Here is a 55,191-nt window from a genome sequence, read left to right as displayed (position 1 = left end):
ATGAAGAAAATACAACAGAGATGGAGCTTAAGGACCAATCTCCTAAATGAAAAAGAGTTCACACTCAAATTGAATGAAGAAATCAAACGCTTCTTCTTAGAAAATGGAAATCGAGGGACAGCCAAAGAAATTGTGTGGGACACTATGAAGGCCTATGTCAGAGGAGTAGCCATCTCATATACTGCCTTTAAAAATAAGGAAAAAAGAAAGAGTAGAGAAGAACTTACTCAAAAATTATTACAAACTGAGGCTGAATTACAGCAACGACCAGGAGATGAGGTGACGAAACAACAGTGGTTGATGATGAGGCATAGACTGAATCTATTGGACCAGGAGGAGATAGCTCAAAAAATAAGAAGATCTAAGCACTATTGTTTCGAGAACGCTAACAAGTCGGGGAGATGGCTGGCATATAAATTAAAAAAAGAGAAGGAAAAAAACCAAATACTAGCTTTAGAAGATCCTCAGGGCATCCTGTTGACGAAAGAAGAAGACAAATTAGAAAGCATAAGAAAATTTTATGAATGTCTGTACAAAAATGAAGGAATTGAGATAAACAAGGTAGAACAGTATTTGTTGGAAGCCAACCTTCCTCAAATTCCGGAAGAAGAAAAGGAAATGTTAAATGAAAAGATCACCATAGGGGAGTTAAGAACCGCCTTATCCAAAATAAAGAAGAATAAAACCCCAGGCCCGGATGGTCTCCCCGGAGAATTATATCAAAAATTTGATGATGCTCTGAAACTGGAATTGCTAGAAATTCTAAATGATGCTATTGCTGGCATAACAATCCCAGACTCCTGGAGGGAAGCGTACCTGACGATCATTCTGAAAGAAGGTGCCGACCCGAAACAGATCTCCAACTATAGACCTATCTCACTGCTTAACGCAGACTACAAAATATTTATGACTATAATAGCGGAGAGATTCAAGAAAATTTTAAACCGATGGATACATAAGGATCAAAATGGTTTTCTCCCAGGGAGACAGATTAGAGACAATTTGAGAACAGTCTTAAATACCATTGAATATTATGAACAACACCCTGGAAAACAGATGGCTTTAATGTTTGTCGATGCCCAAAAGGCATTCGACAATCTGAATTGGACCTTCATGATAAACCAAATAGATCTAATGGGATTCGGGACTAACTTTAGGAGGATGATAGAGAATATTTACCAAAATCAGAGGGCAAATATATTAGTTAACGGAGGCAGAACCCAGACATCTCAGATCCAAAGAGGAGTCAGGCAGGGATGTCCCCTATCCCCCTTACTTTACATCCTAGCATTAGAGGTCTTACTCAGAAGGATTAGAACTAATGAAAGTATCAAAGGCTTGAAGATTAGGAAGGAAATATTTAAAACGCAGGCTTTCGCGGACGACGTTGCCTTCATATTAGAAGACCCATTAGATACCGGCTCAAAATTAATGCAGGAAGTTCAGAATTATGGAGAAGTCGCGGGCCTTAAACTTAATAAGAACAAAACCAAAATAATTGTGAAAAATATGACAAACCTACAAACGAAAGAATTAGAAGATATATTAGGCCTCCAGGTAGTTAAGAAGATAAAATATCTGGGAATATGGATTACGGCGAGACTCTCTTCATTAAAAGATGATAACTATATCCCTTTATTGCAGAAAACTAATCAAGACCTTGATAGGTGGAGGAGGCTTAAATTGTCCCTGACCGGTAAAATTGCGGCGATCAAAATGAATATTTTACCGAAATTTTTATTTCTATTTCAAAATATACCGATATCACTAGATAAAAAAATTTTTTCGGATCTGAATAAACATATCAGGAATTTTTTGTGGGAGGGTAAGAAATCGAGGATTTCTCTCAAGACACTTCAAGGGAAAAGAAATTTGGGAGGGTTCGGGCTCCCTGACTGGGAATTATATCAAAAGGCGGCAAAAATAATCTGGATAAAGGAGTGGATCAAATTACAAGAAGGTAGACTTTTGACACTAGAAGGACACGATCTCCTTGAAGGATGGCACGCCTACCTCTGGGACATAAAGGATAGGAAGAAAACTCATTTCCATAAACATAAAATTAGAGAGACATTGATTCGTACGTGGCTGGAAATTAGACAGAAGATATATACCAAGGTTCCTAGCTGGTTGTCGATTATGGATGCTCTAGTGGCCCCAAATAGAAGAGGGAATTATAAAATGGGCACATATAAGGATATCTTGGATGAAGAAGGGAAGCTCAAACCCTTGGAAGTACTGAGGGACCAGGGGTATATTCTGGATTGGTGGAAATATCTTCAGATTAAGTCTAGATTTCAAGAAGATAGAGATAAATGTGGTATTGAAATGAAATATGGATATTTTGACAAAATTATTTGGGGACCAGATAAGAAAATGCTATCGAAAATCTATAACTTTATATTAGATGAGGATAGAGCCGAGAAGATAGCTAAAAATCAGCTAAGCATTTGGGAGAAAAATTTAGGATATGGCCTTAATTTCAATGATTGGGAGATAGCTTGGAACAGAAATCTCAAAATAACGAAATCCGTAACATTCAGGGAAAATCACTACAAAATGTTGCATAGGTGGTACTTAGCCCCGGACAGGCTGGCCAAAATATTTCCAAATTCCTCTGCTTTATGTTGGAAATGTGGAAAGACGGTCGGCACCTTTTATCATCTGTGGTGGACTTGCCCTGAGACCAAAAAGTTTTGGTTAAAGATCCGACTCTGGCTCTCGGAAATAATGGGACAAGAGATAGCCCTGGCCCCGGAATACTTCCTCTTAGGTATGATTGAAGATGGTCTCGACAACAATAAAACCCAACTGGCAATTCAAATTATTACTGCGGCTAGATTAGCCTTTGCGAAACTCTGGAAATCCAACTCTACCCCCTCTGAAGAAACATTAATAAATAAAATTCTAGAGTGCGCAGAGATGGCCAAATTGACGAGCGAGCTAAAAAACGAAGAGAACTTTAAGTACTACGAAGTATGGGGAATTTGGTATAACTGGTTAAAGAATAGAATAAAAATATGATAATAGGCTACGATCTGTTAGACACCCGAAATGGACTTAATTGTATAGAAATGTAGAGAACTGTATAGAACTGTATATTGTATAGCTATGGATGGATTTCATTTAATGTTTGATCTAATGAAATGTGTAACATTGCACCTCGGATCAAGATTGTGATTGTATATTGTCTTTTTAAAAATTGGAAAATTCAATAAAGTATTTAAAAAAAAAAATAAAATAAAAATAAAAAGCTAATATGCGCCTGAATTTTCATTTAGTGCCATACAAGCAGAATCACTCACTGTTTTTCTCTCTGTTTTTCAGTCACATTTCTCTACAATGTGTCATCTAACTCACAGGAATTTAAAGTTCTTTGTGTTATTTTAAATCAAATTATGGTTTGTGCTGGTGAATAGCTTGTCCATTTAGTTCAAAACTCAGTGGCTGCTTCATTCCACATGCTAAGCCATGGGATCTTAATCATGATTTATTGATCAACATGTATATGGTTGGTTGGTTCCACATGAAAGTTATCCCATAATTTACACAGTACGATAACTCACAAGCTAACAATACCCAGTTAGCAACTAGAAAAAATGGTCCACTGAGATGATATGAAGGTGAACATTTCAGCCATTATTTTCCTACTTCAGGAAACAAATTGCTACATTGGCTTGAAATGCCATGCTAGCATTAGCAAGGCAGCAATATTGCTTGTATTTAAGAATATTGAGATAGCTTGCTAGGAAAGCTATGCCAGCAGAACTCGGAAAACTGATTTGAACAAACCAAAAACCACACTTTTATTAGGATCCATTTCTCTATTTACATTTGTTACATACTACACAATTTTTTTTCCCTAGGGTCGGTACATACACTTGAATTTCAACCAGAGAATAATAGTGACCGAGACTTTGCTTTCAAATTACAGCACTGTAAATTGGCCTTGGCAATACACTGACAGGTGCTTTTATCTCATAAAACGGTCACTTGACTCCCCATCGATATTTGGGTGGTCGCATTTAGGCCCGGCTCAATTTTGTGACTAGTTTCTTTCAAAGGCAGGTAGCCCCATCTAGTTGCCAGAAACAGGGAAGGGACAGAAGAAAAGATGCTCATCGTAAGGACCGTTTTGCATGTCTAGCCGCCACAACTGGCACTTCAGGATACTATACAACACAATGGAATCGGAGAACCCCGTAATATTTGGTCGGGAGTAAGCGAAGAAGCGCTTTTCGGAATAAGGGGACCCGTTTCCCTCCCAGGATCCGCGCCCATTCATTCGCTAGCAGCGAACTCGGCTGGCACGCGCGCGAACTCGCGCCGAAGGCAAAAGGCAGCCTGCTCACCTAGCAACGACAGAACCTTGAGCTCCCGCAGTGACGCTCAATCCGATCCAAGGCAACGTTGAGGGAGCCGCCCAATAGGAAGGACGACTTAAAGCGCGTGCGAGACAGCTGAGCCAAAAAAAAAAAAAACGGGGCGGAGAGGCTAAACGGGGAGGCAGGACGCCGTTGAAGGCGTCGCCAATCTTCAATCAGGTAAGGGAGGAGATTGAAGGACTGCCGTATCAGCGAATGGGAGCCCAGGGATGGCAAGGGAGGCGGGGTTTTCCGGACGCTCCTCCCTCCTCCCCTCTTCCAAGCTTGCCCGGTCAATCAGGTGGCTTAAGGGATGTGCGGTCGGCGGCGCCGGCGGAGCGCGATGTGGCTGTGGAGGGGCTGCTGGGCGGCGTCTCTTCTCGGCGGAGGGCTGTGGCGCGGCTCGGGCCTCGGCGTCCCCTCCAGCGTTGATCGGGAGCCGGCAGCCGCATGAGCTATAGGCAGCTTTCCCCGCGGGCAGCCCTGCCCCCTAATGGAGGAGCCCTTCCGTCCTCCTCCTCCTCCCCCTCTCCTCCTCCCGCGCAGCCCCCTTCAGCCGCCGCTGCCGGGGGCGGCTGAGGGGGAAGGAGCGGCGGCGGCGGCGGCGAGTCCCGCTTGGGGGAAGGCGGAAGCCGCGGCCTCGGGCGACAGCGCCGACGGGGCAGGCCTCTGGACGGCTGTCTTCGAGTACGAGGCGTGCGGCGAGGACGAGCTGAGCCTGCGTCCCGGCGACGTGGTGCAGGTGCTCTCCAGGGACGCGCTGGTATCCGGCGACGAAGGCTGGTGGACGGGCCAGATCGACCAGCGCGTCGGCATCTTCCCCAGCAACTACGTGACCAGCAGCGGGGGCAGCAGCAGCGGACGCCGCCTCCGCCTCCAGGAAGGGAGGAGATCGGATCTCCAGGCTGCTAGTCCGGCCATCCAGTGTAAGAAAGGGGGGCTCGGTGTGTGCGTGCAGGTTGATTCAAGAAAATGCCCGCACTGTTAAACACCGGGCAGTGGATGTTGGGGGGGGGGGTTCTGGGGAAGAGGCCGAATTACTCCCCCCTCCACCCACACACATTTTCAGTGCATAAACCCATTCAGACGACCACTGGGAATATCTCCCACCCCCCACCCTTGCCGGTCAGAGCTACGACCCAGGGGAGGCTGGGTTTGCCTTGTGCTGAAGAAGTTTGCGGGGTGCTGGTCGTGCGTGTAGGCTTGCATGCTTGTCACTTCGGTAGGGACGGGACACGCTTGACCCGTGTCTTTGAAACTTCGTCCAGGGGATGGCACTTCTCCCATCTTAATGAGACTGCAATAGACGCGATCTTGCTTACGTTTTGCAGAAGACAATCAAGATACTTCCGGAGGGATCTAAGGAAGGGGTGTGGCTATGTTGTATCCCATCGATGTTTATCGTCTCCCTTCCCCCCCCACCCCCATCTCTTACGCTCTTTCTTGATCCCAGCGCCAGTAAACTCGGAGAATTGTATATTCTTCCCCAGCCTCTTGTTCTATAGTTTAGATCAGTGGTCACCAACTGGTGGTCCGTGGACCACTGTGGTCCATGAGAAAATTTTGGTGGTCCCCAGAAAAATTATCTGCATTTTTTATATTGCACTAAATACTATTTATCTTTTTAAAAATTCATATTAGTGGTCTGCGGGATTTACAATTATGAATTTAATGGTCCCTGAGGTCCGAAAGGTTGGTGACCCCTGGTTTAGATGAAATAATCCAATGCCCCACTGCTTCAAACTAGGTCATATAAATTCAGCCTAATTATGTTTTCCTGTGTAACTTGCATCTCTGAAAACTGTGCACATAAGAATAACAGCCAGTGTTGCTGAGTGTCAAGGGATATATTAGTTTAATAAAGAATGATAACAGTGTAGGAGTGTATGTCAGGAGAGAAACATTTTTCAGCAGTGTACTTTTAATTGTTAAATGGGTTGTTTTTTTTAAAGGAACCTTGGTACTCTTTTAAACTTGGTTGTTTTCTTGCATATGTTTCATTACCCAAACCTAGGTAACATCATCAGTGCTCTTATAGGTCATTGTTTTCCTTCTTTGTAACTTCCATGCTCTTTATGCCCAATGTGTTTTTCTTAAATCTCAGTAATAACCTAGTTCAGTTCCATGTGCTTTTTGTGGCTGTTTAATAAAGGTAATTTGTTTTAAAGTCATTATGAAAGGTGTAATCTCAATTTTAATACAAACTAGCAAGATGATTTTCCTGTGTTCGTTAATTTGATTCATTGAGGACATTTCAGCAGTTCAAACTACAAAGATATAAAGCTTCCTGTGTTTGAGTGGCTTGTCCCAACTGTCAAAGCTTCTGTGATTTCCCTTTCTTTTTCCTGTGATCTTACTGCCTCAACACATGAACAGTTCAGTTTTTTGCTGGCTCTGCTTAGAAACTTCAGAAGAAGACATGTTTTTCATGAAGATTTTTGTTCTAAGATGTTTTCTGTCAGGTTACTTTTGTAGCATTTCCTTGTAAACAAGTGGCCACAACTGAAATGTGTTAACACTGCAAAATTCAGTACAAAGAGTTAGCTTGTCTTGCATGGAATAGTCAATATTTTTGGATTACTGTTATACTTTATTGCCAAAATCAAGATATTTGAAAGAGAATGCTAGACCTGGTATTTTTCTTTCCTTTTCAAATTCTAATTTTGCAAATCATTTCATTCTTACAGCTTAAACATTTGCAAGAGAAAATAGAAATTAAAAATACAATATATGGAAAATTTATATCCACCTTAAAAGGAAATAGTAAATAATCTGAAACAGGAAACTATAGTAATTTTGATACTGTTGCCTCATTTTGGTTTTGAGATGAATCTTGTCCTAAAGAAAATAGCAATAAACAAATAAAAGTCTTCTTCCCTGTCCCTTTGCCTTTCTGTAGGAAAAAGTGTGCATAGTGTTGCTTTGAGACCATTTAATAGTAGCATTTTAATTGGCAATGTGTTAGGGAAAAAGTAGAATCTCATATGCAGCATTTTCAATGATACAAAGCTATCTGTTTTCGGTTGTAGCTATTCAGTTCTTACACATGTAAAATTGACCTGGCTGCAACTGACAAAAGTTAAGTTACAGGATTTTTATTTACAAAGCATCCACCTCACATAGATGACTTTGGATGGCTTACAATAAAATAGATAAAAACAATAAAATGCATAATATAAAAAAATAGAAGCTAAGTTTCATAAATAATGTCCCATATGTCCCTTTTTAGGTTATATTTAAACAATATTTCTACACTGTCTGATGCAGTATAATCTTGTTGTTCTTTTCATACACAAATACAGTCAAAAGTCTACTCAGAAATAGATATTTGGTGGCCAACTCTTTGTTATTATGCAAGGAAGTTATTGAAGTTCAAATCTCTAACCTAGTAATATAATCAACAGAAAACACAGTCAAATAATCAAAGCTGGAGAATTTAGTTTAGCCATACAGAGATGATTTAGTATAAGGCCAGTTTTAGATTAAATGTTTATGTAATTGCACTGAGAAGCCTTTGTTATTCATTCTTTTGCAAAGGTGCATTCTTTATATTGCCTTTTTTAAAACCAATATTGTATAGCTGAGACCACTATGGTACTGAAAGTAAAATCTGTATGTTCTCAAATGTACATCTCTCTCTCTCTGTGTGTGTGTCTCTGTCTCTGTCTCTCTCTCTCTCTCTCTTTCTCTCTCTCTCTGTATATAAGTATATACATGCCCACACACATACTTGGTCTAAACAGAATTAAATTTGATAAATGATAAAACATCTTCATGACTTATATCGAATAAAATTTAAAGACTAAACTTTGAATTTACCTGCTTTTTGTTACATGAAACTATTTGTAAGGGAAATAGCTCTTCTCTTAACCTTTTTTTTTAAAAAATCCTGTATAATTTATAAATTATGGTAATCATTAAAAGTGTTTTAGTCTACAAAAAGCATATGCTTCAGACTGCAGTTGAGAATTCTAGCTAACGTTTTGTTATCACCAAAGGAGCTGTCCATTCAGCACCATTAATTCAGAATCTCAATTTTCTGTTCATAAAATTTAAGTATCCTTATGTCCTATGATACAGTACTAAAAACAACAGTAAATGAAATGAAAAAATTAAATGAAATGAAAAAATTCACTCCTTTTAATCACTTAATCAAGAATATGCAGGAAATTTGACCATGCTTAAGCTCTTTAAATAGGGAATTCAGAACTATGACTTCTGCTGTTTCTTTTTTCGACTTTAAGTTAACCTTAAAGATCGTAACTTACTATTTCAGTTGCTAAAGATGTTTCTTAGTTCAATGTTTTTAACATTAAATTCTCATATGACTAATTAGACTTCTAATGTTTTTCAGAATCCTATTTTTTGCTTTCATTCATTGATATTTCAATAGTGATAGGTCTTCATTAGATAGACTGCATGTATTATAGTAATTAATATGCTGCCCTTCTTCTTTAAGAGCTATTTTAATTCTGGGGGTTAATATTAATACAACCAGCATATTTCTTGACTGCTGGTTCCTTTATTGTAGATAGATGATTCTAAAGACAGAAGCTACCTATTGCTTTTATATCTTCATTGTCAGTTGTAAGTGAATTTGTCTAATTCTCTTTTAAATTTAGCTAAATCATTCTCTGTCCTCAGAAAATTGGTGGTCATGCTGCTTATCCAAGAATTCAGATTGGGGTGAACAAGATGAGTGTTTTTGGCTTTCAAAGGTGGAATTTTTACCTCTTGTCATTGTAACAACAGTTCAGTAAAAGTTATTGGGAAAATTATTGGCCAATTTTCCCAATATTTCATTGTCAAGGATATGATATGAGGCTTGTACATTAATCATCTTAAATTGCATCCTAAATTATTTTTGCTTTTCAAAATTGATCTTTTGCTTAAAATTGGTATTTTTCAGTTCCAGCATGTCAATATAAAAGGAAACTTGCTATGTGTTTCTCAGCGGCTATTTTTTATGTTATTTATGTTTATATTTAATAACAATATTTTTATTCTGTTTTTATCCTGTTTTAATAGTTGGTCCCCCAAAGTCCTGTATATAAGATGGAGCTATATAAATCTAATTAAATAAATAAATAAATGTACCTGCTTTTAGACTTCCTTGGAATTATTTGGAGCATAATTTGAACAGCAGTCTATAGTCTTTTTTATCTGCGTGTTTATAAAATTCCTATGGAAAATCAAGGATATTTTCTTCTTGTGGTGGAATTACAATATTAATTGTAGGATATCAGCCAGAAAAGTAGAACAACATACAAATATTATAATGCTATATCTAAAACAAATGATGCCATAAAACATCTTTCTTATCACCAGAATGATGAACTTGCCCTTCCTGATGTTCACACGTGTATTGCATGGAAAACTGGGCTCTCAGTTAGCAAACTTCTTCATTTCAACTTCATTGTCATCAGCATCCAATCATGCATCCCATCTTACATGGCATAGCCTATCCTGGTGACTTTAACATATGAGTAAATTTGTGCAGAGAAAAATTCAGGTATCCAAGCATCAACTAAACTATTTAGATTTTGAAGGTAAGAAGTGGCCCTTTGAATTTAGATTGCAAATGAACTGAAAACCAACGCAGCTGATATGAGATTGTTGTGTTATGGCTTCTATCCAGAGGTGTGCTGAAGTTTGCAAAGGATGTACTCATAAGGAGTAGAATACAGTTGTATAACCCAGACATGCAACTGTGGCTTTAAAATGTAAGCTGCCTTGAGCCTTTGTAATAGGGAAAAGTAAAATATAAATAGACCGTTCTTAATACTGTTCCTTCACCTAATACTCCTTCCTCCTCCTAATTTCTCCACAAAACACTCCTGTGAGGTGGGTTGACCTAAGAAAGAGTGGCTGGCTCATCTTAAAGCTTTTAAAAAGTGTTTCATATTTCAATATGCTTCTTATATTGAAAGAGTAATAGTGAACTTTGATTATCTCTTTTAATTCAACAATTACTCTATGACACTGTTAAGAGAAAACTTAATAGTGGCATACAGTATATTGTTGTGTTAGCATAATTATTTAGGCTGAATGAAATACACATAAAGAATGAGTGTGAAATATGTTTCACATCAGTATTTCTTATTTCAGAAAGTTTTCAGTGCAAAGTTGGAATATATTATCAGTAGGAAAAGAAAAGTCCTGTTCTTTCCTGAAAATTGATCTTTTTTGTAGAATAGCTTATAACAGAAAACATGTTTATAGAAGGTAGATTTAATTTAAAAAATGTTTTAAGGTAACAATTAAAAAAGAACCTAGCTATAAGGTATATTTGTAAATGTAAGAGTAACTTTTTATTAAGGTATATCAGCATATGTTAATTGCAGAGTGAGGAGTGGAAAGATAACTGACCTGATCAGTTCTTCAGGTGGTGTAAAAGTGCAGCCAAGAATGTGCTCCTCCCTCTCTCTCATTTAAAGCATCCTTCAAAATCAAAGAAATTAAGTAATAGAGAATTTGGAAAGATGAAATACATCCGGAAAAGAAGAAGAGTCTATGATGAATATAAATGCAAAGGTTGGAAGGAGAACTCAAAGGTGCTTTTTCAAAAGGCAACTGGACTTTCTTTGTTTTTGCTTGAAGATGTTTTGCTTCTCATCCAAGAAACTTCTTCAGTTCTGAATGAATGGTGAAGAATGGGAGGATTTATATTCCTTTCAGTCATCTGGTTGCTAGCGCAGTTTGTGAGAGTTGTTGAGGCTACTTGGAGGTTTATCTCTGCCCTCAGATAGTGCAAATGGGTATGCATTGTCTTGGAACTGCTGAAAGAGCTGTGTCGGTCTGGAAAAGGTTAGCTATCACTGGTATAAGCAATTGCTTCTTAATGCATAATCCAGTTTTCCCTAAGTTGTTTTCCCTAGTTGGGTGGATTTCAGTGCCCAGAATTCCACAACCTGCATTGTCATTACTGAAAAGTCTACAATTGAAGCCATAGAGCTTAAGGCACTAACTAAAGATCCGGAAGTTTGGCAATAATGCATCTACCCTTTAAAACGAAATGTTTACCCATAATAAAATCTTCATTCTTCAGGCACAATATTGCAGTCTTATTAGAACGTGATGATATAAAACATCTTCCTGGGAAGTAATTTAAATTGTGATTTTTAATGATTAAAATATATTTTTCTGAACAGTGATTCAGTTATATTTGATTTAAATTAAATCTGTCATTTTAGACACAATCACAATATTGATTTAATATATTTTTTCTGAGTATTTCTAGCAGGGGTAAGGGTTCAAAATGAGCTGACTCATATTTCCGCTAGGTAAGTATTTCAGCAATCCCTTGTCTTAAAAAGTCAAGGTTAAATCATGTCAGTAAATGAATGAGGCTGATAGCAATTACTGTCTTAAATAATCTTTGTGGAACTTAGACATTTTCATTTTGTATCCTAGTGCTGGAAATTGACTTCTCGGAGCTTATTCTGGAGGAAATTATTGGCATAGGAGGTTTTGGGAAAGTTTACCGTGCAATTTGGTTTGGAGAGGAAGTTGCTGTCAAAGCAGCTCGCTATGATCCAGATGAAGACCTCAGTGAAGCCATTGAGAACGTCCATCAAGAAGCCAAGCTCTTTACTATGCTAAAACATCCCAACATAATTGCCCTTAAAGGTGTATGTCTAAAGGAACCGAACCTTTGCCTGATTATGGAGTTTGCCCGTGGAGGCTCATTAAATAGAGTGCTGTCTGGTAAAAGGATTCCACCAGACATTCTGGTTAACTGGGCTGTCCAGATTGCTGAAGGAATGAACTATCTGCATGAGGAAGCAATTGTTCCTATTATCCACCGGGATCTGAAGTCCAGCAATAGTAAGTGGAAATATGGAATGAAATGCCAGTAGTTTTCAGGAATATTGGGCATAAAATGGTATTTGAAAGTTGTGAGATCACTTATGTCATCACCAGATGGATAGCACTTGAAGAAACGTTAGAAAACAAATTTCCAGGCCTACAAACCTGTGTATAGAAATGATGAATAGAGAAAAGCCACTCTAAGGAACTGATTTAACAGAATAGAAATAAAAGAAATCCAGAACACCCTCTGTTTTTTTCAGTTTAACACTTCTGCTAACTATTCCTCCTCTGTTTTGAAATTTTTCTGACTGAACTATTTCCTGTTGCTTTTGTTTCCCAAATTTATCAAGTTGTTTGTAACACGAAGGGAAAACTTTAGTGCTTAAGATAGACTAGAGGAAAATGAATTGTTCTTCCTTACTTGGATGTTATTGACAATATTTATTTATTTATTTATTTGTTTGTTTGTTTGTTTGTTTGTACTATATATATATATATATATATATATATATATATGTAGGTCTTTGGTTATTCGGGTCTTCTCCCACGTAAAATTGGAAGTGTCTTGGCGACGTTTCGACGAAGTTTCATTCGTCATCTTCAGGCTGGTGTTCTCGGCTTCGTTCACGGCTTCACCATGGAAACAGAAGTGAACAACCAACTTCCCTTTCTGGATGTCTTAGTCTACAGAAAATCCAATGGCTCCTTAGGACACACTATCTACCAGAAGAAAACACACACAAACCGCTATCTGCACGCACTCTCACACCACCACCCTGCCCAGATCAACTCTGTAGCCAAGACACTCATTTCCAGAACAAAACGCTTAGCTGACGAACACCTAAAAACCGAACTACACACTCTCACTAACGTACTAACATCCAATGGATTCCAAAGAAATAAGATCACCAACCTAATCCAAAAAGAAACCCCCACTAAAATCCAAGACAGAGAACAAGAAAACGGCAAAGCCCTCCTCCCATACATAAAAGGCACCACAGACAGAATAAGCAAAATCCTCCACAAACATAACATCAAGACAGCATTCTGCACAAACCGAAAAATATCCACCATCCTAAGGAACCCCAAAGACAAAATTGAGTTAGAAAATCAAGGAGTATATGAAATCCCATGCACCGCCTGCCCCACCACATACATCGGACAAACCAACAGACGAATAAGTGCACGCATAGAAAAACACAAGAACTCAGTCACAAAAGAGGAACCAACTTCTTCCCTGGTCCAACACCTTATAGCCACAGGACATGATATTGACTTTAAAACGACCAGAACTATCGCCAAAACTGAACACTTTAACGACAGAATAATCAGAGAAGCCATCGAGATAGAAAAACGCCCACACAGCATGAACAAACGAGACGATACCTCCCGCCTACCAGCCATTTGGAAACCCGCCCTTATTGACAAACGAGTCCCTAACACGACGAATGACACCAGACCCACACTCACGAGAGCCACACAGGATGTCACCACCACACATCCACGCAGAAAGCAGACTCAAACCCACACTGATAATGAGCCACGACCAAGGACCAGAAGCCAGACCGCAGCTGCATCATTAGCCACTCTAAACCCCTCCAATCCATACATGAAGCAGACTGACACCCACCATGAAGAGCTCACACGGCCACATACACGAAGCCAAACAACAACAACGCAGCTCACCAGCTCAAATCCCCCTGCAACTCAGACTAAGATGAGCACAACCAAGCCCCCACCCAAACAGAACACACCCCCAGCCAATCAGAGCACAGCCAAGCCCCTAACCAATCAGAACAAACCTCCACCCAATCAGAACACAGCCAAGTTCCCACCCAATCAGCTCACACCCCCACTAGCATTTAAAAGGAAGAGACAGCTGCGATCTCACATTGCTCCTGGAAGCACGAAGCCGAGAACACCAGCCTGAAGATGACGAATGAGACTTCATCGAAACGTCGCCAAGACACTTCCAATTTTACGTGGGAGAAGACCCGAATAACCAAAGACCTACATACAAACACCCGCGAAAACCTGAGAAAACATATATATATTGCAGGATCCAATCTGAGTCGATCACTGGGACCAGAGGTTTAGTCTTCCAAGCTTTCGCACTCATGCTGGAACCCATCCTCAGGGAACTTCTCTCTAATGGAATGGGACCAACCCAGATTAGATCCTGCAAGAGTAATACAGTTTTTTTGAGTGTCATGTATTTGGTCTATAGTAGTTAGATTTATTTTTAATTTTTATACTTGTAACTTTGCAATCAAAATATTTTTGGAGAGTTGTGATCTTATTAAATTGAAATTCAATACAATTATGGTATGCTGATGATACCCAATTATATCTTAAACTGGAGATATAAATGAGGCCATCAAGGTGCCATCCCAGTGCTTGGAGGCTGACCAGGTTTGGATGAGGGGGCACTGTCTCTGATTTCTCTCCTAGCAAGACTGAATGGTTGTGAGTGTTTGGACACCCAAATTGGGAGGTTGACCTTAGATGGGAAAGTACTTTCCCCTTCAAGATTGCTGGCCCTCATCTTCCTGAATTTACAGCTCTTGCACAAAGAGCAGCTGTCAGCTGTGACCAGTCCAGAAGGCCTTTGCATACCTCCATTTGGTGCACCAAATGCAGCCTTTCCTAGATTGGGCAGGGTGGGGGAGCTTTCATATATTCGCTCATACCCCAGTTACCTTTTAGCTCAACTACTGCAATGTGCTCAACATGGGGCTGTTCTTGAAGACCACCTGGAAGCATTAACTACTCCAGAATGTGGCATCACGAGTATAATGAGCACCCCCCTCAGTATGCCCATGTACCACCTGTGCTTCACAAGTATGGTTGCCAGTTTACTTCCAGGTGCAATTCAACATGCTAGTTGTTTCCTATAAAGCTCTACATGGCTTAGGGCCTGATAACATGAGGGACCATCTGTATCCCATTGCATCCTTCCAGACAATTTCATCCCACAGGGTTGGCATATTTGACTTAAATACAAGTTTTGACTTTAAAATGTTACCTATCAGAATCCTGGAACCGCACTTTCTCTGTAGCAACACCTTTTCCCTAAAACAATTTGGTTGGCTGCTCCTCAGTGTGGTTTAAAAAGGCATGAAGATCTGGCTGACTACTCAGGAGTTTATCAAGGGAGAGTAAGATTCTTTGCTTCATCGTGCTTGGCATTTTTAAAAATGTTTTATTTATTTTATTGCATTTCTTTGCTTGATCATTGTGAGTTGTTCAGAATCGTTGAGAGTTGGATGGCATACAAGTGAATAAATTATTATTGTATACCTTCATTTTGTGGTGTTATCAGAAAAAAATACTTCAATACTTGAGGCTAGGCTAATGTCGAATGGCAAGCCTGAAAACATAGGAAGCTAAATCCATTGCTCTCATGAGATAATTGTAATTTATGTAGATAAAATCTAACAGGGTGTCCTTTCAAAAGAAATGAATGCAGTATTTTATGAACTTGATTATCAAGTAATGTGATGGAATAAATGTGGGCAGGAGTCTAAAAATAGAAATGGATCTTGAAACTAAATTAATCTTAAACATGTTTTAGCATACCAAAAATACTCAGAGGAATTCTAGACCTTTAAAACTTCTTTCATTTATATCAGAATGGAGATAGTTCAGTTTTACCTATTGAGATGGTTCTTGGAAAGTCTAATATCAGGGAGAAAAAAAGTCACCCTTATCCTTATTTTTTAAAAACTTACTACTATTTCACATGTGCAGCAAGTTTGAATTAATCCAATTAACAAAGTAACCAATCAGGATTTCACACTTAGGAATTTATAACATAAAGCTAAAAATAAAAATTTTGGTCTATCTGTAAAACACAAAATATCAGCATATGATAACATCTGGTGTCCTATTTCTAATTATAAAAGCCAGGAGTTCTAAAATCAAAATAAAGAGAAAAGGAGAAAAATGTCATGTTTCATTCATACTTCAACATAAATTTAAAGTGAAATTTCAGTGTTAATAATTACTCATGATTTATAAGATGTATGGATCATATTGATTAAAAATATTTCAATTATATCGAAGGCTTTTTCAGTTTCCAAAGAAATTATAACTGATGAACATAGTTTAAGGATCTGATTGTTTCTATCAGAAACTTAATAGTTCTATAGAAATAATACTCTGTTAATCTATAATCCAGGAAATAGTTGTATAATTAGAACATGCAGTAATCCCTGTTTGATTACTGTGATATTTGCCTAATTAAAATGCAAAAGGCAGGGATTCCTCTAAAACGTTTTGAGCATATACCTATGCATCCTTTTTCTATCAATTGACTGACATCATCGGGGCCAGATATAGATTGAATTGCAGGAATTGTTTAGTTTAGTGGAAAGAAGGACTAGGGGGGTGACATGATAGCAGTGTTTCAATATTTGAGGGGCTCAAGGAAGATGGGATCAGCCTATTTTCCGAAACACCTGAAGATTGAACAAAAATCAATGGATGTAAACTAATCAAGGAGAGAACCAACTAAGGAGAATAAATAGATTTAGGTAGAAAAATTTGGCTCTGTAGCTATTGAAAACAAAGCACAATACCTTTTCTTAATGATTTTTCAAAATTATGTGTCTTTAAAGTTAATATTGATAACTACGCCTAGCACATAAGGTTGACAACAAGTTTGCAACATTCAATTGCTTTAGTATACATTATATATTCTTTCATCTCTGCATCAACCTTTATAGCTAAAACATAGATAGGTATGTTAGCTGGTATTCTGATATTTGGCCCTTAGTTCTGAGTAATCTATTTGTTTATCAGGATCAGCATTGGTTAAATAGCGACCCAGTGAATCTTAACTTTTCTTCCCACCCCCTCACATTATGTTTTAGTATTGATCCTTGAAAAAGTGGAGAATGGAGACCTGAGCAACAAAAATTTGAAGATCACTGATTTTGGCTTGGCCAGAGAATGGCATAAGACTACTAAAATGAGTGCAGCTGGAACATATGCTTGGATGGCTCCTGAAGTTATCCGTTCATCTATGTTCTCTAAAGGCAGTGATGTGTGGAGGTATGTTTAACAACACTAAAACCTTTTTATAAGTGATCACCATCTGTAATATTATATTCTTGCTGCATTGAACCCTCAGTTGTTGATTTTACAAACCTTATGTTAATGTTATATATATCTGGTCTGGATTATGAAATCCGCGTATTCATTTTGCAGACTTTATTCTAAATTTGCATATATGAATTTGGAAATTCTTCAGCTTCTACTTCCTGATGAACATGAACAAACCATCAACAATTGACTGTTCTGTTTTAAATGTTTTAAAGCTTGCAATCAAATTATTGTAGTAAACATGACATTTCCAATTTTCTAAATTATGCTTGGTTTATGTTGTAAAGTGGATTGCTGCATGAAAAAAAGGTTTTCTCATTACTTTTAACTGCTTGATCGATTGTAGAGGCACCATCCAGCATGTATCCAAGAACATGCTGTATTCACAGTTCTGCTTTTTTAATGGGACTCTGCCATCTCTGTCTTTAATTAAAACCTGTTAAGCATTCATGAGAAATTTGATCTGGTATGCGTTACTGAAACCAGGCTGGACAACAGGTTGGAAGGTGCTAAACCCGGTTTCTGATACAATGTTAATTATAAGACAGGGGTGAGGGAGTGACTTAGATCACCTGGGAGACTTATGGTTCCCATCAATGATGCTTCATTGAAATAAATGGTCAATGGGTCTTAAATTGAGCTAAAATTGTAATGCAACTGGAAAAAAAACCTATATTCCCAGAATTCTTTAGGCTATGAAAAATCTTTAGAATAGCCATAACACTCTCTGTCTTAAATGATCATGTAAAATAATTTCTTCCAGATAAACATATTTTTAAATGTTACATTCATAATGGTGCTAACTGAAAACAATCCCATTCCCTTATCCCCAATTAATTTTTTTCTCTGTGTGTATTATCTTAATTGCATAAGAACACTTATTTTTATATATAAGAAAGGAATGATTCCAGAATGTTGTGTTAAAGAAGGTATACTATAAGTTACTACATTGTTATTAAACCTCTGTTTTGTGTTCATAGTTATGGGGTATTGCTTTGGGAATTACTAACTGGGGAAGTACCATTTCGAGGAATTGATGGCCTAGCAGTAGCATACGGTGTTGCTATGAATAAACTTTCGCTTCCTATTCCTTCAACGTGCCCAGAACCTTTTGCCAGGCTGATGGAAGGTAAGAATGTATTGGACAAACTGGATCTGTCAAAATGCTTTATCACACAAAGATAGCTCTGAATATCTGCTAATTTTAATAACCAAGACCATAAACCACTTGTGCAGGTACTTGAGAAATAGGGAATAGGTAGTATGTCACTTTGCTTTTCTAGAGGAGTTATGCTTCTGCTTATATCTATGAATATATAATCTAGAATGATATGATAATTCTATATTGTATCATGGTTATGATATAGAATTACTGGTAGTCCTTGACTTACAATTGAGCCCAAACTTTCTGTAGCTAAGGAAGAAAGTGATTGAGTTTTGCCCCATTTTACAACAATTGTTAAGTGAACTGTTAACAGTTGTTAAGTGAAGTGTGTGGTCATTAAGCAAATCTGGCTTCCCCCATTGACTTTCCTTGTTGGAAGCTGTCTTCTTAGAAAGTTACAAATGGTGATCACATGACCCTGGGACATGCCAATTGCCAAAAGTCTGAATTTTGATCACGTGACCATGGGGATGCTTGCAACAGTCGTAAGCATGAAAATTGGTCATAAGTCACTTTTTTCAGCTCCATTGTAACATCAAACGATGATTAAACAAATGGTTGCAAGTTGAGGACTACCTGTACTGTATAAATGAGAACCTTGGGTGGGAAGTTATAGCATCCATTAAACACTGTGGTAGAAACCTCTTTGAATTATATTTAATCCATCAGAAGAAATGTTTCAGGGCAGGGGTGAAATGCTCCTGGTTCGGACCGGATTGCCCGATCCTGTAGCGATGGCAGTGGGTGGTTCGGAGAACCGGTAGCAAAAATCTCTGCCCCCCCACCCCATGCCCAGCTGAGCCGCACGATCATCAGAGTCTTTTTTTTTTACTTTTAAAAGCATTTTTTCTACAACCTCTTCAGCTGAAAAAATGCTTTTAAAAGTAAAAAAAAAAAAGACTCTGATGATCAGGCAACTCAGCTGGGATCATCAGAGGCTTTTAAAAGTATTTTTTTTACAACCTCTTCAGCCAAAGAGGTTGTAGAAAAAATGGTTTTAAAAGTAAAAAAAAAAAAAAAAGTTGGCCATGTCCACTCAGTCACATTACCCCCACCACCACCAAGCCATGCCCACAGAACCGGTAGTAACAAATTTTACATTTCACCACTGTTTCAGGATATATCATACTTGAAACATTCGGATTTATGAGATTTTCAGCATCAATATTTGTTCTGAATTTGGCAGAAGTGTATCTTTACTTACTAAGTAACAGAGAAGTCAGCTAAAGTAGAATTATGGGTGTAATTTTATGCGCATACATATTGGATTAAGGTGCTTTGGACTAAGTAGAATTTAGGATATTAATTATAATACAAGGAAAAGGCAATACAGCAGATAAAATGTGAGTCTTTGGTAGCTGAATAAAATTGTGATTTACTAAGCCTCTTTGAAATACTAGTGAGCAGACTTGCAAGATTTTGTTAATGAAGCCTTACAATAAAGTAGAATTAGTTCATCTAGTCCTATTTCCTGTCTGGATTATCTGGAAGGGATGACATCAATCTCGCAAGTCAAGGCACAAATTTCCTTCCAGCACTTTTAATTGCTTGAACCATTAGGGTGGATTCTTCCTAGGTTTCTTTCCCTGACCATTAAGCCACTGGGGGCTCCTGCCTCTCTTATCTGATAGTTTCCTAGGCAGCATCTCCTCCTCTCATTCCTCAAGGTCTCCCATACATACATTCTATTCCATTAGACAGAACATAGCCTACAGCTACATAATAGGCACAGAAAGAAACTTCAAAAGGAACCTCTCTTGCAAGACTGATGTCAGCATTCCCAGGTAGATCAGACAGAAAATACAATCAGTGACTTAAGAAGACTACAATAACAGAACATTTCAAGTCTGATAATAATGATCATTCCTTTGGCACCACCTCTTCCCCGTGTTCCAAGGTCATCTCACATACCATTGCACATATATTCTAACAAAAATGGACATTTGAGTATGTACTGGGGACTGAAATGATTATATAGAATGTTAGTAATTAAGTGCATAGTTCATTACCAAAGCCTCACAAATACTGTACTATTGTAGCTACTGAATTGTTGGCTTTATCCTATTTAGATTGTTGGAATACTGATCCTCATTCAAGACCATCCTTTGCAAATATTTTGAATAAACTAACTAATATAGAAGAATCTGGTTTCTTTGAAATGCCAAAAGAATCATTTCATTCCCTGCAAGAAGATTGGAAAATTGAGATCCAGGAAATGTTTGACCAACTCAGGGCCAAGGAAAAGGTAATTAGGTGGGAACTGTTACTTCGATAAACAATTAACCACTTCTGCCTCAGAATCCATTGCAAGTAAAGTAGATTTCTCTACAATACAGACAAAACTATACTTATTAAATCTGAATTCTTTTCTACTTCCCATGAGAAGAAACCTTAACACTGAATAATTAAGAAAGTAAAATGCATACTTGTTCCTAAATAAAATTGTTTTAGATAAATATGGTCTAGCTGACACTGGAATATATTCAATTATGAAAGACAATTCTAGGTAAAGTCACTGTGAGACAGAATAGAACACATAGCGCAAACTATGTAAGTTATGTGAAAAGACTTGTTCTGTATATAGGGATTCCTCGATTTATGACTATAATTGAGTCCAAAATTTCTGTTGCTAAGGAAGACATTTAAGTGAGTTTTACCCCATTTTACAACCTTTCTTGCCCCAGTTGTCAAGTGAGTCGCTACAGTTATGTTAGTAACATGGTTGTTTAAGTGAATCTGGCTTACATGCACACACACACATACATTCAGATTACAGTCTTACATGGAGAAAGGAAAAGGCGATCGAATTGGGTTTAAAAAAGACCATGGAACATGAGACATTATCGATGATGTACATGTGCAACTGAGAAGACCAAAGAACATAAAAAAGAAGTCACAATGTGCCTCATTCATGACAGAAAGATTTTTGATTGTGTCGATCATGTCAAGTTATTGAAAGTGCTCAGAAAAATAGGAATCCCAGAATATTTCATTGTCTTCATGAAAAACAATATACAGGACAAAAAGCTACAATACAGACATAATAGGGCAAAACAGACTGCCTCCATGTTAGAAAAGGAGTGTGACAAGGGCAGTGGTGGATTGCTCCACCCACCCGCACGTTATCAAATACAATCTGCACATGTGCAGAAGTGGCGCGCGCATGCACAAACCAGTAGCAAAGGTAAGTGAAACCCACCCCTGGACAAGGGTGTAACAGATTAACAGAGTTGGAAGTGACCTTGTAGGTCATCTAGTCCAACCCTCCTCCCTGCCCAAGCAGGAGACCCTACACCATTTCTGGCAAATGGCAGTCCAATCTCTTCTTGAAAGCCTTCAGTGATGAAACTCCCACAACTTCTGAAGGCAAGCTATTGGCTGATTGTTCTCACTGTCAGAAATTTTCTCCTTATTTGTAGGTTGAATCCCTCCTTGATCAGTTTCCATCCATTATTCCTTGTCTGGCCTTCGGGTGTTTTGGAAAATAGCTTGACCCCTTCCTCTCTGTGGCAGACCCTCAAATATTGAAACACGGCTATCTTGTGTATACCATGTTTCCCCCAAAATAAGACCCTGTCTTATTTTTTTTTGAACCCTGAAATAAGCGCTTGGCCTTATTGCCATGCGCTCAAAAGCCCGATTGGGCTTATTATCAGGGGATGTCTTATTTTGGGGGAAACAGGATACTCTCTCCTTATTTATTTTACCCACCTGCTGAATATATATGGTGGGAAGCTCAATTAAAAGATAATTGTGGTTTTAAAACTAGAGAGAGAAAAAGCAAATGATGCTTTTACCTACAGCCAAAAAAGCAAAAGATCAGCAAGATCTAGTAATAAAAGTCGAGTACAGAAAAAAAAAAAAAGGGTGGGAGAGACTTCTTTAAATATAAAGAAGACCAAACTAATGACATCAGGTAGAACAATCAGTCTTAAAACTGGCAATGAAGACATTACCAATTTAGGATCAAGTATCAACAGTATAAAGGAACAAGTCAAGAAATATGTCCCAGACTAACGTTTGATGAAGCAGGCATAAAAACCTTGGAAAAGATATTCAAATGCAATGATGTGTCTATATCTACAAAGATCAGAACAGTGCAAGCCATGGTATTTTCTGTGACAAGCTATAGAAGTGAAATTTGGACTTTGAAGAAGCAAGATAGAAAAAGTATTGGATGGTTTTGAACTTTGGTACTGGAAAAGTCTTCTGAGAATACTGTGGACAGTCACGAAAACAAATTGATGAATCATCAAACAAAACAATCCAGAGTTCTCATTCAAGGAACAAATAACCTGGCCCAAATTATCCTATACAGTTTGTGAAGCCATTATGTGAAAAATAGAAGAAAAGAGAAAGACAACCAGAAGCAAGATGAATGGACTCAGTTACAGTAGTGATGAGTGTGTGTTGAAAGACCTGGTTAGGGACAGGATTGTCATGGAGAAAATCTATGGTTGCTAAGAGTTAAAAACAACTTGAGGGCACACAATTAATTTCAAAAAAAATCAACATATATAGTTGTCTTAATTATTATTTGTATTCAAGTTCTCTCTTTGTATATGTAGATAATCCACTGTAAGAAGTTAATGGTTGGACTAAATGGCATAAATAACCACTTCTCCTGCTATGATTTTATTAAACAGAATCGTAGAGTTAACAGATTAATATTAAAAAATAATAAAAGCTCATGACAATAAAAATTATCAAGATCTAAAACATGAGAGAAGTTTAAAAAGGGCTTGGTATCAAATTCCAAAGGCGGTACTGAGTATAGCTAAAGATTTAAAGTACAAGACCTTTTTTATATCTGCAAATTAATCTCTGGAGCTATTTAATGAAGTGCTACCGTAAGTAAACTGCAGAGTCTGAATCACCATTAGATGGAAACCAAAGAAATACAGAGAACTTCTGTGGTTTGGATTCTGGCAGATCTTTATCTTTATCTTTATCTTTATTCAAATTTCTATACCACCCTTCTCCTTTCGGACTCAGGGCGGTGAACAGCCAAAAAATAAAACATTTTATATACAAAAGTTAAATAAATTTAAAATAATTAAATAAATTTGGCCCATTAATTTAAAACATTCCATATCAAAATTATTAAAACCAATCATAAAATCAGGACAGCCCGGCTAACTGAAAAAAATAGGTTTTGAGAGCCCGACGAAAAGTCCGGAGGTCTGGGATCACTCGTATCTCTGGGGGTAGATTGTTCCAGAGGGTGGGTGCTACCACAGAGAAGGCTCTCCCCCTGGGGGTCGCCAGCCGACATTGCCTGGCCGACGGCACCCTGAGGAGGCCCTCTCTGTGGGAGCGAACTGGCCAGTGGGAGGCAATTGGTGGCAGGAGGCGGTCCCGTAGATACCCCGGTCCTAAGCCATGGAGCGCTTTAAAGGTGATCACCAACACCTTGAAGCGCACCCGGAAGTCCACCGGGAGCCAATGTAGCTCGCACAGGAGAGGAGTCACATGGGAGCGCCCCGTCGCTCCCATAATCCCCCGCGCGGCCGCATTCTGCACCAGTTGGAGCCTCCAGGTGCACCCCAAGGGGAGCCCCATGTAGAGAGCGTTACAATAGTCCAGACGAGAGGTGACGAGTGTCTGAGTGACCGTGCGTAGGGAGTCCCGATCCAGAAAGGGGCGCAACTGGCATATCAGGCGGACCTGATAGAAGGCCCCCCTGGCCACGGCCGTCGTATGCCCTTCTAAAGACAGCCGTGCGTCCAGGAGGACACCCAAGTTGCGAGCCCTTTCCATGGGGGCCAATGATTCGCCCCCAATAACCAGCGATGGCGCCAGGTAGCTATACCGGGACGCCGACAGCCACAGCCACTCGGTCTTGGAAGGGTTGAGTCGGAGCCTGTTTCTCCCCATCCAGACCCGGACGGCTTCCAAGCACTGGGACATCACTTCCAAGGCATCGTTGGGATTGTCTGGGGTGGAGATGTACAGCTGAGTATCATCAGCGTACTGATGGAACTCCACCCCAAAACCATGGATGATCTCACCCAGCAGCTTCACATAAATGTTGAACAGGAGGGGCGAGAGGATCAACCCTTGTGGCACCCCACAAACAAGGCACCTCGGGGTCGACCGCTGCCCCCCTGTCAACACAGATTGCGACCGGTCGGAGAGATAGGAGGAGAACCACCGCAAAACGGTGCCCCCCACTCCCAGTCCCTCCAGCCGGCGCAACATGATACCATGGTTGATGGTATCAAAAGCCGCTGAGAGATCTAACAGGACCAGGATAGAGGAATAACCCCTACCCCGAGCCCTCCAGAGATCATCCACCAACGCGACCAATGCCGTTTCCGTGCTGTATCCAGGCCTGAAACCGGACTGGAGCGGATCCAAATAGACAGCTTCATCCAGATACTGGGGAAGCTGTCGCGCCACCACACTCTCAACAACCTTCGCAATAAAACGAAGGTTGGAGACTGGACAATAGTTAGCCAAAACAGCCGGATCCAGGGAGGGCTTCTTGAGGAGGGGCCTCACAACCGCCTCTTTCAAAGCGGAGGTTTGAAAGATCAGACAAGTAGTGAATATGGACTTGATGAAAAGTAATAGTTCTACTGCTTGTTATTTGTCTACTCTACTTATTTTATAATTAGCTAGATAATCTGATTTCCACTCAATGTATGAACATTTCTTTCAGTTTTTTAATTTCTCACTGTATAGGTAGTTCTCACTTAATGACTGTTCAAAGTTACAACAGACTAAAAAAATTACAACCCATTCTCAGTTTTATGACTGCTGCACATGTGCACACACACATGCACACACACACACGCACACACAGTGTTATGTGATCACATTTTGGGCGCTTGGCAACTGGCTTGCATTAACTGGCTTGCACATGACTGTTGTAGTGCCCCACAGTCATGTGACAACAATTTGTGGTATTTTTTTGCCATTGCACCAAATTGGTAAAAAAACACCCATTGGATATGTTGGATTCATTTAACAACCATGGGACTTGTTTAACAGTCACATGATTTATTTAATCACTTTACAACCATCCCAAAAATATTTGAAAAATCAAGTCAGATCATGGGTGAACCAGCATAACGATTGCAATAAATTATGACCAAAATTCCAGCCTCAATTGTGGATGGTAAGAGAAGATTACCTGTAGTTGTTTTGAAATTTGATTACTGGCTGATTTTAGAGATAAAGCTAACACTATTCTGATTTTAAAAAATTAAATGATTCATTCATATCACTGACCTTTAATTATTCAAATTATATGTATTGAAAAGTGTTAAATGCCATGTGCATATTCAAAATATCAGCTGAGTTTTCTGAGCCTTTCAGTTTATAGTAGGCCTAATTCTAATTGACTTTGCTACCCCAATTTTTAGTTTGGTTTGGGACTTGTTTTCTTGTAGGAGTTGCGGACATGGGAAGAAGAGTTAAAACAAGCAGCAGTTCAACAGAAAAACCATGAAGAACTACTACGGCAACGCGAGCAAGAGTTGGCAGAACGAGAAATTGATATTTTGGAAAGGGAACTCAATATCATCATCCACCAACTGTGCCAGGAAAAGCCCCGTGTGAGAAAACGCATGGGCAAATTCAGGAAAAATCGGCTCAAGTTGAAAGATGGCAATCACATCAGTCTTCCCTCTGGTGCGTTTAGCAAAACAAAATAAACTAGCAAAAGTTTTAGCCAAATAAAACAAACTAACTATTGCTTCTTTCTAGATTTCTTTAGTCATGAAAATATACGACATGTATGAATAGTTATCTGATTACAATCAAAACATTCTTTAATTCAAGCTAGACTTCTAGTGACTTTGTAGGCCTAGACAAATTGTTTTCTTGACAACAGTGTGAAAGTGACAAGCCTTTGTGGGATGTCTTGGTCAAGCCTATAGCCCTAATATTCTTTGGCAGTCTCCTATCAAAGTATTAACAAGATTCAACTCTATTTAGTTTTTAGAGATCAGCCCAAAGGAGATAGCTACTACCAATTGCTATGTTACTTTTTAAAACAAAAATCAGATTGGAAAGAAATCTTCTGTAACTTCTAATTAAGGGACAGATCGTGATCACCAAGCAATAAGTAAGATTAAGATACCTTCTTCATAGCTTTCCAAATTTATATAAACTCAATATCAATCTGCAATTGGAATAGTTTTGATCCGCATATAAGAGAAACTGAGTCTACCAACCAAAAATGTTACGGAATGTACAGGTTTTTTTAAAAAAATAGTATTGAAAAGTTCCTATTAGCTGGCCTTCACTTTCTCCAAAGGTTTACCCCAAAATAAAATCACATTTTGTAAAAAAATGTTACTGACCTTTGTGACTTTGCAATGTTAACAAGTGGACACGGAAAAAAACTCTGTTCCCTTAATCTCATTTCAAGCTTAGCCAAAATTAAAGTAGACTATCTTTGATTTGGTCCAAGTTCAATGGAAGTATTTTCAAATTAGTGCTGAATTTTGCTGGAACAAAATATTTTATTTTGAATATCGCCAATAAGCATTTGTGATACGGAACTTTTGCAAATTTAGCAGCATTTTCCCATCAAAGCAGTGCCTCTCCTTCCTCTCTTCTGAATTAGCTTATTAAAGCTACAGCATGAGATGAATTTTAATACATCATTTTAATACAACATCATACTGTATCTTCTAGAAAAAGTACTTTACCATTTCATTAACTAACCCATCTGTGTAACGTGTTGCATAATAAATTTAATACAGAAGAAGACATGGCTCTAACATATTTTAATAATTGGAAAACACTTACAATTTTAATGTTTTCTATTGTCAATGTTGCAGGATTAATACTAAATTCTCAACTGAAGATAGTGTATTAGCAGAGTAAAGTATATATGTGAATGACACAGTACTGCACTGTATATCTTTTCAGTGTTAGCATTACTTCACTAAGCTCCTTCTTTACGTTTCCTTCCATAACAGATTTCCAGCACAAATTCACCGTGCAGGCATCTCCAACCATGGATAAAAGAAAAAATTTGATCAACAACTGTGCTAGTCCTCCTGCCAGCCCTACTATCATTCCTAGACTCAGGGCCATCCAGTGTAAGAAATTTTAGTTGCAATTTATAAAAAATGTCCAGTACCAATATGAAATTGTGAATTTCTGTTTTAATAAAGACATCATGTTGCTTTCTATATTGGGGAGTTTCGTTTATAGCTAATCTTGATGGCCCCATTGTGTCTCATTATAATTTGTTCTTAACAACTGATTGCTTGCATCCATCTTTCTGCCATTTTATCCTTAACATTATGGGCTTAAATAAATGTTCATAGCTGTCACTTATTTTCTTGCAGGGTGCAATAACTATAAGATGTAGAGCTTGTGTAGGGTATTTAAAGCTGCTGTAGAGATATCTAACTTTTGGCAGAACAGCAACAGTTATTTGGGGGGGAGTATATACCGATACATATACCGTACACACACACACACATACACACTATCATGTATAATCAATGTAGAAGGTATACAATAAATGTATACATGGTAAAGTAAAACATATAAATAGTGAATATGAGAATTGCCATCATGATTCTCTAAACACTAAGGCAAATACATTTATGAATATGAGTTAGAGTTTGAGCATTTTATTTTACAGGATGAGAACATTCCAAAATTCTTTCCAACTGATGTCAAATGAATATTCAAAGATTGTACCATAATCAGGAGTGCCTAGGGCAATCATTATGGTGGCCAAGACAGTAATTCTATTTTGTATTTTCTATGTTGTACAAAGCTTTATGGGTTTGCTGGCCAAAGCAAATTGATAATTATGTAATTCTTTTAACAGCAGTATGATTGGCAATGACTAAACACAGCACACAGTAATTTTGCTACTGCATTTTGCACTGGCTTTTATTTTCAGATTAAAAAGACCACCAAAAGTCACTGGGAATTAAAAATATAAATTGTAGTTGTTAATATTTGTAGCAGTCTGACATTACAATAATGAAGTATGAGTTTGCCAGTGTGAGGATCCCTGATACTAATTTATCCCTACATAAGAACAGCCACAAGTAGTCTGTTCTTTGATACCAGCTTCCTAACTTCCAGTAACAATACTGGATAATAATATAATACTGGACAATAATTCTGCAATTAGACTGCATATCCCATCAGAACAAGAAGGCTTGAACTATTTCTCAAAGCCATGAAGAACATATTTTTAAGACTTACGGTACATCTTAATTAACATGCAGTCTCCGCTTCTTATTCTGTCTGTCACTATGTGGTACAACATTGACTTATGATTTTCATAATTTGTCTTAATGCAGATGGAACAAAAATGTGTTCTGCTTTATTTATTTATTTTTAAAGGTTTTCCCCCATCCCACTGCATCAGTTTCAAACTGGTTATCACAAGCGTGGCATGATCTTTCAGAGGTGAAGAGGATGTCTTATTAGCTTTACAAAAAACAAAATCTGGAACAGATGTATGTAAAGTGGTCTGACCTTTAATCAAGTGTAGAGAGCATGTTACAATTTTCTTGAAGAAATAAAGCATATTTACCATCCTTAGCTGTAGTTGGCCCTGTTTGCAGCATTTTTCTTAAAAAGAGAAAAGGCCAACGCTTTTAATAGTAAGAAATGTGAAGCTTCACCCCTATTCCATTTGCAGAGCATAATAAGCAGTGGTGGACTGCTGCTGGTTGCAACAACCGGTTCGCCCAGCACCGAAAATGTGAGCGTGTGCGGTCTTCCGCGCATGCGCATGTCTTCAAAAACACAGAAATATAGGATGGGATACCGTCAGGGCGGGTGGGCAGGGTCGCAACTACCAGTTCATCCAAACTGGTCTGAATCTGCATCAGCCCACCTCTGATAATAAGGATGTTTGGATATTTATCCTCTTATCAGTTTTTTCTCTCAACTTCTTGCAGCAATCTTTTGCTATTACATTGTATTGCTATTTCATTTGAGACTGAGTTTTATTTCCCTGAGAAATGTTCTCTCCTTCAATATACATCTTTTAAAAAGAGAAAGAGAAAAAAGAGAGAGATAGAAAATGGCTGCCTTCCTGATAAAAAGTCTTTTCCCTAGCTAAGCTGAGTGAGAATGTCTGTGAACAATTAAAATTGCGGTTTGTAAATTTTCAAAAATAAGTCTAGTTTATAGTTTATAAAGGATAAAATGTTACATCTTACAACGTTGTTGGATGATGCTTACTTTTTTTCTTTCTCCAATCTTGCCTCTCATCTTCAGTAACCCCTGGTGAAAGCAGCAAAACCTGGGGACGCAGCTCTGTGTTCCAGAAGGATGAGGAAGGAGAAGAAGAAAAAAGAGGCCAGAAGAAAAAGGGTCGAACATGGGGGCCAGGTACTCTTTGCATCAAGGAGCTAACATCAAGTGAGGATGGGTAAGAAACACATCTGCCCCTGTGTCATGAGTTTTCAGTGTATATCTGGGTGGTTATATGTATGTATAGAGGGAGCTAGTTTGATGTAGTAGTTAAAGGCATCAATCTAGAAATTGGGAGATTGTCAGTTCTAATTGTGCCTTAGGCACAAAGCCAGCTGAGGGACCTTGAGTGGGTCACACACTCTCAGCACTAGAAAGAAGTCAGTGGCAAACCATTTCTGAAAATCTTACCAAGAAAAACCTCCAAAGAATTGTAAAGGTAGTTCAATATCTTTTAACACAGTGGCCCCCAACCTTTTGGGCACCAGGGACTGGTTCCGTAGAGAGAGGTTTTTCCACGGACCAGAGGGTGTGTGGTTTTGCATGCCATCTGCATGCCACAAATGGGGCTTTGCTTGTTGTGCAGCCCAGTTTCTGGCATGCCTCGGACTGGTGTTGGGCCATGGATTGGGGATTAGGGACACTGTTTTAGCAGGTAGCTGTAAAAAGTACTCTCAGAAACGTATGATTTGAATTTTCCTCAAGTATCTTGACACAAACTATTCCACAAACACACTTTGAATTGTCTTTTTCAAATGCAGTATTCTTTATGATTTTGATAGGAGGAAGGCAGGAGCTACTTAGAGAATGCAATACTGTTCTGAAAAAAGCATAAAGTGAAGAAGATGTGTTTCATGACCTTTTCTTGTTATTCAATTTCATGGAAATGATTGCTGGGCAATTTCCTAATTTTTTAGGTTTTGGGAAAGTGTTATAACAATTCTATCTATCAGGGTGGAAAAAGAATATTTTCAGAAGTGGTAGTCTTCAATTTATGACCACAGTGGGGCCAGCATTTTCACTGTAAATTGTTGTGGTCTTAAACCAAGTCAGACCTGATTTAACAATTATTTTTACTGTGGTTGTTAAGCAAATCACCATGGCTGTTAAACAAATCATGCAGTCATTAACAAAAGTGCATTTTTTGCTGAAAGTAGGCAGAAAAGTTCACACATTGTGATCACATGACTGAGGGGATGGTGCAACAAGTCAGAAGTCATGCTTTCTGAGGCTATTGTAATTTCAAATGGTCATTAAAAAAATGAAAATAAGATGAGGATTACCTGTAAAAATAAACCTGCCGTGTACATTTTTGACTCAGGAAGAAAGTGCTCCAGGTCAGTGAGGCTAAAACATACAGAAATGTGCAGAAATAAAAGAGTTGTCTCTCTGCTCATGAAACTATGAGCAGTGGCAACACATGAGCATACCTCTATATTTACAATATATATCCATTCATTCCAAGCAAATTATCTGCATTATATCAGTGGGAGGAGCCAAGATCAGACACTTTGATCAAAAAGGTGAAAATAATCATGACTCAGGCTCTACTCCTTTTATATGTTTGTGCAAATGATTTATTTTTATTTTATTTAAGTTGGACATTTCTTGACTCCTCCCAACTCTGGGCAGCTTGCATTATAAAAAAAAAACGAATTTCCCAAAGCATATAACAACATATGGCAGAACATGTCTGTCACTGTGTTATTTTATTTACCAGCTGAGCTCATTATTTCTGGACTGTCAGACCCTCCGTAGCTTGCCAAGAATTGTTATCAGTAAGCTACGTGTTTCCGTATCCACCCACATTCCTTCACATTCCTTCACACTCTTTCCTTTGTTCTCTTTCCAGCAAGGTCCGGCTAAGATAGCCGGCAAGAATTACTTTCAAAAATGTAACAATTAACTTTTCTTAGTTAGTGAGGTGTTTTATTTTCTTTATAACAAATAAATGAGTTTTATTAGAAACCTTTTCCTTGCGTTTCTTTTCAGATTATTGCAACTTGGAATAAGCCACGATACATCTCCTCTAAACCAGGGTAATTAGTCCCAGAGCCAAACATGGGATTAATAAACGCCCTGACAATGTCAACAAAACAAATACACCTTACACCCACTAGGGGTTCCAACTATCCTAGCTCAATGCCTGGAAGGTCAGGCAGGTTCTTGAGACCCTCCTGAATACTGCCAGGGTGGGAGTCACCCAGGTCTCAGAGGAAACCTCATTCCACAAAGTAGTGTCATGAGATGCAAACAAAAGGCTACAGCTAATGTCGCAATGGTACAGTGTTTCATTCACCATTTGCCTATCTCCTTATGCCCCGTCAGATACATTTGGATTTAGCATTATTTCTAAGAATCTGTAGTAACTTTAAATGAATCGACTGAGATTTTGCTGAAGCTTTATAGATCATATTCTAGGAAACTAAAGGCTGAAATGTTTTCCACCATCCTTAAGTGAGTAGTTTTATGATTACTGTGGAATATCCGTCACTTTTGACATGTAAACTGATTTGGCTGCTCAAGTAGGTGGGTGCCATCATTCAGATATTAATTTGCATTTCAATTGTGTCTTCAAAGTATTTTAAATTACCTTCTTAACCAGTTTAGGTTTTAAATCTTGTTAGTAACCATAAATGCACTTATTTAGTGAAAAGATAGATTATAAATTCAATAAATAAGCATTTACGTTATTTTAGTCTATTGTTCTTGTCAACAAACCTGTACTGATCTTTGGAATATTAATTTTCAGTTCGCTGCATCATATAATCTTTCGCTACAAATCATTCAGATTCTCAGCCAATGTGATTTGTCGAGTCCTTGGTACTTTTTGAGCTTGGTTTTTTTCATGCAGACATTTCATTACCTTACTAGATAATACCATTCATGCTAGTGAGTGTGGGATTTGTTCCCTATTTATATACAGTAGCTTGCCATTCCAGAGCTGGTAAAGGTGAAGTTTTATCCTTGGTCATTCCTTGATTAGAGTATTGCTTTTTGCTTGATTGTTTATCTGATGCTAATCCCTGCTTATCTGGATGTGGACCTTAAACTCCACATTCCATAAAATGTTCCAAAATTTAAGTCTGTTCACTTTATCATATTTTTTCCCTATACATAGCAACATTTCTTTCTCACTTTTAGCTTAGTGCCATTCTTTTTTTTTTTTTTGTCTCAGGTAGACTTTTTAATTTGTTTAGGCATTCCAAAATCTTGAATAGCTGATATCGGTATCAATATTATCATCGTCATCATCATAATCAATGCTGGTTGACTGCAATAAAAATTAAATTGGGTTTTATTAACCAATTAATTATGTTGAGATTGTTATGTATTGTGTTGTTCTGTACTGTATTCTACTGTATTGTATTGTTGAATTTTGCTAATCATTTTGTTCTCACAACTTAGATTGTTTCAGGGGTTATGCTAGGGAAAATCTCATAAGTTTAAATAAGTAACTGAGGTGAATTTCATTTTTAATGTATAATCTATAGAATGTCAAGTCATTTTAATGTTTAATCTATAGAGCAGAGGTCTTCAAACTTGGCAGCTTTAAGACTTGTGGACTTCAACTCCCAGAATTCTCCAGCCAGCATAGTCCACAAGTCTTAAAGCTGCCAAGTTTGAAGACCTCTGCTATAGAGTGTCAAAATGGACAATAGGAAGGAAGCAAGCTCCTGCATTTATTTAATTTTTCTTCTCTATATTTTAGCCTAAAGTCCCTGGCAGATGGCGCTAGACAGTGGTCATCTAGTGCTCCAAACCTTGGAAAATTCCAGCGAACAATAGTCCCTTTCCCTGGGTTTGCAAGCCTAATAGAGATGGGTAAAGTACATGTTAAATTAAATGTATTAAATGAATAGCATATTGCTTTATTTCACCATTTGTGATAAAGAAACAAAAGCCTCTCAAATATCTCTAATGATTTTTTTTAAAGGCTCCACTTAGCAAGTCTGTTTACCTGTTACTGGTCAAGTTGGGACATATTTAGCTCCCCCATTCTCCCAGAACTGTCACACTTGTTAAAAATTTGGGGTCCTTGCGGTGGGGAAGAAATTGATCAAAGCTTTTAATATAGAACAAATGATCCAAAACATCCTATTGGCTTTTAAGAGAAACCTCTGAATTGTGCACAGGAAATTAAACTAATAGCAAATGAAGCTTTTTAAGGGATGTGATTTCATAGGTTAGTTCCCTTTTTCAGCTTAGAGGCTATATTTTAGTGACAATCCTGTAGATATAATTTTAAATCAAATCTGGAGTTTATTGACATACCATTCATTATTATTCCTTTCTTTCCAGGAAATGTAGTGGAAGCACCAGATTGTGTGTGCTCCTAAGCCCCTCTCAACAAACTTGGATCAATTTACACAATGTATCTTAGTTTTGATTCATTGCAGGGAATTCAGCCTTATCTGTAACATTTGAATATCCCCTCTATCCTAGATAATCGCCTGCAAAATACAACTTTCTTAGAACTGTTGTCTTTTAAAAGATACATGAGTCAGTATAGTTGCATAAGAAAGAATAAGAGCATTTATCAATTCAAAAGTAGCCTTTTGAAGGGCTTCCTTGAATCAACAGTATTCCAATATTTTGTACTTATTAAAATTCAAATTCAGATTTCTATAATTTTATCATGTTCCAAGATACACACACGTGCAAAGTTAACCAATAAGTATTTATTATATAAATATTAAAAAATTGTGTGTGTGTGTGTTGATCTGTATTTCAGACAATGAAGACAACGATTCTTTGAACGATACAGAGAGCAAGATGCAGCAATCCCCTGGATTTAACCAATCATACCTCTGTATCCCGTTTCAAAAGACTGATGACTGGGATACCTACTCGAGTGATCCAAATGAAGAGACTACTCCAGTGAACTCTTGCACAAGCACTCCTCAGCTCACTCCCACCAACAGCCTCAAACGTGGGGGCTCCCAGTATAAACAATGTCAGTTGGCCTTTCTAGGCTGTGGGGCTGTGTTGGCTGCTGCTGGCCTAGGTTTTGATCTTTTGGAGGCTGGCAAGTGCCAGCTGCTAACCCAGGAAGATCAGGACATGTCCAAGGAAGAGAAAAAGAAACGGGAAAGTATCTTCCAACGGGCTGGTCTATCTCGGAGGAGTACCAGCCCGCCTTCAAGGAAGATCTTCAAGAAGGAAGACCCCACATTCTTGTTAGGCGAACCATCCAGTTCTCTGACTCTACTCTCTTTGTCTTCAATTTCTGAATGTAACTCCACCCGTTCTTTGCTTCATTCAGACAGTGATGAAATTGTGGTATACGAGATGCCTGTTAGCCCTGTGACAGTGAAGGCTCCCTTGCCAGTAGTTAGTAACCCACTAGTTAATATCCGAGTTGAGAGATTCAAAAGGAATCCTAACCAGTCTTTGACACCTACACATGTGACTCTTTCTTCTGAAGCTCAGCAACAGAGGCATAGGCGCACTCCTTCGGATGGTGCCATAAAACTGGCTGATCTCGTTCCTAATGGAGATTCTTCCAGTAACTGTCTACCAGGAGTGCTGGGAACAGGTAAGTTTTCATTCTTCATTTTTATATTCCATATGAAGTGAAAACATAAATGTCCTTGCCACTGCATTTCTGCAATAGCTGTTGATTTTGAAGTAAGATTGAAGGACAAAAATAAGCTATTTTTGTACAGACAGTTGGAGTAGTAGAGAAGACTCTCAGAGATGCTGAAGGAAAGAGGGAAACCTTTATCCAATCTCTTTTCATCTTTCCTCAAACTAGAGGTTTATCTTTTTCTTGTAGCTTCTGATTCTAACTTCCCTTCCTATTTTGCTTCCTTTTAGCATGATTTTACTTCTTGCACACATTTTTCTGTGCTTTAAAAGGAAACCCTACAATTACTATTTTATCATTTCATCTCTTCTTTAGTGTTCCTAGTGTTTTCTTCTACTCAAGATTACTTCTTTATTTTCCTGAAATCTTTGTCCTGCCAAAAGATAAAATTCTCTTGTGAATTAACCAAACTGAGCTAATATGACTAACGAGCGACACTAAAAATTACTCAGATGAATGAATGTGCATATATTTTGTTGTGACATAAATATGTTTCCTGCTTCTTAATTAAGACAATATATTATCTTAAAAGCAAATGACAAATATTAGACTTCCTGTGGACACCTAAAATTTTGTTAAATCTCAAGGAAGCTATTTCATTCTTTGGCACAACTACATTGTGAAAATCCCAAAACTGTTTGATTTCTTGGGATATGTTTTGGCTGATGAATTTAGCAAAGATTTGTTCTCTCCATATAATAATAATAATAATAATAATAATAATAATAATAATAATAATAATAATAATGCCCTCTAACTAAAAATAAAATAAGAGCAACTGAAATAAAGAATAACTGAGTAGTTGGGCAGCACAAAAACAACAATGTTGCCTGCTTTGAAGCTTGTTCCAAGAAGCAGCTACTACAAGTATTAAAACATGCCAATACTGTATATCAAATATAAGCACCAGTTCACTACAAGAAACAAACCAACTGATGTACAACGTAGCTGCAGTTTTAACTGAATAACTTAAATGCAAAATAACTTAAATGCAACAAGAAAAAAAGCTACTAAAACCCAGTAAAATGGAAGATCAGGTTGGAAAATAAACTCAGGATGCTTAGATCAGATGTAAGCAAGCTAGAACAGGTGAAAGAAAAGATGCTGAAGAATAAGGCGGCCAAAGAATACTTGATCAAGAAATATCACCTAGAAATAAGGAAAATCAAGAAATCACTGGAAATAATAAAACAGCAAAGAATAGCCATAGCCAAGAAGAACAGCGGACACGAGGCTCACATTTGCTGCCTTGAGTTATTTGTAAAATTGATAAAGGTGGAATATAAACAAACAAATTGTACACTATAGTCAGATCATAAATGTTTCTACCAGTTCATCCATAGAGAGACTGCAATGAATCAGTCAATACCTGATGATGAAGAAACATTGCAGTTCTGGGTGCAGCTATGGGACAACCTAAAAAAAAAAATGCAGCTTGGCTAAAGAAGGTGGAAAGAAAAAAAAGAAGCTGAATGAAAACTTGTAAGGACAGCAGAAATTATAGAGAAAAGGACAAGGAAACTCAAGAATTGGTCAACACTAGGTGAAAATGAAGTGCATGGTTTTTGGCTGAAACAGCTGACTGGTCTGCACCCACACATTGCCAAACAGTTTAATATACTGCAAGGAGGTGAAATTAAAGATTAGTTAAAATCCAGCAAAGCTTACTTGATAATGAAAGATTCAGCAAAAGGGGCAGCACCACTAAGGCCAATTACCTACCTGCCAACAACTTTGAAATTACTGGTGTGGTAGCTGATGCAATCCAACAGCATCTACTTGAAAACAAGCTCTTTCCACTTGAGAAGAAAGGAAACTACCCGAACAGTAGAGAAACAGAAGATCAGTTCCTAATTGAGAAGATGATTTTTGGAAAACTGCAAGAGAAGGAAATCCAACTTGAATGTAGGAAGGTTTGATTACAACAAAGCATTTGACTCCCTGCCACATGATTAGATAATCAAGTGTCTAGAAATACAGGAATCAGTAGAAACATCACAAACTTTGTGCAAAAATCAATGTCACCATGCAAGACACAATTCCTGGTCAAGAATGATAGAGTGGGAGAGATAAATATCAACAGAGAAATCGCAACTACTGTTTGCCATTTCATTGGTTCTTCTGTCATCAATACTGAAGAAGTCAGGCTATCAGACATCAAAAACAGCTATCTCACCTCCGCTACATGGACGATCTGAAGCTACAATATATGGAAAAACACCATCTGAAATAGAATTGCTGCTAAACACTGTCAGTATATATAGCCAAGATATTGCTGTGGAGTTTGGACTGGATATATGTGCCACCCTTGTCATCAACAGGGTAAAAATAGTGAAAACTGAAGGAATCATGATGCTCCACAGAAATAATTTCAAGCACCTGGATGAAGAAGATCACTACAAATACACGGACATCCTTCAAACTCAGGAGGTCAAGCCAATTGAAGTCAAGAAGAAGGTTAGAAAGGAATACATCATGACAGAGAAGAAGATCTTAAAGTCCAAACTTAGTGGAGGAAATGTCATCAAGCCAATTAACACCTGGGAAATTCCAGTCATTAAATATACAGCCCTGGACAGGAAGATCAGAAAAATAATGACAATGAATCATGCCATTCATTCATACAGCAATGTTGACAGACTGTTATTTACAAGGAAAATAGGTGGGCATGGACTCTTACAAATATATCAGACAACTGGAGAAGGAAAAAGGGCATTGGAAAAATATCTGAAATTGAAACTAGTATACCATATTATTATCAAAAGTAACAGGTGCCTTGAGTGCAATCCCAAAGCATCTGGAGCACCACTTGAATGCCAATTATATTGGCAAAATCGCATGAGTCAATTCAAAAAAACAGTTTTACTTGGAACAGCTTACATTCTACAACAATTACCTTTTAACACCATCTAAAAATATCTGTCTATCTCAGGTTTTGGAAATAACTTAATAGTTGGATAAAAATGCCAAATCCAGTCTAAATACCTGGCTAATTGTGCGCTCCACCATAATAATAATAAATAATTCTGTGCCAGCACTGAACATGACATTATTTTAATTTACCATTTCTAAGGCTACAAATATAGTTAGAAACTTTTTAGCCATTCCCAAACAAATAATACTGTGTCACTCTATTTTTGTCCATTTTCTGAAGATATATATTAAAATGTATATTACAATAAAGCATAAGGTTTATGATAAAATGAAAACTTCATTTTCTCACAAAATGCTATTTTTTTCCACTTGAAATCTATAGCTATAAGTTTGTCATTTCATTGCATAAAATTGATACCATAACTTGGCTATTCTGAAGTTATTTTGGGTATATTAGTAAGGTAGGGGAAAAGTTCTATAATTCCTGCATTTAAAGGAAATATAAGAATGCTTCACTGTTAATACTATTTTAAAAACATAAATTTTAGTTTAATTAAAATTTTAAATACATTTTAAAATTAATTACAGTTGCAGTTGAAAAGAAATAGCTTTCTTTAAAGAGTTCACAAACTTTTTAAATAAATGGTCTGGATATAATCAATTTATAATATATAATATATCCAGATTATATAATATAATCTGGATATAATCAAAAAGTCCTGTATCTATAACTGAAAGAGACCCTGAAATTAAATCTCTTCCATTTCTTTGTTGTCTTTTCCAAGTGATTTAAGTCAGTTCAAAACTACACCAATATACTATATACTACATACATACAATATGCTGTGTAGCACTTTAGTTTCCAAGGGAAGAAGGTGTTCCAGCAGACATAGAGGCACTAGGTAGCTCCCATTGACTGTGTCTGAAACTAATAATGCCATTTCCCAGCATCTGTTCTTTGCAGCTGCAAAGCAGTCCTGGAAAAAGACATACTTGACTTAAGGCGTTACCACTTAGTGCAGTGGAAGAGCCTTTCCAAAGCACTTTTTTCCCTTTTTGAACTTTCACAATCCTGTCATGCACTTGGTCAGATAGGATTCTAAACAATGCATGATAGAATCACTGCCATTTACATAACTTGTATCCTGCTGATGTACATAATATGCAAATAAATACTAATAACAAGGATAATTAATGCCTACTCTTAAGAAGCCGTGTCAGTTTCCAAATATAAAGAACAATTAAAATTTCAAGAGACACATAGGCTAATTGTAGATAGACACTGCATCTTTTTTTGGAGGAAGCCCCCTTTGAACTGTGAAATTACTGTTAAAAAATGAGCTTTTGAGCAAAAGTTCCACCTTCTGATCATAGCACACCTGTGTGCTATCCTGAAATCTAGATGCAGTATCTAGACACAATAAGAATTAATGAGAAAAATGTTACTATTTTATTGTTTTTGTTTTATGTTGCTTTTATTAAAAGGAGTGGCTAATCTCTGCAGAGTTGTAACTAAAAAATAGTTTTGTATCTTCATAAATAAAATTTGTTCCAAGCAGTCCTAAAGCAACGATGCATAAAAATAGTCTTCCATTCTATCTAAAACACTAATGGAAACCTTTCCTTTTCCATATAGGTGTGCTGTTCTCTGACTTTTACCATCTATAAAATTGGTTTTACAGCAGGGGTAAAATCTACTTACCTTCCTTACCGGTTTGGAAGCGCACCCGCCCCGCGTGCGCATGCATCACGTGCGTGCAGACCTGCGCATGCACAAAACCTGCGCATGCACAAAACCTTCTGCGCATATGCAGAAGGTAAAAAACACATTACTTCCTGGTTAAAACCAGGAACTAATGACACCCGGGCAGGTGGGTGGAGCTTCACTCCGCCATCGCTACCGGATTGCCGAACCAACAGCCAAGATTGCTATCAGGCTGGGCGATCCAGCCCGATCTGGGAGCATTTCACCCCTGTTTTAGAGTTTAGAGCTAAGTGGTCCACATTGGAAAAATAATTCCAGCAAAAGAGACATAAAACTGCATGTTGGGTATATGGCAACCTTGTAACCTGTCACACTATTCTTACACTGGCATTTGCCATACGGATTTGCTGGGGTCAGCATAGCAGTCACACTGGCTCCTGTATGAACTGAATCCTCCCTCTGTCTAATACACCCTTTATATACTAAATGATCCCAATGCCTCATTTCATTAGTGCTGTCTAACTGGTTGGTTTCTCTTTCTTCTCTCTCTCCCCCTTCCTTTCTTCTGTTTGTGGTTTTTTTTTTCCTGGTGAGAGAATAGGTATAATAAAAACTCCCAGTCCAAGTCAGGGTCCAAATGAAGTCCCTCGTCTGCCAGATCCCAACCTCATCTTCCCTCCAACCCCCAGGCGTTATAGTGCTCAACAGGATTCCATGTTGGAGAGACCCAAGACCTTGGAATTCCTACCTAGGCCACGCCCTTCAGCTAACAGGCAGCGAGTTGATCCCTTGTGGTTTGTATCCCCAAGTAAGGCTAGGGGTGAATCCTCTGCTAATAGCTCCAGTACTGAAACTCCCAGTAACCTGGATTCCTGCTTTGCCAGCAGTAGCAGCACAGTTGAAGAGCAGTCCACGCTGCTTTCTTTTCGTGTCAGGCTGCCTGAAGAGGAACGGACACTGCTGGACATGGATGTTGAAGGTCAGAATCAGGACAGCACAGTGCCGCTATGCAGAACAGAACTCAGAAGACATAAATCTACAGCATATGAACTCAAGCAAGAATTTTGGTCCTAGCATGAAATCCACAAGGGGCTGGTAAGCTCCTTTTTGCTTCAGTTCTACTTCTTGCACTAAGAATGCACTTTCAAGCCAGGTAAAGTAGGAAGTTGGTGCTGAGACCATATCACATTTCTTGGTCCACTACAGAACTGGTATTGGGGAACCCCGTTTTTTATAGCTGCATGTGGCTGAGCTACACAGAGTTGCTGACTCTTTTTCTGGGGTTTCTTGTAGTCCTTGTTAAACTGCAACAAGCAATGCGACGACATCTAAGCCCCTGTTCTTGATTTTCAAGAATACTATGATAATTTGCAAAAGTAGACATCAGTGTTTTACACTGTTAGAGAGCAGGAAATTGTGTAAAAATGTTCCTGCACCAGCACTCTTGTCACACTTCATGTTGTTTTTCTCTCTCAATGCTCTAAACCAGGGCTGTGTCAAATCTTGGCAACTTTAAGACTTGGGGGGCTTCTAACTCTCAGAATCCCCCAATTTGAATTCTGGCAGTTAAAGCCCACAAGTCTTAAAGTTGCCAAGGTTGGGACATTCCTGAGCTAAACTAATTTCTTCTTCTTCTGCCCTTCTCCTTTTCTGTGTGCATATGAAACTTCTTTTGAGTCTGAATATTGTAGGCATGGGGGATTCTAGGCTATCTGCAGGAAGCCTTCATTGTTTTCCAGTTGACAACATTGTGGGTTTTGACATTATAATGCAAGCTCTGCTCCTTATACTGTATATTTGCTTGTAGTACAGCTCATATATAAAAGGGGCAAAGTTTGTGCTGCACCTTTTATCATTTGCCCCCTTGACTCCCCTCCTCACTCTGAGGGGTTTGGTTCCTTATAAATAATGAACTTGCCAACATCATATAAAGCATGTATTCAACTATATTGAATGATTTCTGTTGAGAGGTAGAGAGCCTTGAGTTTCAAAGTTGCCTATTTTCAAGCTCCTGAAGTCAGCTATTTTGGATGGGTAAATGAATGCAGAGTTAATCAGGGCAGAATCACCAGTGGGATGTATGTAGTGGGAAGGCTCTGATAGTGTGCAAGAATTGGGACACTGATACTTTGATCTAGCCCAATCATGTAAAAACACTTTTACATCTTCAAAATTACAGAAGATTTGGGTTGCAATTAGAAAGTGGTATAATTCAATGGGGGGAAAAACATAGAATTCTGCATTCCTTGCACAGATTTTGGCAATATTTTTCATGAAAAAGTTGTTAACTGCACATGCCTGTTTCCACCTAATCTTCTGACTAGGAGTCTAAAGTTTTGATACAGATTAGCTAGCCACGTAAGGCAAGCAACATGCATTGATCTCTTATTGCCATATTATATGATTGGGTCTATTTCTCATTTTTTTTATTTCAGCTGCTTGTAATATTTGGTTTTTAAAAAGAACTGAAAAAGCTAACTCGTCCTATACTCTTAGGCTACATATTTAACTTCAGATTGTGGGATGTTTTCTCCCTATTGTAACTATTTTGATTTTTTTTTAACTTGTTTTTGTCTGACAATAAGTGGCTACAGTTCCTTACTTTGAACCGTAAGCTGGCCACTTGTGAAGAATGTTATACAAATTTTTGGCACCATTGTTGCCTAAAAACATGAATTCTGACAATTCAGGCTTAACTTTGCTTGTGCCGCCAGCTTCTTGTATGACATTGGGCAAATCAATTTGCCATATGTGCCTCAGTTTCTCCATCTGTACTAATAGCTACCTCATGCAACAGAAGTGTAGACTTACTGTGCAAGTGGGAACTTACGCCCTCGGTAGAAGTAGACAATTTACTTTACGTTAAGAAAAGTTACATATGATGAAAAAATCTCTCTCTTTGTTATAAAGTATAGGCTAGGTAAATCTTGAACTAGTTCCATATCAGTTTATTCATCTAGCTGGGCCTAGAGAATACAATCGTAACAATCAGCATGGAAAAACACTTGCACACTTATGTAGTCTGGTGCAATGGCTTGTATCTTTCTAGGATCAAATACTGCTGTTTTGTATGCTTAACATTTCATCTCCATATTGTTCCAGTTATAAGCATTGGCCAGCCTAGGCTAGACAATTCCTAAGCTGCTAATGGTGGCTTGAACTTTGCTCTCATCATAATCATGTTTGGTCTTGTCTCAATTCCATTTTTTAAAAACAAATGAACGTTATTTGGTATGGCTTTAATGAAGAAGGTGCAACAGAACAATTGGAACTTTGGGGAGAACGCAGGTAACCAGGGCTGTGAAAAATCAATTTGTGGGACATTTCATAAAGTGACTGAAGCACCCTTCAGATTCACTATTCAAAATGTCTAGGTGTTGCATCCTGTTGAGATCTCAGGGCAGCCATTTTGAGAAATTCCCTAAATTATCAGAACATGCATGTGGGCCTGTTGCTGAAGCAAACTGAATGGTTAATAAACTCTTAGAATCTCCAATCTCTAACTGCATGATTAACATTATAGTGCACATTGCAAAAATTGACTCTAAGAATAGCAAACTTATCAAAAGGCAATTATTTCCAAATGTCACGTATATTATTTCATATATTGATTTATTTGAATTCCACTTTTTTTTTTTTTTTTGCAAGAATCTCAGGGCAATGTACATTGTCCTCTCCCATTCCATCCACCATATCTTTGCAATAATGGATAATGTGAGAGCTTATTAAATATCTCTTAGTGAGATTAATATATCTAAATTGGATTTAAACTTCAGTATCCCCAGTTCACGTTCATCTTTCAAACACTATGCCATGAAATATGAATGAGCAGAGAAAGCTTCTAAGAAAGAAGAAGTCAGATTGTCATAGTGGCTCATATGCTTTGCTCTTACCTACAGTGTATAAAATCAGTGGATTTCAGTGTAACCTGACAGGCAACCATTCTATAAGAAGATTACATTTTTAAAATGGAGTACTTTTTAAAACCTTATTTCCAATTCCCATACCTACTTCCAACCAATATCACATAGGAAGTTCTGTACCATTAGCTTTTCAGCATTCAACACAATATTAACACATGCACACAGACAGACAGACAGACAGACAGACAGACAGACAGACATAGACATACATGTACATGTACACCAGTGGTGGATTGCCCCCAGTTCGGACCAGTTCACAAGAACCGGTAGTAAAACTGGCGGGAGGCCCCACCCACGCCCCGAATGTCGTCATCAGCGATCTGTGCCTGCGCATGCGCACGATCCCATTGTGATCGGGTGGTAAAGGTAAGTAGAACCCACCCCTGATCTACACGTACACACACACACACACACACAAATCCCCAACTCCACCATGTATTGCACTTTGCTAGGGGAAAATTCCAAAATTATTTGCACAACTTCTGTTTATGAATATGCAAATTATTAATGCCTATTTTTTCATGTCAGGAAAAATGGACTTGTTATCAAGCTGTCCAACTGAGGAAAATGCTGTATGCTGGCTAGAGAGAACTTTTCACATATACATCCTTCTTTACAAAAAAAACAAACAAACTGGAATTTGTGGCATCATAAACTAACTAAACTGTGGCTTGTCACAATGTGCTAAAGATGGTATTCTGTATCATGATTGGGCACATAGGCTAGCCATGTTTTCCACATGAATCTTTCATATTATTCCATACCTATGAGCAAACTATTTCTTTTCTTTGAGGATAGAGTGTGGTCAACTTATTACCCTATAAAATAGCAGAATTTTAGCACACTGTAATGTAAGTATCAATATTATTTAAATGTTTGTTTGCTCTCCAGATCTGAGATTAAATGTTTTTAATGGATATACTTTGATTGTTTATCGCTGCCGTCATGACACACACACACGCACACGCACACGCACAAGTTTGGTAGGCAAAGTTTTGAAGATTGCTGTGCACAGTTGCAGACTATATATTGATTGTGCATTTGACAGCTTCAAGAATATTACAGGTAAGTAATCTGTTTCTTCTTTTATATTTTACCACCTCTAACTATATGTAATGTGTGTGTGAGGGGGGCAAAGTTGCTTATCAAATCTACTTCAATCTATATCTGCTGAAATTTAGAAGTGTAGTTGGGCCAAAATCTACCTGCTATAATCATAATCAGCCATCTCTGGATCCTTTTTTTTCTCTCTCTCTCTCTCTCTTGATTGGGTGTGGTTTGGTCTTCTTGAAAGACTACTCACGTGGAATAATTGTACACGTGTGATGTATTTCACAGGTTAGCTCCTGTGGTCTTGCATGCCCTGGTTTGGAATGCGGCCATTTTAGGTTGATGTTAGTTTAGGTACACATAACAAGTGTTTTGCGTGGCAACGTATAGAAAAAGTTGGATCCTTGGTTTCTTCTCATTCAGTCTGGCATGATAAAATCCATTGGGGTTTCTGTCCCAATATGATGTTTGTTAAAATCTCGCTATAAAGGCTGTAGTACAAGGAAGGTATGTTTTTGTCCCCAGTCCATTGTTACAAGTTTTTGTATGCTAAACACTCTGTGTTCTTCATTTTGTGATAGTGGTTAAGTGACGTGGAAGTTTGCCTTTTTGTTTGTACTCAGCGGCAAGTTAGGAAAAGGGTGGGAGAGTAATTTTATTTTTTAAAAAGTGTTACAGCCTGTCACCTTTGGAGTTTAAAAATATTGACAGCAGTGACTGGTTTGTTTTACTCTTGTGGATTACATCGACAGGTTACATTTGCTGTAATTTATTGTACTTTGGGTTTTGTCAATGTATTATGTATATATCTTTATTGTGTTTTAATTTATTTTATGCCAGCGAACAAAATGTAAATTGAATAAGCTGATTTCCTTTTCTCTTTTTTTCCCTGAATGTATTGGGGGGAAAAGGTAAACCAAGGATGCCAAGCAGGCTTGGTTCAACGGCTAAGATTACCATTGTATTACAGTGTAATGCTATTCTAGGCCTTGTCTCAACATTAGAGCACACTTACTTGAATAAAATTGTTAAACATTAATTGCACTATGGTATTTTCATTTCGTCACAGAGTGTTCTTTAGAAACATTGAAAAATGTCCTACTACCAGGGGTGGGTTCTAATTTTTTTTATTACCGGTTCTGTGGGCGTGGCTTATTTTGTGGGCGTGGTTTGATAGTCATGTGACAATTCTTTAGGATTTAGCAGAGGTACTGGTCTACCAGGCTTTTAACTGCTTACAGAGCTGTACCAGTCTACCCATTTGTTCTTGGAGCGTTCCGGTCTACTCATTTGTTTTTGGAGGCACCGGTCTACCCATTTGTTTTTCGAGCGCACTGGTCTACCACCACACTGCCTTTTAACACTGATCAGCTGTAGGGTGGCCCTTTGAAGCCCCGCGGCAAGAGTTTAAACAGTTTTTTTTCCTTCCAGCTGATCAGCTGGGACTCGGGAGGCAGTGAAAAATTGGGGGCGGGGCCAAATAAAAGAATAACACGGGGGTGGGAGGTGGGAGGGCCCAGCTCCCGAACAAAGAGAACTGGTTCGGTGACGTCATATCGTCACCACTACCGGCTCGGCGGAACCGGGCGGAACCCACAACTGCCTACTACATGAGTAAACCAATCATTTTCTGTCCCAAATATTACAAAATACAAACCTAAATTTGTTCAGAGAGATTTGGGCAAGATAAAGATTATATCGTTCTGATTTCTGTCAATATAGGTAATTTCTGAAAATGCTTTATTATGGTCACTAATCAGAATTCTACCAGGTAATAGAACAGTTAAACAGATTGCATTTCAAATATCTTTTTTAAAAATCATAAAATTTTAACTACATCATTGAGGCAAGCAAGTCACGTTAGATTTTACAAAATAAAACACACTTTTGCCACATTCAAGGAAATGGAATCAGCCAAGTCCAACTGAAGTAGCTGTATGTAAAATAAATCACTACTGTCTAGTACATAACCAAGTAGGGAATTAAGAAGGAGGCCCTGGCATTCTCACAGCATAATCAGTAACCAATGACTGTACAACTATGTGATTGGCATTGCAACTGACCATCTTAAAAGTTACCATATTTCTATTTGGCCTTCTGGACATGTTGGGATTCTGAGTAAAAATGCAGTAGTTGAAAAGAAAATACAGTCAGATAAAAGGCAGCTGACTTTGCAGGTTGTTGAACTTCTGCAAGTTAAAGCAAATTCTGCCCCAGCTGAAGTTATCATGGCTTTCTGCAAGCTGGTCAGTCATATGTCTACCTGCTGCTGGTGTTGCAACTTTGCTGCTAAATGCTCAGCAGATAGCATAATCCCATGAGGATCGGAGGCATTCCTAGAATTCCTCTCACTGGAAGACAACCAGACAGGAGACAACCACCAAACGAGCTCTTTCTGCTCTATTGTAATATTATATTAACATAACCTTACATGTCTGAAAGTTCATCTCTCCTCCAAAGTCCTTGTTTACAGCTCAGGAAACTAGGGAGGATCTCTTTTAAGCCTCTTGCCCCACCCACATTCCTGCTGGGTGCTCAGCTCCCTTTTATCTGACCATTATCTTGGCTGTGTCTCTTTGCCCTGTCTCCCAAGGACATTCCCACATACCGTTATGCTCACTTTCTGACTTCCAGACAGAATCACAGTCTGGTTTGCGCTGCCTTCTGCTTCCACTGCCATCCTCCAACATATTTAATGTGTGCTTTTTGTTACCGATTTCCTTGAATGGCAATGCTTTTAGCTACTTTAAACAGTTTACACAAAAGGGAACATGCTAATTTTCACAAACAGACGTGCAAACATTGCTCTTCAAGTACCTGTGTTTCCCCCAAAATAAGACCGGATTTTGTATTATTTTTTTTGCTCTAAAAGATGCATTAGGGCTTTTTTTCTGGTTAGGTCTTATTTTGGGGAAAATACGGTACTAAATGTGTCCATCTGGCTGACAATCTTAATGGGGGCTTATTTTTGGGGTAGGGTTTATATTAGGAGCATCCTGAAAAATCATGCTAGGGCTTATTTTCTGGTTCCCTATTTTCAGGGAAATAGGTAATATGATAGAGACATTTGTAGTCTCCGCCTCCTCAAGACTGGTCCATCTCTTTATACTGTTCATGCTTTTTCAGGCAGCACCAAATTGTATGGGCGGAGGCATCCTTTTGAATCTGTCTAATAAATTAACAACCACCACTAGAGGGTGCTCATAAGAATAGAGAAGCCATTTAATTCCCTGATTTAAGTCCAGTTCAATGAGCAAATAGCTGCTTCTTTGAAAAACAGAAGCGTGTAAGAATTTGTGTATAATCAGATTAAGAAAGAAATAACTCACATTTTTTCATCTGGCAGTTTATGCTAGTAAAAATATTGGTTCCCTTAATGTCATATAAAATGGTGACAAATTTAATTCTATTGAAGGAAGAGAAAAAGTGCCAACTATTTTCAAGACACTGCTTGGTTTAAGCAAAACTCTTAATTCAACCTAGTAGAGCTTTGGTTTTTTTTTTCCTCTAACAATGCCTGTTGCAAAGGTGAACAAATAAAGGTTTGTGGGCAATGCAACCTTCATAAAAAAAACATATCTGAACAATCGCATACTACTGAATGTTAGTATTGTGTACCCAATACATGCAAAATTTATGTGCAATTTTATGTGCATTTTCTTAATTATGAGAGTAGAGGATATGCTGCTTTGAGGAAGATGCCCACCATTTGCAACTGCGGGGGTGGGGTGTTAAAGAAAAGGTTAGTCAATAAATTATAAGCAAAATCCTACAAAATGTTTGATATACAATTAATGGGTGTCTTTGAGATAAGACTGGGTTGCACCACACCTGGGCTAATTAATTATGGTTGTATCTTTGGAAGTTTTTTTTTTTCCTTGTAGATGGCATACAACGTTTTAGAGATCACATGTTTGAGCCATAAATTAAGCTGGGGCTATAACACTACTGGTTTGATCCAATGAAACCTAGAAAAGTGAAAATAGAAGCCACACAGGTGTTTTCTTCCTGGAGATCGTTCCCTGAGGATCTGGAAGACAGGTAAATCAGGAACAATCATTAAGATGTTAACACATTCCTTTTGGTGTAGGAAACAGAAGAGGCAAGCATAGGCAAGCATACTTAAATAGATGCTCAAAGGTTGATACAATTAAAATTGATCATTAGGAAATTTAATTATGAAGTTTACTGATTTTTAAAGCACTGATAGAAAAGGAAATGAATGAACTCAAGAATTAATCCAATTATTTTAGGGGACTAGTGTAACCTTTGGAATAGTACCCAGGAATAAATTCATCATTTGGAAATTACTGACTTTTAATTAAAAAGATCCTCTTCATTCTGTCTCTTCCTCTCTCTATCAACAAACACACAAACAGCCAATGGGATCAGTATCATTTGTTCAATTAGAGGTTACCAACAGAGGTGAAATGTAAAATTTGTTACTACCGGTTCTGTGGGCGTGGCTTGGTGGGGGGGGAGCAATGTGACTGGGTGGGCATGGCCAACTTTTTTTTTTTACTATTAAAAACATTTTTCCGGCTGAAGAGATTGTAGAAAAAATGCTTTTAAAAGCCTCTGACAATCCCAGCTGAGCCGCGGGATCATCAGAGGCTTTTTTTTTTTTTACTTTTAAAAGCATTTTTTCAGCCGAAGAGGATGTAGAAAAAATGCTTTTAAAAATTAAAAAAAAAGCCTCTGATGATTGTGCAACTCAGCTGGGCATGGGGGGGGGGGGCAGGGATTTTTGCTACCGGTTGTCCGAACCACCACCCGCCAACGCTACCAGATCGGGCGATCCGGTCCAAACCAGGAGCATTTCACCCCTGGTTAACAACATAAAATACAAAAATATTCCTATACAGTAATACAAAGTTTTCCATCAATCCCCAAGTGTTTGGATGAATAAATAATCTGTCTTCAGAGCTCCTTTACAGTTATTTCAATTATTTCCAGCTGAAGAATAGAAAAATCTCCTCTATGCATCACAATATGGAAAAAAGAAATGTGAAGAATGTGCCCATGTGCTGTTTTGCATTGTTTGTTTTGACAGTGAAGTGTGTTTTCTCTTGTCATGTGAGATTTATTTTCTGCTCAATTTATCTGCTTTCTGTTTTTTTCTGGTTTTTAATTACGGTACTTGCCACCCAGAGTGTTGGGGCAGCTGTAGGTAGGTAGGTAGAGAGCAGACAGACAGCCAATCAATCAATCAATCAACTGGAGAGTCCTAGAGTCCCCTTAATTGGCTTAATAGTTGGCAAAAAACCTCTTAACTGTATCTCCTTTTGTTTTTTTACGTCTTCAAAGCCACATTATTTGCAAGAATTGGATTCCAACTAGTGTAGCTCAGCATATTTTGTATTCTGGTAAAAATCCATCCAGAGTAACTTCTATGTAATCCAAAACAAAACACCTCTGCATGCAGTCTTATCATGGATGGGGACAAAAATAGGGGAGGGGGCTAAAACTCTTGCTCTGCTTCCTATTATCATCAGCTGGAAAGATAGAGGATGAAACTAATGTGCTAATACAAGTGACACCAAGGGAGTTATTAAATGTTTTGGATAGAAAATATTTGCATTTTGTATTGCTCAGCTAAAAGATCTGTGTAACTCTGAAGCTTGCAATTCTAGTATGAGCCAAATGCAGCCAAGTAAGTAAAGCATGCACATCCTGTCATTTGTCAACCATTTACTGAATGAGCTGTGCACATAACCAGCCAATCCTATATTTGCTTCAGCATTAGGACCGTTGATACTTTCCTCCCTTGCTATTGAATGATCCTGTCTAAGAGCAAACATCTGGGACTTGTCTCTTGATCCACTAATACACTTAGAAAAACATTTAGCCGGCACTATTGATTCACAACCTTGATAGATCTATAGTCCAAGTACCTTTAGCATGTCAGTGCTCCTTTGCTGCATTTCCCAAATATTCCTCTTTTTAGGAGCGCACAAATATGCTACATGGAAGTATTTTGTAATAATCTAATATTTAAAGATGTGATAATATCGTAGGAACCAAATTATTTATCATCCTGCCTTCTTTAGCATGAAATTTTAAAAGTGAACATTTCGTCAAAGCTGCTGAAAATGCTTTGTTTCTGTTCTTGCCCCATAATACTATAGGACAAGTATGTCAAACTTGATTTCATTGAGGGCCACATCAGGGTTGTGTTTGACTTCGGGGGCCAGTGGGTGTGTCCATGTGGGCATGGCCATGGTGGGTGTGGCCAGCTTGATATCACTTGTATAGGGGGCACCTGTGGCCCAGGTGGGGTTGGGGGAGGGATCCACTTATGCTAGTAGTTTGTTTTGGTAGCACTCTGCCAGTGAAAACTGAGCAAGGGGGCCCCATGCGCCCCCCCCGGCTACATTTTCAGCTGTGAAAGCTTCTTGCAGCCCTCTGCCAGTGAAAAGGCCCTCCAAAGCTCCATTTTTGTTGGCAGAGGCACCGCAGGCTGGTCCTTTGCTATTTCCAGGGGGGCCCCATGGGCCAAATCTAAGCACCTCACGGGCCAAATCCGGCCCATGGGCCTTGAGTTTGACACTCCTGCTATAGGACATTCATGTCCAAATTCAGCATTGTTCTCTGGACCCCATCAGAAACATTCCAAATCGCTAAGGGTTTTCCTTTTCGCAAGTGAAAAAATTCTCTTCTTAGGGCAGAGGGGGAAGTTGATGTCAGGAGAAATTACATGTTTCTGTTTCCTTAGCTATTGGTTGCAATAGCAATGGAAAACCTCCCCAGTATTTTCAAAGATTCAGAATTTAATCTGAATCTTCTTCTCCTCTTGTCACTCTTAACTGCAAATTAGTGTTGAGGATTGCTTTCTTTTATTCTCCATTCCAACCTGGACGGTGGACACATCTGTATAAACTTCCAATAAAGGAGAATATTTGTAGCTCAGGGTTGAAATAAGGGGTCCTTGGTGCTCTTTGAGCTTGGTTGCAACAGCGGCACTGATGATGTTACCTAGTTTGGATAATGAAATGTCCAAGAAAACAACCAAGCTCAGAGAGCACCAAGGACCCCTCATTTCAATCCTGAGCTGCAAAAGTCTATTGGTATCACATATGGGCATCAAACACTTCCGAAAGCATGCAGATGGGAAATATTTGCCTGTATAAAATTGCAGTATTTTTTTTTTCAATTTAGAAAATGTATTACCAGATTGGCATTTGTATAGATAGCCATTTGATATGCCCAAGCCAGGACTATCTTCTAATTATCTTTTTTGTTTTCATCTGTACCTAATGCATATGCCCTTCAACTTAACCATAGTACAATTAGTTGTAGTATTTGAATGGCCGGTAGATATTGTATAATTTATCAAGGAAGGTTAAGAGTTTACTATAAAGAAAGGCCACAAGATTTTCATTTAAACTGAGCATTTCCTAATGTTACAAATATATAATTAAGTTTATATATTTGCAGATTGATTAATGGATAAAGAACTTGTAAAAAAAATGGAATTTTGATGTTTTATAGGTTGACCGCAGACCAAGAAAACTTTATGCCCAAAAATGGAAGAACGCTTTGATTCCCACAATGAATGAATGGCTGCAAAAGTTGATGGAGTTAGCAGAGATGGCATACATATTTTTATTTCTCATGTATTATAGTAGAATTAATTTGGCACACTTAATCATACAAAAAATTAAATTAGGTATGTTTAAAGATTTCTTCTGTTTCAAATAAATTTAAGAGACTGAACATTGATGTGCATCGGTTCTTTACTACGGTTTCCCTTTTACTGAAATACCCTTAGCAACTAATCTCCAGATTGCAGAATAAATAACAAGAGGCTTCTGCAGGACTCATTAAGAATGCAATTTCCTTTTAAATGAGAGGCAATCAATGACATTATCAAATCCATTAACACAAGTATTTTAGCATTTTAGCTGTGTTTTTATATGTCCTACCTGTTTGTTTGTTTTTTTTGTTTTGTTAATTTTATCATAATGTACATTTAAGTTGCTTATACTTGTGCTTTAGTTGGGCAGCAGAGAAGGAAGGGCAGTAGATTTGGAAGAGATGGATATGGCCTATTCAAGGATGGGTTTAGTTAGCTGACATTTATTGTTGAAGACAGCATTGTCCGCTACAATGGACTATGTAGAACAGGGGTGTCAAACTCACATCACGGTATCGTCACATGATGTATCAGGACTTTTTTCCCCTTCGCTAAACCAGGTGTGGGTGTGGCCAGCGCATGATGCAATCGGCCAGCGGGCCGGGAGTTTGACAGCCATGACGTAGAAGATATGGAGGAATATAAGTGGACACACATGGAAATATATGAGAAGTGGTGCAAAGAAGTAAAATTTTCCATCTCTTAGTCTATATTCCTGTTCTTTCCAAGCATAGCTGCTTAACGATCACCAATCAGATTTGCCAATATATTCAACCTATTGGATTTAGATTAAAGCTAAAGTTGATAAGATCTGTTGTTTTCTTAACTAACTGGAGCAATTCTGCTTTCTTTCCTTCCTTTCTCTTTTAGTGTGATTTCCTAGCAAAGAGGTTGCCCATCTAGTGTTCATAAACATGACCGCCTCCTAATCCTTAATGCATATTCTTTTGCCCTTATTTCACCCTAGTTTTAATGCAGAAATAGTAATTTAGTAGCAGAATTGATTGAGTTTTGCTTATAATTCTTGATCATTTTGGCAGTTTTAAAGAGAACATGGCAGCAAAGTATTTTCAAAATCTACTTCTTTCCCTTTATAATGCAAAGGAATCTGAGGTGTTTGTTGAAAGAAGTAAGCTTTTAAAGTACAATGGAATCCCATTCTGTCTTAGATTGCCCTTAAATGGAGAATACTGCTTTTGCCTACATAATATATTGGCAGATGTTGATCTACCTTCATTTCTTCCCAGAATATTTTGCATTCTGCTTCTGTTTCCAGCTGTGTAATTGCACTTGAGAACCATTTGGGCTTGTTAGTTTGTTTGAAGGGACTTCTACGGGAAAAGAAATAATTCAAAAGTAGCTTTACTAACGGAGACAATATTTTATCTTTTAGAAGCAGGCACTATTGCTTTTTGTTAATTCTTCTTGTTGTCTGATACTTGGTGAAGCTGCATTCAAAGTCTTCTTTCATTTTCTACTTTGACCCAATACATAGGACTTCTATTATATTCTGTTTATAACAATGGGTGCTAATCAAATTCCTCCTCATTCGCGTAGAAAGAAGAACAAGGTTATTATAGCGCATGAATATTTAGGCATAATAGGTACTCTGGGTTAGTGATCACTTCACCACCAAAGGGCAATTATTTGATACTTAAGCATTTACGTTCTTGTGCCAGTGTGGTTGGTGTGCAAATTATAGCTAGTTGCAGAAGAGAATATCAAGGAGAGATTTCTAAATGTGGCGAAAACTTTTCAAATTATGTTTTAAAATCAGGTGCGGGTTGGCTATTTCATGGTGCGACTGAGTGTAATTAAGGGTTGCAAGTGGATTTAAGATTTCATCTGAAGAACAAAGCACTGTTATTATAGATGGAAACAGATGTGTGTGTGTGTGTGTGTTCATCTGGCATTATAGCTGATGTATGATGTCACCATAATCAGTGTATCTGAAAGCTCCATCTGTGTTGCTGCCACTTCATCATTATGTTGCATTGTGTGCTGCTTTTGTTCTTCAACTGGCTGTGGCGTTTCCTTACTCCCCATGAATTATTCAGCTTAAGAGGCTATTCTTACCATTAGCAGCAATCTTGAATCCTTCCAACATGTTTTCCAAATATGTGATGGAAAGCAGTCCCACCAGTGAAACGTTTTGATGCTTTTTAAGAAGTCTTTAAAACCAGTGGTGGTTGAATTATTTCTAGGGCCCTGACAGCCTGTTGACAAAATGGTACCATTTTGGAGAAGGTCTTTTAGGAGACACTAAGGGAGTGTCATTGTGGATGTATTGTCACTGTCCCTTGCTGTCCCTATTTTCATCAGCCAGGGCTCAGTATGTCAGGCATAAATATGAGTATTCCCTTGTAACTAATAGACTGTTAGTGGTAGGAGTAAGTAATGATATATCCTGAATTATACAGCACTATGCTGAATGTTGTAGGATGCTTGTATCCTAAAACATTTATCACAAGCTGCTATGTGAAATTAATCTGAATACAATATAGTAGATTTCAATATAACACCATATTCTTCTGCTTTGGCTTCCTGATTGATTTATTGACTAATCTTAAAGGCTCTCCAAAGCTTACAATATCTAAAAATACATGAAAATCAAAACCATCTAAAAGGTATCAATCTCTTCTTAGGATGTATCTTTCTCATCACATCAGAGAACTAGGTTGATTCTGTCCCCTAAGGTGGTAATTTTGCCACTGACTGTAATCTTCAACAAATCAATGTTTTTCTCTTTGGTATATTTTACAGACAGGAGGAA

General features: G+C 38.1%; 1 protein-coding gene across 2 annotated transcripts; it reads left to right on the top strand.

Annotated features, from left to right (window-relative positions):
- The first annotated feature begins 4,857 nt into the window (after window positions 1-4,857).
- Window positions 4,858-40,883, top strand: MAP3K9 (mitogen-activated protein kinase kinase kinase 9). Of its 2 annotated transcripts, XM_070931274.1 has the most exons (11): window positions 4,858-5,290; window positions 11,778-12,191; window positions 17,051-17,231; window positions 18,263-18,411; window positions 20,517-20,692; window positions 25,845-26,085; window positions 27,384-27,506; window positions 29,665-29,818; window positions 33,353-33,465; window positions 34,376-35,179; window positions 40,411-40,883. In XM_070931274.1, exons 1-11 carry the CDS (start codon window positions 4,858-4,860, stop codon window positions 40,881-40,883), a joined length of 3,261 nt encoding a protein of 1,086 aa, XP_070787375.1. The 2 variants fall into 2 exon arrangements, with proteins under 2 accessions (XP_070787375.1, XP_070787376.1); XM_070931275.1 differs by lacking the exons at window positions 4,858-5,290; window positions 11,778-12,191 and having other exon boundaries at window positions 17,134-17,231; window positions 33,353-33,480; window positions 34,349-35,179.
- Window positions 40,884-55,191: the final 14,308 nt, after the last annotated feature.

The sequence above is a fragment of the Pituophis catenifer genome, unplaced genomic scaffold (assembly GCF_029215685.1).
Source record: "Pituophis catenifer annectens isolate HBS135680 unplaced genomic scaffold, rPitCat1.0.hap2 SCAF_1, whole genome shotgun sequence".
NCBI classification, from domain to species: Eukaryota; Metazoa; Chordata; class Lepidosauria; order Squamata; family Colubridae; genus Pituophis; species Pituophis catenifer.
Note: the sequence above shows the minus strand (reverse complement) of the source record. Positions and strands in the feature narration are given on the sequence as shown.

Coding starts and splice junctions, on each gene's coding strand:
- MAP3K9 (XM_070931274.1), top strand. CDS start 4,858: ATGGAGGAGCCCTTCCGTCCTCCTCCTCCTCCCCCTCTCCTCCTCCCG. Junction 12,192..17,050: donor GGATCTGAAGTCCAGCAATA/GTAAGTGGAAAT, acceptor ATTATGTTTTAG/TATTGATCCTTGAAAAAGTG. Junction 17,232..18,262: donor AAAGGCAGTGATGTGTGGAG/GTATGTTTAACA, acceptor TTGTGTTCATAG/TTATGGGGTATTGCTTTGGG.